Source organism: Myotis yumanensis, unplaced genomic scaffold, assembly GCF_028538775.1.
Source record: "Myotis yumanensis isolate MYYU_CA2020_CCGP unplaced genomic scaffold, mMyoYum1.0.hap1 SCAF_4, whole genome shotgun sequence".
Classification (NCBI taxonomy): domain Eukaryota; kingdom Metazoa; phylum Chordata; class Mammalia; order Chiroptera; family Vespertilionidae; genus Myotis; species Myotis yumanensis.
This window is the reverse complement of record NW_027223755.1, coordinates 25,500,528-25,572,378: the sequence shown is the minus strand read 5'-3', so window position 1 is coordinate 25,572,378 and position 71,851 is coordinate 25,500,528. Positions and strand designations below refer to the sequence as shown.

Here is a 71,851-nt window from a genome sequence, read left to right as displayed (position 1 = left end):
GGGGGGGGGGGGTTCTGAAATGCTGATGCCTAGGCCTTGCCCAGGCCCATGAAGTAATGTCCTGGCAGGCGGGGGAGGGCAAGGGGAACATCTAAAGGCTACCCAGGTGGCTCTAAGGTGCAGTGCCAACACTGTCCATTGCACAGATGGAGAAAGTGGGGCTCAGACAGGACAAGGACTTGTTATGGGCAGCTGGGATGGGGTCGCTGGTCCTGACTCCCTGTCCAGTGCTCCTCCTGGCTCGGTTGGCACAGGGACAAGGGAACTATATATGCCACTATGAGCCACAAGCTACTCTTCCTCCACAACCTCTGAATGTGCAGAATGTGCTGTACCCAGGAGGCAGGCGCCAAGGCAGCTGAAACCTCAGTCCCCTTGTTCCTTGGGCCTCTGCAAAGAGCCACCATACACAGCCAGCAACGAACAATCTGAAACCCATGGATCTCAGGGGCACAGAGCATCCGGCGGGCACAGCTCTGGGTGGTCTGGGCATTTGGAGAAGCAGCTGCCTCACATCTCCTGTGCAGCCCGAGGACAGGAAAGTGGTAGGGTAGGACTATTGCTCTCCCAGGATGGCAAGGCAAGAGTGCCAGACAGAAGAGGTGTCTGCCAGCCTCTGATTCCCTTTAACCCAACTGCAGAATGTCTATTTTTAACCAACGACGAAATTCAAGTGCTCTGTGGATGCTGACCCAGCGCTCTCAGTGCGCAGCTGCACAGAGTTGGCTGGGACCAAAACAAAGACCAGGGGTGGCTTCATGAGTCCTTCCACTTTTTATGCTTTGATTGAGTGAGTGAACAAGAAAGCCGGTGGCAGAGGTGAATTGGGGAGGAGAGAGCATGGCAAGACCAACCGACCACCGGGCTTTGCATCCAGCTCCACTGACACTTGCTGTGTGACCTACTAAAGCACCTACACCTCTCTGTGCCTTGTTTCTTTGTCAAATGAGGTGGAGAGGAGTTCTGCCTAAGGCTACTTTCTGTATTAAATAATCTAATCTGTGTGAAGTGCTTACAGCAGTGCTTGGCACTCTAGGTGACCTTGAATGTGAACTGTGGCCAGGAGCCACTCCCTTTTCCACTCCACTTCCTCTTCTGTCCAAGAATTCAAATCATTCAAAACACAGCGCTCTGGTTGGCTTCCTTCACAGATTCATTCATTTGTCCCAGAGCAGATTGCAGTCTGCCATGTACAGATGCTGGGGTGCTGTGGGTGTGATGGTGAGTAGGACACTCGGAATAGGGGAACCTGTCGAGACAAAAGCAGATTGTTGTTGCTCAGGATGGGGCCGAAAGGCAGGTGATAGCTAAAGGGTATGGGCTTCTTTTTTGATGTGATACAATGTATTAAAGCTTGCTGAGGTTGCACATATCTGAATATATTAAAACTATTGAGTTTTGCGCTTTCAATGGTGAATTGTGTGGTATTTGAATTGTATCTCGATAAAACCATTTTAAGACGTCATTTCAATGGAAGCATTGGCAGTGTCTTGTGAACAACTGGCCACAGGAAATGACAAAGATGGAAGAGAAATCCCCCTGGGATGTAAGTGCAGCATCTTGGTCGTTGGAGTTTTCCCTGGTCTGTGTCAAAACCTCCTCCATTCCTGGGGCTTGTCAGCCTCCTGGGCTCCAAAGTACATAGTGGGGCACAGGGTGAGAGGGGAGAGTGAGGAACAACCCAGGCCCCCCCCCCCCCCCCCAGAGTACAAACACAGCCGGGATACACTTCATAAGGAACCCCCTGAAAGGTGATTGCGATAGGAAGGCTTTCAGAGCAGAATTTCAGCATTTTACAAGCTGCAGTGAGAAAAGAAATTCGGCCTCACCTCTGGTATTCAGTGTACATATCTCCAGGCCTCTCCATTAGTCAGAGATGTTTTCCAGATTTGGGCAAAATGGCAGGTAGATTTATGAGCCCGAGAGGAATGGAGCCCAAGTACCGGCATGTTCCTGTTCGCTGTCGGTCTCAAAACAAGCGATCCCAGCTCCCACCCCATCCTTCTCTGCTGTGCACTGAAGGTCACAGACACAGATTTTTAGAAACTTGTTTCTGTTAAAATGTAATTTTTTTTAAAAAAAGTTCTTGTAAAGCATTTATATCTGTCAAGTCTTTGAAAATTGCTGAGTGCTAATAAAACGGCCAAGATTACGATGGCCCCTCTCCAGTGAAACAGCAGCACAGAAAAGCAGAGAAAACTTCTTACAAACTGGACACGAGCAGGCATGAAACCCCTGCCCCTGCCCCCCCACACACCCGCATTTTCCAAATTGCAAATTTCCTTTTTCTATTGCAGCTATGAACAAAGCTTAGTTAGTCAAGTGAAGAACATTTCTTCCTGGGAAAACAGCTTTTTGTCGGCGTTCTCTTACTATTTCCGCATCCTCCTCCTTGGCGGAGTGGAAGGCCCGCAGTCATGGACATCTTCATGATGTCCTGCCCCTGCCCCCACTTAGGACAGAGACTCAGCAGGAAACAGAGGAGCAGACGCCCTCATCCATCTCCCTAGTTTTCTTTCTTTCTTTTTTTTTTTTAAATATGTTTTATTGACTTTTTTACAGAGAGGAAGGGAGAGAGATAGAGAGTTAGAAACATCGATGAGAGAGAAACATCGATCAGCTGCCTCCTGCACATTTCCCACTGGGGATGTGCCCGCAACCCAGGTATATGCCCTTGACCGGAATCGAACCTGGGACCTTTCAGTCCGCAGGCCGACGCTCCATCCACTGAGCCAAACCGGTTTCGGCCATCTCCCTAGTTTTCTTCCCACGTACTTAGGAAGGGGGGCAACTAGTCCAGGGCATAAACACAGTGAGGCTCGAGGCCTTGCTTGCAGGCCTGCTCCCCATGTGTTTCCAATCTGACAAATAAAAACAAAAGAGAAGCAAGATTTGAGAATGGTTGTGCACTGCTGGTGGGAATGTAAAATGGTGCAGCCACTACGGGTATGCAAAGCAGTATGGCGATCCCTCAAAAAAACTAAAACTAGAACTACCATGGGACCCAGCAATCCCACTTTGGGGTGTTTATCTGAAGGAAACAAAAACACTACCCTGGACCTCGTGGGTCGGCCCTGAGTTCTTGACACCCAGCACTGGAAGCAGCCCCGACCACAGGGACAAACCCTGTGGCTGAGGCCTGTGCTGACCCAGCTGCGACTCAGCTGTGACTCAATTCTCCCCCAATGGTTGCCCCTTGGGTGATAATGATGAGGCCTCAAATTCCCAAACTGCAAACAGCCCCATCCAGGTAGCTGTGTGTCTTGCCTTGCATGGACATTGTGGGTACCTTTAGGAACAGGTTAACCCCAGGAAGGGGGATGGGGTGCCCTCCCTATGTCCCTACAGGCCATAAAGAAGCTGCCTGCAGCCTCCCACTGGGGCCAGCTGAAGGGATGGAGTCTGTCCCTGGGAGGGTAGGGGGGCCAGGTGAGGCCCAGCGGAGCACAGCATGATGCAACAGGGGAACTGGGGAGTGGATAAGGTCCCAGCTCCCAGCACCCACTCTTGCCTCCCCTGCTGTCTGAGTCTCCCAAAACTGCAGAATGACCCTTTCCCACTTTCATCTCTTCCTTGGGGAGCCAGCCAGTATGAGCTGGTGTCCCGCAGACATGGATGGAGGGTGCCTTTCTCTGGGAGAGGAGGCAGCCTTCAGGATGCCTATCCAGGCCTGGAGGGTTTGGGGTGAGTCAGCACTGAGAGATCTGTGGTCCAAACCTGTCTGCCACCTCCCAAGTTTCACTTGACACAGGCCCTGGGTCTTGGCAAGCTGGCCGTCTAGACGCCAGGGCTCTGGCCAAGATGAGCTGTGTTTCTAAAAGAGCCTGTGGCATTCTTGGCGGAGGTGACAGAGAGTGGCCTTCCTGCAGCACAGCCAGCCCATAATGCTCTGAAGAGCAATGACGCTGCAGGGATTTCCTCCAGCAAAGCCTTGCGAAAGCCCAGTGGCCCTGGGTGTCATGCCTTGACTCAGTCCACAGGCAACAAATTGAAGAGGTGAAACCTGAACAGCCACTGAACCCCTGCAAGGACCCCGTCACCCTCCCTCTGGAATTGGTGCTTCATATGATGGACGGACAAGGAGGTCTGCAAGGAAGCCCTTGGGCTAAAGCCCCTGCCAGCTGAGAGCTTGGCCCCGCCCTCCAAAAAACAAACAATGGTGTCTGGGGGAGGAACCCAGTGGGCCTTGCTGCCTCTCCATGGACTGCGCGGGCGTGAGCAGCATCACCCACCTTAGCTGCAAGGGGCACTGGGAACATTGATTTATAGTAATGCCTCAGATAAAACTGGGTTTCCATTGGTAAGGAAAATGGGTGAACTCTGGACAGGCAAGCAGCAGCATCTGCCCCAAACATGGAGAGGTCCTTTTGAAGGAAATGGGTGACTCAGTTACCCTAAGGCAGTGGAGGGGCAGGGATGCCCAGGCTCCTGTGCTGAGCAGTGAATGGGGTGGCAAAGAGTGGGCAGTGGGTGCAGGCTATGTTCTCAGATTGCAAAGGAACAGAGTGAAAGAAGGTTTTAACTTTGCCTTCTTCTAAGAGTAAAGTGTAGTCACCCTAAGGTGGTGGGAAGGAGCTGGGGGAGGTTAAGGGGTGGGGAGGTGGTATATCGATGAATAATATCCCAAGGAGAGAGTCCTGTGGAGCCAACCCCCCAGAGGACATCAGGGGACAGGGCCTGGAGAGCAGGCAGGGGCATCTCCTGGGGGCAAGGGTGCTGGGGGAACCAGGGTTTTGCCTGAGGTAGGGGTGAGTGCTGTCGCATAGGCCTTGGAGCCAGGATTCCTTCTTTCCCCCTCGCTGGGAGCCTGGCTGAGGCACATTCTCCACCCTCCATTCACACTTTTCCACTAGCCCTCTCCCTTTTGTCCCCCGACCCTGCCCCCAGAACCATAAGGAGGCAGGAGCCTGGGTGTGGGGCCCAGGGGCAGTGGCATGATTTTCCTGGTCTGCACTGATCCACCTGCCCCACCTGCTGCCTCCTGGGGAGCCAGTGGAGCATTGCAGCTGGAACCTCCTGCCTGCCGCCTGTCACACTGAATGAATCAGAAATTGGTTGGTACCTTCTGTTTGGCTCATTGCTCTAAATGAACACCCTGACGCCCGGTTGCTCAATGGTCTCCTGGTTTTTCATGTCAGTCGGGATCTCTGACCTCCGAACATGGCTGTTGATGCCGGAGAGAAGCTAGCCAGGATCCAGATGCAGAAGAGAGCATCAGGGCCACAGCTGACTTCCCTCCAGGCTGAGCCAAGGTAAAGGCTCCCAGGATCTGCGGGAAAAGTCACCCTGGAGGCCTCAGGGGCCTCACCGCTGGACACTCTCACGGCCACAATTTAACTCACCTGCTGGGAACAAGGGTGACTGTCCTCTAACACCCTATACTGTGGGCAGAGGAAGGCCACCTGGACCAGCTCTATGTTCCATTACTGCATGTCAGCGGGGACTTCTTCAAAGAGTGTTTACACAGCACACACTCTGGACCTCACCTACAACAAGCTCTTGGGACCAGAAAGACAAAACCAAAACAGTGTTAAGGAGGTTGGTGACAGCTGTGTGATGGCCCGTGCAGACCTAGAGTCTAGAGCAGCACAGACAAAAAAGTGTATTTGCTCGGGGTGGAGAAATCCAGATAGTCTGAAAGAACTTATACCGGTGGGCTTGTTCCAGCATTTAGAAGGGTTCAGAAATCTGAAGAAGGTGCTGTGCACAAATTAAATAAGAGTCCAGAGATGAAACATAATTTTGAAAGACATTATGGGGAGTCAGAGAAGACTTAGCTAAAGGAACTAAGTTCTCCTCATCTCAGGACCCCTTGTTTTTTATTAACACAACTAGGGGTCCGTTGCACGAAATTCGTGCACTCGGGGGGTCCCTCAGCCCAGCCTGTACCTTCTCGCAGTCCGGGATCCCTCAGGGGATGTCCGACTGATGGGCCTAAGCTGGCAGTTGGACATCCTTAGCACTGCTGTGGAGGCGGGAGAGGCTCCCGCCACCGCCACTGTGCTCGCCAGTTGTGAGCCCAACTTCTGGCTGAGCGGCACTCCCCCTGTGGGAGTGCACTGACCACCAGGGGGGAAGCTCCAGTGTTGAGCGTCTGTCCCTGGTGGTCAGTGAGTGTCATAGCAACCGGTCATTCCATTGTTTGGTCAATTTGCATATTAGCCTTTTATTATATAGGATTTGTCCTAAGAAGGCAAGGCGGAGATATACACATCAAAGGCCAGGGTTTGTATACAGAAGCATTGTCAGATTGGGGAATTCCTGTTGACATGCTGGAATTGGCTTCCGGCAAACTTACAGCATCGTAGTTCATGGACCTTTCAGTCTTCCACAATGCACCCTTTGAATCAAGAGTGTCTGTCAATCTTGGAAGGGAGATTGGGAAACTGAGGCCAACCTACAAGACTTGTAAACAGTGCATTTGTTCCTGTGCCTCTCGAATATGGTAGTTCTGCTAAAGTAAGGTTTCTTTTCCATTTTTCTCTACTTTAAAAAACAAAATTGGGCCTCAGATGCACAAAATCAGGCCTGCGTATCATCCTAAATGCAGGTAACAATACCATCACTGGTGCATACAGAGCCCTCTGTATTAGGTGTGTGCATCTCCCTGTCTGTATTCTACAATGAATACTCCTGAGTTCACCAGCCAGCCCAAGGGTGAGAACACGGCAGGTAACTGATACCTTCACATGCACTTTTTCCATTATCACTTTGCCTCTTCCCCCAGAAACAACTAGTATTTTGAATTTGGAGTTAGGGTTAGGCTATTGTACATTTCTAGATATTAACTTTTGTATGTCAATTTTATAGCCAGCTACCTTGCTAAACACATTTTTTTCTTAATGATTATAGACTTTTATATTACCTCTGTAATCATATCATCTGCAAATAAAGACAAATTTACCTCATTTTCTAGCATATCTTTTCTCTATATTTAATGTCAAAAAAAACAGAGATATGGGACATCCTTGTATTGATGCTGATATTAAAGTGATGCTTCCAATGTTTCATCACTAGGATAATTTTTGTTATTTTCAAGTAGCCTTTACCAAGTTAAGAACATTTACTGTTGTTACTCATGCTTTAATAAGAAAGTTTTATTTTTAATCAGAAATGATTACCTTTATCAGCTGCTTTTTCTACATCTACTAAGATGTTTTTCTCTTTCAAAACAATGACAATTTTCAGATTTTCTAATATTAAATCTTCCTTACATTTCTTACATTCTTAGGTGTGGGTTATCATCATTTTTCCACCCTCTGGCATTCAGTTTGCTACTATTTTGTCTTCATAAGTAATATGGGCCTGCAATTTGGTTCTCTTAACATTTGTAATATGTTTTTTAATTGATTTTAGAGAAAGAGGAAGGGAGAGTGATAGATAGATAGATAGATAGATAGATAGATAGAGACATCAATGAGAGAGAACCATTGATTGGCTGCCTCCTCCATGCCCCTACTGGGGATTGAGCCTGCAACCCAGGCATGTGCCCTGACCAGGAATTGAACCGGTGACCTCCTGGTTCATGGGTCAATGCTCAACCACTGAGCCATACCTGCAGGGTACAATTTGGTTCTCTTGTACTATCCTGGTTTAGTTTGAGTTTCAAGGTCATCCCTATCTCTCAAAATGAGCAAAGAATAAGTCTCTCAAATAAATTACTTTATGTCTCCACTGGCTGACCTACTCAAGTTAACTTGGCCATCTCAGTAAGCAAGATGGGAAGGCGTTCAAAAAGAAACAAGAGGGGCATGTCATAAGTTATTAAAATATAAACAAGCACCCATTTTATAGACTCCTATTTCAGTGTTCTTCAACCCTGGCTGAAAATTAGAATCACCTGAAGAGCTTTTTTAAAAAAGTGCTTATGACAGGAACACCCAGGCCAATTAAATTTGAATCTCTGGGGTTGGGCCCAGCCATTGTATTTATTAAAAGCCCCCTGAGTGCGTCTAATCTTCAGCCAGGATTAGAAAACCTGGCACACAAGAATCTGAATTTTCTTCTCCATGAAGCAGTCTCTCAGATCTTCATCTTATTAATGGGACAGTCTGTCAATTTATCAACCAGTAAGTGTTTGCCAACTGCTGACTTATTCCTGCATGGTAGCAATAGTGCTGATCACAGCAAAAACAACACAGACACTCAACAATATGCAATCCAATGAACTATGGCTCATTTATTCAATGAAATCTATGCAGCCACCAAAAAAAAAGTTCAACAACGATGTTAGCGACCTAGAGCTGATGCAGATGACAAGACAGTAGGTGCTGATCATAACATTTCACAAAATGTTTAGATACAGAACAAAGTTGCATGTGTAAGCAACAAATAACTACATTCATTGCTGTGTGTTCAAAATAGGAATTGTTTTAATTTGCCTTTATAGGTTTTTCCCCCTAGTCTGTTTGAAATGCATAGAGATTTCTTATGAAAAAACAAAACAACTGTTAAATGGTAGCTTATTTTATTTAAGCTACTATTTGTTTACAAAAAACAAATTTGCTCATGTTAGCTCCATGTTGGGGAGCCAGGGTTTTTCTTTGGACTTGAACAGATACCAAGAACTGAATTAGCCCTGGCTGGTTTGGCTCACTGGATAGAGTGTCAACCTGCGGACTGAAGGGTCCCAGGTTCAATTCCAGTCAAGGGCATGTACCTTGGTTGCGGGCACATCCCCAGTAGGGGATGTGCAGGAGGCAGCTGATCGATGCTTCTCTCTCATCGATGCTTCTAACTCTCTATCCCTCTCCCTTCCTCTCTGTAAAATATCAATAAAATATATTAAAAAAAAAAAAAAGAACTGAATTAAGTCAAACTGGCATTGAAGTCAACATAAACCTGGAAATTCGGGAGCAGCCCTTCTCTGGACTCCTATCTCTGTCTCTCTGAGGACTTGCTCCTGCCTCCATCTCCCCAGAAGTCCATAGTGTTCCATGGAGGGCCTCAGACATGAGTCATGACCACATGATCTTGTGAATCCACTGCGATCCCTTTAGGCAAGTTGTGAAACCTCCCCCAGCCTTAGTTTGTCCTTTGTAAACAGGGACATAATAGAAAGACCCCAAATATTTGAGAATGAAATTTCTACCTATTGCATCAAAAACGCTCAGCAAATAGTCACTATAAAACGTTGTTATTAATCGTTGAAGATGTGGGGTTAAACTCACGTTTCCCAGTGGGAAGAGGGGAGCAGGGACACTCTGGGAGGGCACAGCAGCAGGGACCACCGCTGGCGGGGAGGGAGGCTCAATTTCAGTGGAGAAGTGGCCCCCGGAAGGATGGGCTCCTGGACGTCAGATGGAGGAGCTGGATGTGGAAGGACCAGGACCCAGAGCCCTTCCCGAGCGTGGTGCTGGGAAGGGCAGTGGCCAACCCTCCCCCTTTGCCACCACTGATCTGGTACCACAAGCCTGGCTTTTACGGCCTGCGGAGACACAGAGGCTGGACTCATTGACATACACCAGGAAGGGTGCAACTTCCTCATGCCGGCCATCCTGGGAGCGGGTTATAAAGGGCATCCTCACTAGGGAATGGGAATTTGAGGGGGTCAAGTAAGAATTCTGCCTACCATACCTTCCTATGTATCTTAGCAAGTCCCACTAAACTGAACGTAACCTTCAATAGCCAGGGGATGCCCACTGAGGTCTCCGTTTGGCTTGTAGAGTCTCCTGGGAAAGAGGTTTCACTATGAAAGAGAAAAGGAATGAAAATGAGGCTTTAACCTTCCGAAGGGGCCTGCCTCCTTTGAGGACCTCGGGAATCATTTGCAAGACACAGGTGACAGGGCTGGGCCAGTGCAGCCACTCTATCACCCTGGGAAAGGGGGCCCCTGGTGGTTTTCAATTAGTTGTGCTTGCTGGCTTAATAGTCTGGCTTCAGCTGTTGCCTAGACTGGAAAGGAAAAAACTGGGTCAAACAAATGATTTTGAGAATCCGGAGCAGTTAGTCTTTCTGCTGATCCTCCTGTCTGTGCCTGGGCACTGTCGGTGCTTGGAGGATGAGTGGACAGCAGTCTGCACCGAGGCTGCTGGTGAGAACCACTGGGGACCCTGAAGAACCCCCAGTGCTTGGGCCCCACCCACCCTCCCAGATCAGGCAGGTTCTCTAGGCTAGGGCCCCAGGGTGTTCTCAAAGCTGCTCAGGTGATTCAAACGGGTGGCCGGAGCGGAGAACCATTGGGCTGGATAATCATTTGGGGGACAACTTCTAATGAGATGAAAATTAGGATTATAGCTGGTTTCGTTGCAGGGATATTGAGCTTATTAGAGCAAGAAGTGGAGCCCTGCAGGGGGTGGGAATGCAGCCTGGAAAGAAATTGGTTCCCTGCAAATGGGGAGGAAATGGCTTGTTTCAGCACAGTTATTCCCAGTCACTCCACGAGGGTTTACAGCGCCTCCCAAGTGTAGGCAGTAGAGACACAGCCAGTTGTGCACAAGATTGACAGGGCCTCCTGGAGCTGACAGTCCCCTGGGAACACGCAGTAGTGACATGATGTGTCCTTAAAGCTGCTGAGATCCAGAACTTAAAAAAAAAAAAAAAAAAAAAAAAACCTGGAGCACAACAGTATTCAACTCTGGGTCTTGCACTTTTTAGATGAGAAAATCAGAACGTGGTGTGTTAAGAGAAAGTGCATCTTTTCTCCTAGAAATTTATGAATGAAGTGATAGAATGACTTGGGTTTGCTTTAAAACAATCTGGGGGGGGGGGCAGGGAGGAAGGGGGGAGGAGAAGGGCAGTGCTACTTATTGGAGTTGGGTGATGGTTATGTGAGGAGGGTTCATTGTACAGTTCTCCCCACTGTTGTATGTTTGAAATGTTTTATAATAAAACATTTAAATTAAACGTATAAATCAAGAGTCAAAAGAAAATGGTTGTTTTGATAATAACATCAAAAAAATGTTTTCAGCTGAGTTCAAAGCTGCCTTTCAAAGCGCACCTGGGAAAGCACTACAGCAAAGGCCTATGGTCACCTGGCGACAGAGCTTCAGCTGCTGCCAAGGTCAGTGTGAGGGTTCTCTGCTGTGGGTGACCCCAGGGCAACGGTTCCAAAGGCACATGGCAATGGAGAGGCTGGGGGGCAGAAAGGCCTAGATGACAAGGCCCTCTACGCTGCCCCGGGCACTCGGATGCTGTGATGGGGAGGTGGGGCACGGAGTGATGCAGTTTAAAGCATTCCAGATGTCTGCAGTACTTCTCAAACCACCTCACCACTTCCAAGGAGACCCGTCCTCGTGGGACTGCTGTGTTTTCACATGATGGAGAGCACAGACGAAGCGAGCTCTCTCTAGTCTTTTCTATAACGACACTAACCCATCATGGGCGCTCCACCCTCCTAACCTAATCACCCCTCAGCGTCCTTATCTCCAGGTACCATCACACTGGGGATTACGGTTTCAACATATGAGTTCTGGGAAGATATAGGCATTCAGTCTTTAGCAGCATTATTATTTTTAAGTATCTATTTATTCTTAACGAGTAATACATGTAACTGAACAAAATTTAAAGGTATACAACAAATTCAGCTCCAATTCCTGTCCTCCCAGATGCCCAGTCTCCTCCCTAGAGACAAGAATGGTGACAAGTTCTGGGTATCTCTCCCTCCAGAGGTATCCCTGTCAAAATGGAAATGCTGGCAGGCTATCTGGGCCATTCTTCACCTTGCTTTTTTGCACAATGTATACTTAGGATACGTACCAGTAAATACTGAGCTGCCTTATTCTTTTAGCCATTGCATAGTACTATTCCATCATGGACACATGATCATCTAGTTCAGTGGTCGGCAAACTCATTACTCAACAGAGCCAAATATCAACAGTACAACAATTGAAATTTCTTTTGAGAGCCAAATTTTTTAAACTTAAACTATATAGGTAGGTACATTGTTATTAACTTAATTAGGGTACTCCTAAGGCTTTGGAAGAGCCACACTCAAGGGGCCAAAGAGTGAAGAATATGAGCACTTTAAATGTGATGGGGATTGTCAAGCTGTCATCCAGAGAAAGTAATCACTATGGACCCCCCTCAGCAACATGCGAGGGAGCCTTGCCAATACTGTGCTACAGAGAAAAGGATGAATTGTATCTTACTGCTTACATTTGCATTCTCTTATGAAATTGAGCATACTTCACATTTATTGGCTGCTAGTGTTTGCATATTTTTTCTATTTCTCTGCTTGTTGATCTTTCCCTTTTTTATTTGAAGGCACTGATTTATCAGAGAACTGAACCCTTTGATTTGACGAGCCTTTCCATTTGTCTATTGTCTTGACTATTTTATAGGGTGGTTTTTTTCCATACAGGAGATTTTTATGTAGCTGCATTTATGAATCTTTTCTTTCATGTTTCTGGATTTGGGGTAATAGTTTTAAAAGCCTTCCCCACTCCAAGACTGTAAAAATTAGCTGACTCTAAATCCCCATACACACACACACACACACACACACACTATATTCAATGTAACTCTACTGTAGTTGCGTTGCTTAGTATCCACCCATGGAATTGCTGATCTTCTGAGCTGGAAGGGACATCAAAGATCATACATGGAGCCTCTTGTTTTAGCAGTGAAAGAACAGAAGAGAGACCCTTTAAGTGACTGCGATCACCTGATTTCACATAGCCAGCTGGCCATGTGGCTACGGAGCACAGGGCACGGGAAGCCACCCTCTGTCCTTGGGATTTTGCCCAGACCCACATCACCCCTAGGCCTGCTATCTCTGGGGGACCCAGAAGCAGAGCTGAAGTGTGGCTTCTGCTTTATCATATTCACGTACAGCTTCTAGTTGAAACTCAATTGATTTTAAAATAATACAATGCCTTAGGTTGTGAGAGTTGGCAGGAATTTTGAGATACAAATACAATCCCAGGGAGTAAAGAAGAGAAATGCTTTTCCTGCCAATTCTCTTTCAGGGGAATTTTTAAAAAACAGGTTTTTGAGAAAGCTCATCCTGGCTGTAGGTTCCCCTGGGAGAGTGGCACAGATAACAAAACAGGACTAAGAGCTTAGAGAGGAGGGGCCACAGTGTGCCACCTCTGGGGGAGAACCCAGTGGAAGACACCTGGGCCCCTGACCAGTAACCAGTGGTGGATGCAGGGAGTGGGGCGAGAATGGAGGGACAGTGGCCTCTGATGCTCTTTTTGGATTCTGATTGCTGGTTGGCAGCTCAGTGGAATCCAACCCACCTGTCACCTAATGTTGGTCTTAGAGAAGCCCCCGACTAGGGTTGGAAGGTGGCTGCTTTGCTGACATGCTTTTCTTTCCTCATCTATAAAATGGAGCGATTCATTCCCATCCCATCTGGACAATTCACTTCCTAATGCCTTTAAATCAACGAGCCACGCTCTCTAACCTGCTGGTCTATCTCAAATAGACCCATAGGACCTGCTGTGCACACTGTAAGTCCTGGGGCCCAGGAGTCAGAGAGTGAGCACAGGGCCCCAGCTGCAGTTAAGGGAGGGCAAAGCCACCACCAAATGGGGAGCTGCTATTGTGAATCAGGTTGGGGGAGGTCAGGCCTTGGAGAGAGGCATCGTTAGTGATTCTCCCTGACTCTGCTCCCACCAGGCAAAGATGAAAATGGGAAGGCGGGCTGGAAGGGGAGAGGGAGTAGGGACAGTATGTGGGGAAGGGGAGGGTTTGTTCAGAGGGTCTGATCTCTGTCATTTACCATACACCAGAGTGCCTTCTGGCCTGTGGCTGGAGTTAGTCCGAAACAAGAACATGCACCTATGTAACCTTCTAAACTAGGGGTGCATAGTCCCCACCTTCTGTGTATCTCACCTTCCCAGGCACCTGGGGCTCACTCTAGTCATCTCTGAAGAAGCAGCATGCACCTTCCCCCTCCTCTTTCCTCCCCCAGCCCCAGGCATAAGGAACCAACCAGCTCCTGGATCACCTAGCATTTCCTTCACTTTTTAAGCAGCAGCCCAAGGCACCTAGCGCACAGGTTCCTCCTCCAATCCAGCCCACCCCGTTGCAGCTCCGCTGAGTGGCCAGCCAAAGAAAGCCAAGCCCGCAGCTGCAGGATCTGAGATTCGTGGGAACAGGGCCAGGATCCTGGCAGAGAGGCCTCAGCTAGCTGGGTCCACGCACATTCACCTACGAGGTGCAGGTGCCTCTGCAGCTCCAGGGGTTGGTACACTGTTTGTCCCCAGAGACTTGGGTTCAAAGCCACACCAGTGTTTGCCCTGGGTGCACACACCCCATTCGGTCCTTCCAGGGGACAAAGCAAGAGAGGTGGTCAGCGGGCTCAGGGCCATCTGAGACCCACCCGGTCTGCTTGCAAGACCCCAGCTGGCCTTCCTGTCCTCCAGCTCCCAGTGTTCTCCAGACCTTGTAAAACCCTTCCCACGAAACTCAGCATCACGCCCACACTCACCTCCTAGAGCTGTGGGTCCACTTCTTGTGTGGGTGGGGGTGGGGGTGGGGATGGGGTGGCCCAGGCCGGAAAGAGGGTCTTCTACATGCCTCCACCTGCCAAGATTCCCATGGGCTTAATTTTCTGCAATTAATGTTTTTGCAAACGTTTTTAATGTCATCTTCCACATGTAAAATTCATAATCATAATCTAAGAAAATATGCTTTCTAAACTAGGTCCCCACCAGGCTGCACAGGGAGTGCCCTCCATCCAGTGCTATCCTTGGGAGGCGGGAGAGAAACCCAGCAGGGGCCAGCCCTGAGCAAATCACTAGCTTTATTTAGTTTTTCTCTGGAGCTGGACAGTTCCCCCAGAGAAGCGTCTTCCAGTCAACTCCTCCTGACACCGTGATCTGGCTGCCCCAAACATTCTGGGAGCCAAGAGAAGGGCAGGGTGTGGACAGTCCTGACCCACCTGAGACAAGTTAACCCCTGTGTGGCACCCAAACCCTCCACTGGGCTCAGCGCCCCCAGTCTGGGAGCTCAGATGAGGGAGACCTAGGATTCAGCTGCTTCTCAAACCACCTCAATCAATCCTGACTCACCAGGTCTGCGCCTTTTAGGAATGCTGTGGAGCACAATGGAGTGTGCTTCTCGACTGTTCTCACCACTGGCTTAGGGTTTTGCTCTCCTGGTTCTATTATTACCATCTGTCCATTTGCCATACAGCTTTCAAAGTCCCGTTTCTTCTATACTCCCCGCCCCTCTGTTTGTTGTTAAAACATCCTTACTGTAGTTTAACGAGGGATTGAGAGGCTGTGACATTAGATGCACGGATTCAATCCATATCTCAACCAAGACAGGCCCCCCTCATTATCCTCACATTGAGAAATGTTCCTAAATGTACACTTGACAAAAAAGCTTAAAGGCTTTTAAATAGCCTTAATTATAAAAGAAGCAAGAAAACATACACACAAATATCACATTTGTTCCTCTGGAGGTTCACTCATTTCCAGAAATTTTGAAAAGCTGCTACAATCATGAAAATGAAATCACTAAAAAGCAGCTGTTGCAATGCAACTGTCCCTTGTGGGGAGGTGTCCTGGGACAGAGAAGACCCCATACCACTGAACTCTCGGCTCCACTCCTGCTGGTCAAGACCTTTTAAAATTGGAATCCTGGCTTTGTCACTTACTCTCTGAGGTCTGGTTAGTTGCTCAATGCTGCTTCGATTTTCTTATCTTTTTTGCTGTTGTTAATTCCCACCCGAGGATACTTTTTTCCATTGATTTTTAGAGAGAGTGGAATGGAGGGGAGAGACAGAGAGAGAAACATCAATTTGAGAAACACCAATTGGTTGCCTTCTGCACGCACCCCAACCGGGCCAGGATCTATCGAGCCTGCAACCAAGGTACATGCTCTCGAACCTGAGACCCTTCAATCTTCCGGTTGATGCTCTAACCACTGAGACAAACCAGTTAGGGCTCTTTTGTTATCTTTAAGTAGAGGTAGTAATGACCCCGCCCCCCCCCATTAGGCCCGATCTGGTGGCGTCTGGACTGGCAGCCTGTTCTGCTCTCTGGTCGGCACTCACCTCGTCATCTTCAAGAGGTCCAGAGGTGGCTGCACTCTCGTCCGTCACAGCAGTCCCCTCTTTCCTCTTTTCTGCCAACACCTCCAGCCCCATCATCCTGAGATAATGCAGCCTTTCATTCTTGGGCACAAAAGTTCGCATTGAGGCCTTTCCCCGCCTAATGGGAAAGGCCTCACTTTGGATCACATCAGTTATCCATTTAGTCTCCTGACACCCAGGTTTGGCTGCACCAAACATTCTGGGAGCCAAGATTCATCCCTCGTTACCCTCTCTGCCAAAGTGGATCTGGGCCCTTGAACTATCTTTTGCCATGTGGCACCATGTTATGCTTCATTGGTAGAGGGCACTAGAGAGTCATTGCTGGAAGATGTGGTTTTTCTTGGTTCTGGTGCCCTCATTCCCCAGGCTAGTCCACTGTATGCAGCTTCCTGGTGCTGTGGCCAGTCACACCCAGTGCCTCCTTGATGCTCTCATAGCAGGGTGCCTCTGCTGAGATACCTCTCCATAAAAGATCCCCCAGCACCCTACAGACTGGATTTCCAGCAAGTTCAGTCCACACACAATCACAGTAACATCTCTGCCATTCACTGAGTTGTGTCCACACTCACCCCAACACATCCCAGGGCATGGGGTGCTCTATCGCAGCCCTGGGGGTCATAACTGTTTTCCATCTGTCCTGCCTACGTTCTTCAGCATTGTCTACTTTTTATTAGCCAATTCCTTGTTACCCCAGCCCTACTTGAATTAGTATTTCTATTAAATTATCCCTGTTCAAATTATTGTGTGGTTTCTCCTGATCAGATCCTGACTGATGAGTCAATATAAATAAATCACTTAATTAAATATCATGTGCAATGCCAGATATTGCCCTGTTAGATGTCTGTTATTATCTAGGCCTTGATTTGCTTATATGTCAAATTGGGGCACAAGGATGGCTCTGTCTGGCCTATTTCACTTAGTGTAACACCCTCAAGGTCACTCCATGCTGCACTGATTTACAATTGCACCCTTTTCTCCAAATCCTCACCAACACTTGTCTGATTTATTAATGACTAAAGGCCCGGTGCACGAAATTTGTGTATGGGGGGGTCCCCTCAGCCCAGCCTGCACCCTATCCAATCCGGGATTCCTCAGGGGATGTCCGACTGCCGGTTTAGGCCCGATCCCAGGATCGGGTCTAAGCCAGCAGTCAAACATCCCTCACAATCCAGGACCGTTGGCTCCTAACTGCTCACCTGCCTGCCTGCCTGATCGCCCCCAACTGCCCCCACCCCTGCCGGCCTGGTCACCCCTAACTGCCCCCCCCCCCCCGCCAGCATGGTTGCCCCTTATTGCACCCCTGCCAGCATGGTTGCCCCTTACTGCCCCCACTGCTGGCCTGGTCACCCCTCACTGGCCCCCCTGATGGCCTAGTTGCCCCCAACTGCTCCCCTGCCAGCCTGGTCACCCCTCACTGCCCCCCTCTACTGGCCTGGTCACCCCCAACTGCCCCCCCTGCTGGCCTGGTTGCCGCCAACTGCACCCCCTACTGGCCTGGTCGCCCCTCACTGACCCCCTCTGTTGGCCTGGCCACCCCTCACTGCCTACTCTGCCGGCCTGGTCGCCCCACACAGCCTGCTGCTCAGTCATTTGGTGGTCCCTCATTAACCCCCCTGCCAGCCTGGTCGCCCCACGCATCCTGTTCGGTCGTCCGTTCGGTTGTTTCAGATGTGACGGCCCCTGGCTCTTTATATTTATATATATAAAAGGCTAATATGCAAAGTGTCCCCTCGGGAGTTTGACCGGGAGACTGGGAGTTCGATTGCTTGCTATGACATGTGCTGACTACCAGGGGGCAGCGCGGAATGAAGGCCCCAGCCGGCAGCCAGCAGCCAGCAGCCAGGGAAGGGAGGCCCTGGCCAGCAGCGGGAAGGTCCCAATTGGCCCTGATCACCTGCCAGGCCTAGAAACCCTACCCATGCACGAATTTCGTGCACTAGGTCTCTAGTATATATATAAAGCTATATATATATTCTGACAGGTGTGAGGTGATATCTCACTGTGGTTTTGATTTGCATTTCCCTGAGTAGTGACGTTGAGTATCTTTTCATGTTATCTGTTGGCTAACTATGTATGTCTTCTTTGGAAAAATGTCTTTTCAGTTCCTTTGCCCATATTTTAATTTGGTTGCTGTTTTTTTGTTATTCCCCGTATTGTATGAGTTCCTTGTATATTTTGGCTTTTCAGACATTAAAAATATTTACAAATATTTTTCCCTTTTCATAGGCTGCCTTGACATTTTGTTGGTTTCCTTTGCTAAAAGCAGCTTTTTAACTTGATATAGTCCCACTTATTTTTGATTTTGCTGTTTTTGTGAGGGGATGTCAAATCCAAAAAGAAAAAAATCATTGCCAAGACCAATATCAAGAACCTTACCATTTCCTTCTAGTTTATTTTTTTGGTGTTTTTTTTACAAACCCTTGTGTCAAGAGCTGACTTTCAATAGACTGCAGCGGGGGAGCTGCTCTACAATGTAGGAAACCCCGACCTAGAAGCAGGTCGTCTACGAATGGTTTAGCACCAGGTCCCCCACAAATGTGAGTTGCGTGAAAGGAGAGGGGGTGGCCCCTTTCCAGCCGCACCCCGTTTCCCAGGACGAGGGGCTCTCAGCACTGGACCTGGCTATCCGAGGCCAACCGAGGCTCTAAGGCCAGCAGAGACACCGCGGCGCTGCTGACTTAGAGGCGTTCAGTCATAATCCCACAGATGTTAGTTTCGCCCCAGTGGCTCCTCAGCCAAGCACATACGCCAAATGTCTGAACTCTAGTTTTGATATCAACCAGGTCTTACACCAAGCGTGTCAAACGCAAAGGCTAACACGGCCAAATAAACAAGGTTTAAGTTTATATGAGCCACAAAAAAACAAAAGCTTCAGTTTTCATAGAAACGTAGGTTTATTTCGATAGACATGCTGAATACAAAGGGCTGAAATGAGTAATTGTTAACATAAATAGAACATTTTAATAAAAATTAATTTTTTCCTGAACATTAACTTACCAGACACTGAATAACTGTACAAATTAATAAGCATAAAGCAAATAAACCTACTTTTCTTGTTCTCTGAAAGCGAAATATTTCCTGTTGTGCACACCAAACAAGTTAGTCCAAGACTAATGACATGGCAATCGGCTGCTAAAATATTTGCTGCTAGTATTAGTGTAGAAAAATGGGTGCCTGCTTGTAGGCGCGCAAAGGAAATGAATGCACAACATGATTATAGTAATTAGTCATTAGCGAACGTTGTAGTTCGTTATTAATAATTATGTATAACAGGATATTGTAAAAATTAAGTTACAAAATTGTTATTAAAACGTTTCTTACATACTGGTATATTGGCTGGGCTGCAAAAATATTCGTTGTGGGCCACATGCTTGTCTTACACCAAAGTCTTGGCTATTTTGAGATTTTATGTATGGTTTAAGAGATTGTTTCATTCTTCTGCATGTGGCTGTCCAGTTTTCCTAGCACAACTGAAAAGGCTCTTTACTCATTGTATATTCTTGGCTTTGTTGAAAATTGGCCATATGGGCATGGATGCATTCCTGGGCTCCCTATTCTGTACTATTGATCTGTCTGTTTTGATGCCAATAACATACTGCTTTACTATAGCTTTCCAAAAATATAGTTTGAAATCAGGAAATAGGATGCCTCTAGCTTTATTTTTCAAGGTTACTTTGGCTATTACGAGTCTGGGGTTTCAAATTTTAAAATTGTTTTATCTATTTCTGTGAAAACTACCATTGGAATGTTTAAAGATATTGCATTAAATCCGTAGATCACATTGGGTAGCATTTTAACAATATTAATTCTTCCATTCTATGAGCATGGAATATCTTCCCATATATTTGTCTTCAATATCTCTCTTCCATGTCTTATAATTTTCAGTATATAGACATTTCATATAAGCTATTTAATATTAAGGAATTGTTACTATTTTAGGTGTAAAGTTAGTTTTTTTTTTCATATATATTTATTGATTTCAAAGAGGAAGGGAGAGGGAGGTAGAAACATTAATGATAAGAATCATTGATAGGCTGCCTCCTGCACGCCCCACACTGGGGATCGAGCCCACAACCCAGGCATGTGCCCTGACCGGGAATCGAACCCTGACCTCCTGGTTCATAGGTTGATGCTCAACCACTGAGCCATGCTGGCCGGGCAGTGAGGTTATTTTTTAAAAAAGGTCATTATCTACTGCAATTTACTCTAAAATAGTACAAGTAAGTAGGATGAATGAGGACATGAGAGGTATTAATAAAGCAAGATTGTGTTAATAAATATGACAGCTAAGTGAAAGGGACATAAAGGTTCACCATACTACTATTCTTTTTTGAAAGTTTGAAACTATCTGTCATCATCAGCCGTGTCCCAGCCCCCAGAACCCTGCCTGACACACAGCAGGAATGTAGTAAGTGATAAACTGAAATAGTCATGCAGCCTGAATAACATCGCCTACAGGCTCTCTAACCACAGTGCCCGAAGGAGCCCATTCAGTTCTGCGCAAATTTCTCAAATTGCTACAAGTGAACCTTGATCTACCCAGATCTGTCTCACTGTAGCTGCAGCACTAATACTGCCCTCTAGAGGATAAAAGACAAACCACAGGGAAGTCCTTCAAGTTTGTTCCTTCTGCCTCATGAAGATTAAAACAAGCCATACACACATACACATTTATCATTAACTCTTTATTTTAATGTTCCAAGGATCCCAAACACCATTTAAAAACTAAAAGTGCAAAGCAGTCCATCAATAAAAGCACATAAAACCATCATGAGTATCACAATTCACGATACAGCTTTTACTCCAACAAGGTTTATTTTATCCTTTATTACAAAAGGCACAGAAGTCATCTGAGGCTTCAGATATTTACCTCACTGCATGTTAATGTTGCACTGCTATGATGCAACTTAACATAATTATTATAAAGCTCATAATGCAGTTTTCCAACAACTCATCAGGAGATATAGATTCTTTCTATAAATAATTAAAAGAAATACTGGACTTAGGAGCAATATAAGCATAACAAAGGGGACCTAAAAGTTTCTGTAAGAGCAGTTATATTTCTTGATGGAAGTTAAGATTTTACTGTGAAACTCTACTACCTGCAACAGGTACACTGGACCCAGCTTTGCCAAAGTAAAATGAGCAACTTCTAACAAATTAAAAATATACTTTTTAGTAAACTCCGTATGAAAGCAGTACTGAGCTCATTCATAGATGCTTCCATCATTCCGTCAGTTTCCAGTCTTTAAAAATATGTACTTTGCAGGTCAGAAGTTCTGGATTTGGTTGTAGACACCAAGGTGGAGGCCCCGCAGTCTCCTCACCGGGGCACAGTGGCCCCCTCAGCCGAGTCACTGCCTGTGCTGGTGGCGTCTGGACTGGCAGCCTGTTCTGCTCTCTGGTCGGCACTCACCTCGTCATCTTCAAGAGGTCCAGAGGTGGCTGCACTCTCGTCCGTCACAGCAGTCCCCTCTTTCCTCTTTTCTGCCAACACCTCCAGCCCCATCATCCTGAGATAATGCAGCCTTTCATTCTTGGGCACAAAAGTTCGCATTGAGGCCTTTCCCCGCCATCCACACAACACAATGGGACACTGCAAGGTATCTGGTTTCCTACAAACAAAGTGGCTTCATGTAAGTATTAAGTCTTTCATCATTGCCTCTAAAGAGGTTTAATATGCAGTCTCTCCAAAAATTATACCACTAAACCACTGGGAAGGCATTTCAGTCTGTGATCCTATGGATTGTCTCAAAGATCAGCTTCCTCCTTCATACCCTGAATATCAACACCCTCAAATTGGCCAGTTTTCCTTCACTAGCTGGGGTGCTCTGGGAAGCCACCCGAGCTGTCTGTCCCGTTCCTGGAAAGGGCTGACAATCTACTCCTCCAAGCATTTGTCAGGCGCCGGTGGTTACATGAAAGCAGGGCTGGTCCCCTGTAAGCCACAGGGGACACCCATGCCCCACCCTAGAACAGCACTGATGCTTAACAGGTAATCCAGGCACTGAACCAACAGAAGAGAAGGCAGAATGCAATCTCTCTTACCTGTTCAATCTTTCCACTTATTCTGTTTAAGACAGGAATTAGGATTAGGTTTCTAAAGCACACAGAACACAAACTATGCATTTTATTATCTAAATAAAAATGTTTGGCCTGAGCTGAACATTCTATAAAAAATATTTTCATGATGATATACAAGAACGTAGTATTTCAGTACTAAATTTTCCCTATATTGTCTTGAGGAACATTCATAAAAGGCTTCTAAGCACACCCACAGTCCCCCAACAATAACACCAAAGCCCGATGGCAAGAATATCCTCACTTACGTAGGATCCGGCTCGTACTTCAAGACGACGCTCCCTTTGGCTGGAAGAGAAACAGACAAGCATTGGCCTAGCATCCTAGTCAGTGGACACCTCTGTTTATGTGAAAAGAGAACAAGAAATAATCTACACTCTGGGGTAGCCAGGATCTCAATGAAGGGACTTTTCTTCTAAAAACATGAAGGCATCAGCCAACTAAGCACCAAGTAGGGCCGTCAGCACAACGTGGTTCAGGACAATGTGAGAGAGGACCAAGCCAGACCATCCGGGATTTAGGTGAAGCTACTCAGCAAGTCTCAGATGCAGGGAGGTGGGACTAACTACCGATTAATTCTCAAAGTTCAAGGTTAGACAACAGCTCCAACTTCCAGAAACAGCATGAAACACATACAAAATATCAAAAATTATACTGCAATTATCTACAGGATTTAAAAAGCACAAATGGCTCCTTTATCCTTTAAAATAATCTCTACTCTAAATTGAGGTTATGCCTGAGGAGACAAGAGGATGCAGACTCAACACATGTGCTATGTTCTTTAGACCTCCAGTTTTAAATGTAAAACAAACGATTATATGACCTCAATAACCGATTTGTTCAGTTTTCATCAAATTGAGCCAGAAATATTGAACACATAAAAGTTAATAAGAGGGAAGGTGAAGGGATTAAGAACCGCCCCCCCCCCCCCCCAAAAAAAACACAGCTCATAGACAACAGTATGGTGATTACCACAGGGAAGGGGTATGAGGGGAGGTAGAAGAGGGTAAAGGGGCCAATAAATAGTGATGGAAGGAGACTTGACTTGGGGATGATGAACACACAATACACAGATGTATAGAATTGTATACCTAAAACCTATATAATTTTATTAAGAAATATCACCCCAATAAATTCAACTAAAAATTAATAAGAGTAGAATTATTTTTATTCTTAAGTGAAAACATCACTCAAGTGATCTAAGTGGAGGTTTATGAAATATAAAATCAACAGTGTTACGAAAATCTGTTTTGGTGAGAATCTATTTCGGCTAGCTAGCAACGCCATAGCAAGACTGCATATTCTGCCCTAGCCGGTTTGGCTCGTTGGATAGAGTGAAGGGTCCCAGGTTCGATTCCTGTCAAGGGCACATGCCCCTGTTGCGGGCTTGATCCCCAGTGGGGGGGGTGCAAGAGGCAGCTGATCAATGATTCTCTCTCATCACTGATGTTTCTAATTCTCCATCTTCCTTCCTCTCTGAAATCAATAAAAATATATTTTAAAAAAAGACTGCATATTCTGCTTTAATGGGATTGGTAAAAATGCATTCTTTGCTTCCACACGGGTACCTTTCCTGGTGGGCAGGTGACATGGAGCTCCGGCTGGTGGGCTGGCCAGGCCCTAATAACTGCACACCATCAATGGAAGCTGGGAGATGCAGGGTCTCCCAGGGTCTGGGGAAGTAGGGCAACCCTAGGGATGCCCTTGACTCTCAATACACTGAGAGGCCAATTATGTTTCCACAAAGCCCTCTGGAAACTGACAGTCAGTAAAAGACAGTCACAATGCATTGAATATTAAGACTGAGAAAGATCCAACAAGAGGAAACACCCACAGCTATACTGTCTTTATAAGGACTAGTGAGGCCTCCATGCAAATGAAACTGCTTACCCAGGTCCTTGGCTTGGATGTATGTCTCACTGCTAAGTTTTCTAAGAAATGGATTTTCCTGGGTTAATAGAATTTTAACATCTTCCAATGATACAGTGATAATTCTTGAATTAATAAATGGATATAATGTATAGATTCCCTGTGGGGAAAAGAGAGGTCACTTTATGAATGGAAATAATCAATCACCCTCTACCTCGTAAAGTGAGCACCCACTGTCCTCAGGGCCTTTCCAAGGACTATGTCCAGGCCTCACCTGCCCGGAACCTGTGATAATCTGTAAGCAAACACCCTCCCACAACAGGAAACCCAACCTCAGAAAGAGCAAGAGTGAGACTCAAATGGCTGGTAGTGCCAGCCCAGCTCTGAGCCATCCAGACCTGTCGGGCTGGCTCAGAAGCTCCTATTTGTGCCCAACTGCTTCCCATTTATTCGTGGCTGGTGCTGTCCAAATCTGTTCCCCAAATTACCTCCTGTGCTAACCGGAAAGCACAATCAAACTCTTCTCCACTGCTATTTCGACACCAGACTTTTATCCCAGTATTAATAACCTATAAGTTAAAAAATATGATGAAACACACATAAATAAAAGTCAGGATTATCAATTAAAATAATCCCTTCTACCTTGAAGAGGCAGAACTGTAAGTACCTTATGAAAGAAGGAAAAGAGAAATGAAGAACCTCTGAAGACCAGGAAACTTTGAAAATGCAAGACTATGTCAGCACATTCTATGGGCTGTCAGGAGCAAGGATCCTGTCCCCCTGGAAACCCCTGTGGACACCAAGTCCTAGTCAAGGTTATGAAACTACTTTGACGTCATGGACCTCCACACAACACCTTACATACATAGGCAAAGGAGAAAACAACTTAGGAAAACAGTAAAGCAAATGAAAACAGGAAACTAAAAGTAGAAACACTCTATAGAAAATGGAAATGACACCATACCACAGCAGCAGCAGCCGACCCTCCAAACCCATGACACCTACCTCCCATTACACAAACAGTGAGAGGGACAGTGGGGCAGAAGGGACGCAGGCCACGCAGCCTGGGCCTGCTAAGGGCTCTGGGGACTTCGGCCCATACTGGACATGGGAGAGCCAGTGCCAGGATCTGCTCCTCCCAAGGAAACCTAAGCAGGAGTCCTCAATTATGCATCAGTCCCCATCTGTGACCTGTACCTTCATCCTCTCACTGTTGTTCAGCAGCACGTTTCTCAGCTCCTTGGAAACCATGTAGAGTTGTCTTTTCTTCCCTTCTGTAGTTCGAGTCAACAAATTCATCCTTGGGAATGAAGGATCCAGAGCATAAAATTTCCTACAAATAAAGCAGAGGTGCTTATGAATGTAATAAAAATTTAATAGACAGTCTTTAAGCACCCTCTATTCTCCCCAACAAGACAACGTAAGTGACCACTCTGGTAAATATATACAAAAACTTAATGAATAAGGAAGAGAGAACCTGAGACTGTTATCCTAAGCATTTTTTCTCTCTGTTCTGCCTGGAGATTCCCAATTAAGGCCCTACCCAGCACCACTATTCCTCATCTCCTAAATTGGAACTGAGTAAGGCAGCCTTGGTCACTGATTTCATAACTCAACTGAGTAATTTACATTCAGGATCTGAGTCCAGAGTTCTTCCATCTCTCCACTGTCTTTACCTTTGGGCAGTCTATTTTCTCTGATTACTGCTCACTTTAAATTGAAGGGTTCAGTAAACACGCCCTAAAGTTTCATCCAGCTGTAACATGCAATTAGAAAGTAAAAATACAGCTATTATACAGAGCTAGATAAAAATAAAACTATGGTTAAATATTACCAGTTATGCATTTATAACCCCCAGTAAAATTTCTTTAAAGAATTAAAAAAGATTGAATTAATCCTTACTGGATTGGTGGAAATAATGGGTCGTCTTCAGGAATAAACACAAATGGATCTTCTTTAAATCCAAATAACTTCATTTTTTTCGATGGAGGAGGACTAAAGGAAGTGGGATGAAATCAGTCATCTGGAATCTGAAACAACACACTCTTCCCTGCCCTCAACCCTCACCCCCAGCTCTGTGCATCATACACATGCCTCCTCAGGCCTTAAATCTCTCCCCCCAGACAACAGACAGCAGCACCCACCCCAAAAGGTCCTTAACACTGAACTGAGTACTTTGCCAGCCAAAATGTTCTCACACTGCCTGCTGAAAAACCACCACAGGAAAGGCTCTGGGATCCCAGTCAATCTACATGGCTGGGAAGACACTAGAATGTTAGGCTCAAGACAGAACCATGTTTCTTACCCACACACGCCATCTTTCTTATTTCCATTATTCTCTAAATCCTCAGTCCTTTGTATTATTTCTGCATCACCAATTCCAGTGTCCAGTTTCCTTTCCAGCTCCGAGGGCCCCACAGCTTTCTCTCCCGTGGGACCTGCAGGGCTGGACTGCACAGGGTCTCTTGGCTTCGCAGACTCCCCCTGCAGCTGTCAGAGGGAATAGTAAGTCTATTTACACTCAAATCCACTTCGCACTACTACAAAAAATTAATAACATGGAGCTCACAAAATCGATCTTAACTATTTTCCTATAACATTTTATAGGAAATATAACATCTTGCTATTACAAACAGAACTCATGGACATTGTTTCTTTGAGGTTAAAATCACTTTACCATAACCCCACAAAAAGCATAAACAGCTGGCAGATAATGCCAGCTTGTCTTCATTTAAAATGCTGCTGGCATCCACTCTGTATAAGGCACACTGAGAGATGCAAAGGAGTCAACGCAATCCCTAAATGTAGGCAGGGTGGAAAAGACAAGTATAGGAATAATCACAACGTAGGAAAGGATAGTGATACTGTTCCAGGGCACCTGGAGAAACTTCAGTGAAAATCAGAAGAATGTACCTCCAGGGACCGAGGAAATACCTGTTGAATAATAACTGTCTGAACGGGGGCAAAGCTATAAATGTGGTTCTGAGAAGGAGCAAAATGTTTTACTTATCTTAAATGTTCATATACTTTTTATATAAAGTCTTAAATGAAAAATTATTTAAAACTACATGTCCTTTCTAATAAAGTCCCAAGATTGGTAAAAGTAGTAATTCCTAGTCCCTATGAAGTGAGCTTACAAATTAGACACCTAAGCACAGAAAAGTTCCCCAATTCACAAAGCTGTAAAGTGGACTAGCTGGTGAGATTCTAAAGCTATTAACATTATACAACACTGCCTCCCAGAGAATAGTTTATTTAAATGTAGAAAAAGGCAAAAAACAAAAACCATGACCCTGAAACCGCTTGGCAAGGCCAGCAGTGGCCCACATCCTTTCTATCCCCACCTCCGCTTCCTGAAATGCTGCCTCTTTTTCAGAGCCCATCTCTAATGCCCTTTTCTCCAGGAAGCTTTCTCTGCTCCATCCCAGCGATCTAATTTCACCCTCCCCGGAATACCAGCAGCACTGTGCCAGTGCGGCTTTCCCTGACTCAAACTCTGGATTAATGTCTACACGTCTTCACTTCCACTAGATCCCAGCATCCTGAATACAAAGAATCTCAGAAAGGTCCCAGTAGCACAGACAACTAAAATATATTTACACAACAAAATAAGTAAGAAACTAATATGATAGAAAAATGGAGAATATTTAAATGACCCTAAATTATTCTAAAAAGTATGATGCCACAGCAGAGGAGGCAGACTAACAAAAACTTCAAAACCGATTTACATAGGTAATTATAAAACAAAATGTCAACAAATCCAAGTGAATCTAAAGTATGTTTATGTGAACAGACCTTCAACCTGTGTGTGGTACAGTAGTCACCAGCCATGTGCTGTCTGACCCCTGCAGAGGTGACTAGTGTAAAGGTGCATCTTAGAGTGTAATATCTATACTTTTTTTAGAAACTTAGTATAAAAGCATATAACATACCTCATTAATAACTTATTTTGATTATATGAAAATAACATCTTAAATATACTGGGGTAAACAAAAAAATTTTTAATTTCACTTTTCTTGGGAAAAGAGGCTGCAAGAAAACCGAAACTACACATGTGGCTGGGGCTCCATTTCTGTTAGCAGTGCTTTGATCGGCCAGCTCTTCTCCCGATCAGGGAGTTAGGGACCGATTAGAGTCAAGACCGCCACACAGAGACCTTCACTCTCTAAGGGAAACGCTCTCTAGCCTAACACCAATGTCATGGTGACTGCCCAAAAGTGCCAGTTCCAATCCTGGGCCAGTTTGAGGCTGTATACTCCTATATTAATCTGGATTAGCCATACCCCAGAAAACTGTTTACTTACTATTTCTCCACAATCTAAGCATTATTTATCCTAATTTTTAAGCATGGATCTGAAAGAAATGCAGACCTTCAGACTGTGACTCCAGGCTAAGTTCTATGAAGGCTGACATACAAACTAACAAAATAATGGTAAGCTGACAAGGAGGAGAGTACATGTTAAATCACAACTTTGTGTCAAGTCTCGAAAAGCAGCCACTCTGCTTCACAGTCGTCCTTACAATGACCCAGGAGACAGTTTAGATCCGTTGCTACAGGTCAGGGCCAATCCATTCCTTTTTAGCGAGGCCTGGACAAACTGTAATTATTCACAGCCAAGGTGAAGACAGGCTTGAGATTAGCAGAGTTCCATCAAACTGAAATGGGCTAAACGGAACCAACCTACAGTAGGGAATTAGAGTTCAGAGCCAGTTTGGGGGTAGGGTGGGGGGATACTCTGATTTTGAGCCACAGAGCAGTCTTTACATGTTTTCAATTTTTATTAAAGAATTAGATTTAAGCCCTGGCTAGTGTGGCTCAGTTGGTTGGGGGGGCGTCCTGTGCACTGAAAGGTTTGCTGATTCAATTCCTAGTCAGGCCACATGCCTGGGTTGCAGGCTCAATCCCCAGTGGGGAGACATACAGGAGACAGCCTCTCTCTCTCCCCCTCTCTCTCTCTTCCTTAAAAAAAAAATCAGTAAAAGAATATTAAAAATATTTAGATTTAAGGTGCAGAAGAAATGCATTTCCCAAAGTCTGCCTTTTCCACTTACATATCCCTCATAAGAAATTGCTTTTTGTTTGGAAAACTCAACATTTAAATGAATCCCTCCGCACACCATCAGGCCCAGCCACCGTCCCCCCCCCCAAAACACATTCCAACTGACCCGTGAGCTCCTGCCTTGAATGCACAAAGAGATCACATGGTATGCTGTGGTATTTTGGAAAACGTTTACCTTTGGTGGACGTTTATTCCATGGCATTGAAGACTTTTTCACTAATACTGCCACAAAGAACCCTCCAGTATTTTGATGATGTGGTAATATTCTAAGACTAAAAAAAAAACCAAAACACAATTCTCACTTTTTAACTGATCCAAAATACATTCTTTTAGTATTAAATATTAAGACAAGTACTACAAAGATGACCTGTGATAGTGAAGTCATGTCTTAATATTCACACAGCCCTCATTCAAGGAATGGCCAATGTGTAATATGCAGAAAATTAATGCAGTATCTAATGTATTACCATTAGGTTCTAACTACCTTCATTATTCACAAAGGCTCAATGCCAGCAGCTAAAAGGTATGGAGTTCTCACGTGTTGAAAAGTTTACATACCTGAGGCCAGCCATAGGCGCAGCCCAGGCCTCGCAGGAATGCCGGAGGGCCCAACCTCCCCAATGTCCCCAAACTCTGAGAGCCCCACAAACTCACCACCGCTCTAGATGCATCGCCTGCAACTTCTCTGGGTCCTTTGGTGGGAACATGGTCGGCCGAATCTGGGTATGTCTGCTGTGAGGAACCTCATCCCACTCTGCAAACCACTGCCCATCTTTCGTCATTACCTGCAAAACGAGAGGGGAAGATCTAAATCACTAGCACTCCCTAATAAAGAGGGGCCAGTGTACATGCTCTCAAAAATGATAAATGGTGATTTTCATTTCTCTCTAAAGCTAGGAAGGCTATTTGCAAAGATAGAAATGAGATAAATAGCCCGGGCCTGTTTTTCTCAGTGGTTAGAATGTCAACCTGCACACTGAAGGGTCTCGGGTTCAATTCCCGGTCAAGGGCAAGTTCCTGGGATGCAGGTTTGATCCTTGCCCCCAGGTGTGCATGCATCAGGCAACCAATCAATGTCTTTCTCATATTAATGTTTCTCTCTCTCCTTATTTCTCCCTCCCTTCCACTTTCTCTAAAAATCAATGGAAAAAATATCCTATCCTTGGGAGAAGATTTTAAAAAAAAGGAAATAATTGTTTATTCCATAAAACAGGACAATTATTTTATAAAGCATTTTCCATGTGGAATTTAAAAAAGAAAAAACACAAGGCTCATATTATTTTGTTTAAAACTGAAAAATGAATTCTTGCATATTACAAACAAAGCTTAAATCTCAGCCAATAAAAGAAAGCAAAGCTGTACTTATAGAGATGAAAATAAACAAAGCTGATGTCTAATTAGGAGAATGAGGCAGGAAAACTCTTCCATTGCCAGAGAAAAATATTTGTATAATCATACTATTTATTTACGTATAATTTTGAAATTGATTCTAAAAAGCATAACCAAAGCTATTATTCTAATTACCCAAAGGTGGATGCTTAGAACTTTCAGACTATGGATAGGTTGTACCTGCTCTGTTGAGCCAGAGTCCTCACCGAAACATTACCTTCCATTGTGTGAGTCCAGGCATCCACTTCAGTCCTGGCAATTCAGAAGACACATCAGCAAGCTCCAAAGCACCTATGTATCAAAAAGTAAAATAAAATAAATTTTTTCCACATGACGCCCAGTGAATGAGATGCAGATCACATACTGCATGATTCTCTATTTAGAAAATGTCTGGGTGGGGCAAAACTCACAGAATGTACATTCGTGGTTCCTAATGGGAACAGGGTGTGACTGCAAATGGACAGGAGGGCTCTGCTTGGGGTGACGGGAATGAACTACTAGTAAAATCTGACTGTGGTGAGGGCTATGCAACAATTTAGTAAATTTACTAAAGATCATAGAATTGTACAGCTGAAACCAGTGAGTGTTATGGTATGTCAATTGGAGCTCAATAAAGCTCTTGAACTAGGGAAGAGCTGCAGGACGCATCCAAGGCTGACTGGTTCCATGGCCAAAATCACCTTAAAGGCATCACCAGGCTAGAATCCAGCTAAGGGTCCACTCCTGGTTTTTAGACCATGGCAGTCAGATGATTTGGGTCTCTCCTTCGTGCCTTTATGGTTAACAAACATCTCAGAACCAAAAAAGTAACATTTTAAAGTGAACTGTGGCAATTTTTAAACATTCAGTTTTAGGTCCAAATTAAGTTTTCTAAAACTGCCCATCAGGACAACAGTCTAATTTTAAAAACACCATGTCTACAGTAGCAGTATTACCAGAAGCTGTGAGATGGAGCAGGAAACCTTTCACATGAACTACCACTCACAGGCCACAGACATTGATTTGATGGCCTCACAGAAGAGGAAATACCAACAAAGCCTCACATAAGCTATGAAAACTCAGATAATAATTACATACAACAAAGTAAAAGAATGCCCAACGGGCATCTAGCAGTGAGACACCTTTGACCAAAACATTGTATTGACTTCCACTAGTACATCTGAACAATCTTACTTTAAAAAGTGAATACTAATAGTGGAGGTTTCCAGAAACTGGTTTCTTCAAACACTGCCCACTGCTCAGTATGCCCTCCTGCCAGCATTTGGGTCAGAAGCTGCCAATGCTGGCTCAGTGTTTGTAGACTGAATGTTCTTTGGACTGCCCTTCCTCCAGCTAAGTCTCTGAGTACTTTCAGGTGGGCATCACACCCTGTCCAGTCACAGCAACTGCCAAGTACAAAGCTCAGCAAAGGTCTATATGCTCCCATGAAGCCATGTCTACACAGGACGCCTGTCACTGAGGACTGAGAAAAGTCTACAAGCCTGAAACAACCACATGTTTAATGGTGGCTGTGAGAGCAAGATCTAGACTGGAAACCCATCTGCCTAATCACTGAGTAGGATGCCCAGTTCAACTATTCTATATATATATAAAAGCCTAAGCGACTGGCAGACCATTCAACCGGTAGCAATGACTTGCACTGATCACCAGTGGGCAGACGTTCAATGCAGGAGCTGCCAAACTGTGGTGACTTGACAGCTGCAGTTCTCGGTGACACACCCGGAACCAGAGAGGAGGGAGCCCAATTCTGGGGTGTGTCACATGAGAACTGCCCTCTCACAATCCGGACACCTCGGGAGATGTCAGAGAGCTGGTTTTGGCCCAATCCCCACAGGCCAGGCTGAGGGACCCCAGCGGTGCATGACTCCGTGCACTGGACATCTAGTTTACTATAAAATTACATCACCCACAGTCTTTCTCTTCATATGCCTTCTGAGATAAAGCACCAACAAAACTGTGGAGATTATGACCATGTAAAAAAACATCACTCAGATATCACATCTTTCTGTAGCCCAACATAAGTACAGCAAAAACAAAACACAGTAAATGCAGGCCAAAGGACAAGAGGGCTCACTACACATAGATCAACCAGCCACTGAAAACTTAACTGGAAGCCCAGACTGTTGTAGATACCACCACAGAAATGCACTCTTGTCTTAACTTACTTCACAAAAATGCATGTAGTAAATTTGATAGCATTCTATTCTGGAATGAAATTTGTAATTTCCTTCTATTTGAAATTTCTCATTATTTGCTTTAAGAAGAATATGACAGGAAAGGTTATCGTTTTATTGAAAACATAAAAGGAGAAATAATATTTTACATCAAAATGTTATAGAAATTGCTGTTTCAGAACATTTCATAAAACCTGTAAGACCTCACACCCATTAGAACAGATACTATCAAAAACACAGAAAACAACAACTGCTGGTGAGGATATAGACAAGAACCCTATGTACTGCTGGTGGACTTGTAAAATGGTGCAGTCACTATGGAAAACAGTATGGGGATGGGTCCTGAAACAGAATTATCATGACCCAGTAATTCCACTTCTGGGTATTACACCCCAAAAAACCAAAAGCAGAGCCTCAAATTTATTGTCCACCATGGTCATAGCAGCATTATAATGAGGAAGCAACCCAAGTGTCCATGGATGGTATACATACAATGGAATATCATTCAGCTGGAAAAAAGGAAGGAAATTGACACATGCTACAACACAGATAAACCTTGAGGGGTAGTATGCTAAGTAGGCAAGTCACAAAAAGACAAATACTGTATGATTCCACTCATGAGATACCTAGTCTGTTCCAACTCAGAGACAGAGAGACTACAACAATGGGGAGAGGATAATGGGGAGTTGTTTAATGAATTCAGAATTTCAGTTTTACAAGAGGAAGAACTCTGGAGACTGGCTACACAACAATGTGAATGTACTTAACACTACTGAACTGTATACTTAAATACAGTTAAAATGCCCCAGGAAAAGGACTACAGAAGTATATAGTATAGCAGCAATTTTCAACCTTTTTCATCTTACGAAAATTCTGCAGCACACGGACTGAAGATCGCTGCACTATAGCAATAGTTTTGAAAAGTCTATACTTCTATTAATACAGCGTGCTTACCTTCACTTTTTTCTAGTAAAGATGCTATGACTGCTTCATCTTCAATGGGGTTCAGTGAACATGTAGAATACACCATCCTGCCACCTTCCACCAGCTGTTCAGCACCCCGTGTAGCAATCCGCAGCTGTAAGCTAAGGGTTAGATATACTAAGTCACCGAGACCAAACACAGCTGACAGCACATTCTTTATGGGCACCCTTTATGTCAAGTATTTATTATAAGTTTTTATGACAGACTTACAATAAAATACAAAGTACTATAAGTAAATAACTTCAATTCAAGAAAAAACCCCTTAAATTCTAAGTGAATTTATTGTCTCCACAGAGTTTGACCAGGAGACTGATCGCTTGCTATGATGTGCTCTGACCACCATGGGGCGACGTGGAATGAAGGAAGGCCCCAGCTGGCAGACAGGCAAGGGAGGAGCTGGGCAGCAGCCTGCAGCTGGAGAATATTGGCTCTCATCGCATGCCAGGCCTAGGGACCTTACCCATGCACAAATTTGGTGCAACGGGTCTCTAGTGTAAATATAAAAAAGCACCTATTTATATAAACACTGGTTTGTGGACTTTCCCCAGCATGTTGACAAGCAAAGCATAAAGTGATTAATGACTAAGTTCAACATATCAGATGAATTTCACTATTAAAAAGCCTCCATAGTTGTACAAATATCTGATTTTTCTTTCTATGAACAACTTGTAGCCTTCAGTACATTCTAATTTTAACGCCTGTTTCATAAAACAGTGGTATTTATTTAACAAAGAAACAAAATCTGGTGTTGAAGTTATTAATGATGAACATTCCTTAACATACTTAGACCATCCACTGTTGTACATTGAAGTTAAGAATGTATAATTTTAATATTAAATGAAGAAAAAAATCAAAACTGTTCAAAACAGGAACTTAAAAAATCCGTAGGCACAGAAAACTGTAATACACTAGACGTGACAGAAGTTATTTTTTAAGGTATGAGATTCTTTTCCTTTAAGAATTCTCAAAAAAAATTTTAGGGACAATAAATATCTGAGATAAAAATGTTAAACAAAATAATTAAACACAAAAAGAATAGAAAGCAGGAAAACAACTGGTAAGACAGTAAGTAACTAGTCATTTCATTTAAAAAAATTCGGAATGTTATAAAAAAATTCTTATAAAATGCGTTTTTAATAAATGTGTACAATCCTTAGTTTACTACTCTTAAGCAAATTTCCATGGAGTGAGTTACATCATTAACACTCTGATGCTTGCTTGGGGTCAAAGATCTGGATGCCCAATTAGGTGAGTCAACAATAAATTTTGACCAACTGATTTGTCAAACAATGCTGCCAGCTAAAAAGTTTACTTACCCATGCAGCTGCAAGCTATTTAAGGTGGTCCACTTTTTCCAGACGTCAATGTTTTTTCTCATTGTGCCATCTCCACTGGAAAGATATTTAAGAACTTAAAACCCACTACAGGTAGATGATTAGAGTTTAACAAATATGTCATATTCAAGCTAAATTATAAAACAGGCATTATTATTATTATAAATACCAATTAGAAAACAACCTAAATCCTTGCAAACTACACTCAACTTTCCATTTCTGTTTTGGGGTTACTCTAGTACATTAAAATCTTTCATTATACTTCAGTTTTCAATTCAATAAGAAAATAAAAGATTTGAAAATGAAACCTCTTTGAACACTTAAAGAGATAGTAATTTACTTCCATTTAGGAGAAATACAATCCTAGCAAAACTATTTTCAGTCCTAAGACAGACAGAGCCAGGAATACATATGAGCTTATTTTGATACTGCTACTTAGAAATTTGGTTAATCAAGAGTGGTACTTTAATCAGAATTATACAAACAATGATAAACTTAGACTCATAAAGAACTTTCCATAGCAGATTCAATTAAGCCAATTTAATTTCTTGACCAAGATTTTTCTATATGTCATTTAAATATTTTTGATTCTCCACCTTTATTAAATAGAAATTATTTCCACATAAATTTTATAATAGATTTGATTCATTAATCTCTCTGAACATGGCTAATTTTATCTACCCAGTTTTTCTGAGGTAATTCCTGCACCTGTTGCTTTCTCTGTAAAGTTAAATTTTCCTTGATGGTCTAGTCACATGTCCTTGAGGTGAAGAGTCTGTAGGATGGAAATGTCTTGAGATATGATGGCTTTCATATGACATCCCTCACCTGTGCGGCAATGGGTTAAAAATCTATAATTTTAGGAATTTTTTTCAGCTCACAACTTAGTGCTCATAAGGTCATTTTACTCTCATAATATTGGTGTAAGAAATGAGTTAGGCTCCCAATCAAATGAACAAGGTTAGGAAAACAACTGATCCAGAGGAAAATTAGAAAATTGCAACCTAGAAAAAAATTCATTTCATGACCAATTTTAAATTTTACTTTAAAGGGAAATTTTTCCAGGTATTTAAAAACTCAGCCATATTCGGTGCTACCAGCTATAATTTTCAAACGCAGTTCTGTTACTAGCAGTAAATCTGCCACTTATTTAAACAAGATAAAGTTAATGCTGATGCATCACAGTTAAACACTACTTAGTGCTAACAAAGTTTTGTGGCAGTTTTTGAACTCTAGCCTCACCAAATCATGTGTTCAACAGCTATTAAACCCTTGTGATCATTGCCTATGTCACTGCCTCAGAGAACTTAACAGCCATCTTTAGTTTCACTCATTTCTTTTTGGAAAAACTCATTCAGTTATGGCATAAAACTTTAAACTCTAAAAAGCTAAAATTTACATGTAAAATGTGAAGAAAAGTATGTGAACAGGTAACAGGTAAAATCAGTTTATCAAAAGTTTGAACCCCCAATTTCACTGTAAAAACCGAATGTGTTTTTATTTGATAACTGTTTTACATACTCACTGAACTACAAGCATATACACTCAGATCAACAAATCACTCCAAGTGATTACATCCTGAAATGCATGAGTTTATGATGCCCTTTTCCTCTGAAGTATTTTCTCTCTTTTAGACTATCAAAACCACCCCTTTTTTTAACTGTGTCCCACATGCTCAGTCTCCGTCATCACTAAAACTCTGTGTCTGTCTTCTAATTTAGGTCACGATGCCTTTCTTCATACCAGCTACCACAAGAATCATACAGACAACTGTGTGTTCATGTGCAGTTTCACTTTAGTCTTTATGTGATTTATTTCCTTAATGGATCCTGTGCTTTCTGGACTCTTGATAATATAAATACCTGCATGGGACGTCACATAGGATTCGATCGTAGAAGAGAACCTCTTTCTTTCCGTTCACATCTATCATGAGTCTTGGTATGCTCGACGCATCGTGGTTGACCACCATGATGCAGGGACTGCTCAACCTTTTGGCCTGATGAACAAGCAGATAGCAGCGCTTGTTGTCCACATCATTTGCAATGACAAATCCCTCTGGGAATATAAAATTGTAGTGTTGGGTGATATGCAGCACAAGTAATTTCCTGAAATACATAACTTGTAGGCTGGCATATGAGAGGTGAGGATTCACCAAACTTGAGTCCCGAGTGTAAAAGATTGGCTAGGACTACAGAAGTGGTCCAAAAACAGAAACCCAGCAGCTCAGCATGGATTTCATAATCCCTTAAAATTTCAAAACTTCAAAATTCATTTGTTCAACTAATTATTCACTTTGTACCAGTTATTGTGCCAAAAATGTTTTTTCTATTAGTAACAATTAATTAGGAGGAGAAAGGTGTACAAACCAACAGAATCACTGCGTGTGTGCTGGAGCACCAATGTAGACTCTGGATCAGATTCTTGGGGTGGGGTCTCACACTCCTGAACATTTAAAAGCTGTTCCCTGGAAGTGTCTGAGCTGTACCACGGTTAAGTACCGGGTAGAATGTTTCCTGCGTGCCACCTTCTCTCCCTCTGGCTTCTCTCTCATCTCCAGCAAAAAGGCAAATATGCCTAGTAACATTTTATAATCAATACTGCTCCCTCTTAAAGGAAGTAGGATATAAAGGTACATAAAAATATTAGGAGACTAACTAGCACTATACACAGCATTTTCGCATCTTTATAAAATCTCTATAAAAGAGCATCACTGATACTATAGAAATAGCTGCCATTTTCTGAGCACTTTGTAATCTTGTGTCACACACCCAAGTTCAGGACTGATGGCTCATTTCATTACTGATGCCTAGTAATATCACCAAACTCACCTCGTAAATGGTGGTAGGATTTGAACCTGGGGAGTCAGACAGCAGCTCTTAACATAGTCCAGTCCTACTTTCAGGGAGGCTTCAGGCAATGTTCTAATTTTTCCCTGTCTACATCCCACCAAAGTAGCATAGCTACCTCCAAACCCCCAGTCCAATGCATACCTGGAAAAGGGACATTCATGTCAGCATGCAGCATTTCAATTAACTGTGTAGTCTTTGATCCAGGTGCTGCACACATATCTAAGATCTATTAAAAAGCAAGGAAATATTTGAGACTTTTAAGAAATCAAACATTCTACATTTAATTTAAAACAATTTGAGTCACTCTAGTAATTTTATTTCTATTCCAATACCGAAATATATTTCTTTATAGAATGAATCTACAACGTGATATATTTAACTGATAGGGATCTTGTAATATAGAATGCCTTCAAGTCACAGTGACAAAGATACTCTCCAGAGGGGACGGGAACAGACAGCACTACAAAACAAGCCAATAAAAGCAATACAATTAGGGATAAATGAGTCAAGATACTAAATGCAAGAAGCACTATAACATATTGCTAAGAAGAGAGCTACTTGGCCTCAAATCTCAGCTCAACCAACGCCTAGTCCTGCGACCTTGGGCTAGTTACTTCAACTTTTCCTTATCTCCTTTTCCTCATCTGGAAAAATGGGGATAGTGGTAGCATCTACCCCCACAGGGATGTGTGGATAATAAAATGAATTCAGGCAAAGAGTGCACGTAACAACGTCTCAACACATGTTCAATATGACTTTTAATCTGATTTAGTCAATCAAGACCACTAAAGATAATCTGTATAGTAAATAAACAAATTAAGAAAAAAAACTTTGCCTGGCCGGTGGGGCTCAGTGGATTGAGCATTGTCCTGTGCACCTGGAGGTCACAGCTCAATCCCCAGTAGGGAGGTGGAGGAGGCAGCCAATCAATGGATCAATGTTTTTCTCTCATTGATATTTCTATTTCTTTCTCCCTCTCCCTTCCATTCTCTGAGATCAATAAAAAAATATATATTAAAAAAAATTTTAAGGAAGAAAATAGTTAAATAATTTATAAAAATCAAATAAGACAAAAATGTGAAATACCTGAAGAAAAACTTATCACTTTCTATTTAAAGTGGAAAAAAAACCCCTCATTATATTAAGAAAAAAAGGTCTCAACAACAGAGTGGTACAAACACAGACAGCAGCCTGTCCACCACGATTTTCTATATAATACACAATACCTTATGGTGAGGGTGAGCATTAAGCAGAAGTGGCGGAATCATACTAACAGCTTCTTGACGACTGATATTTCCCTTAGAAAATAAAATGTTTAAAAAGTCAGCAATGGCATTAAAAAGGGCAGAAAATTTCAATATTGGAAATTCAAAATTTTAAATGCAACAGAAAAAGACCATAGAATCAATCATACATAGAACAAGAGTTAGTACTAACACACAAACATTAAAGAGGTAGGACAGATTTTCATATTAGTGGATACATGGTTGCTACCTAAAGGTCAAGTAAGGATGACCATTTACCAAAACTTACCTTTAAAAAAACACTGCATTTTGAAATTTCATTAAAACAAAGGGAATTTTAAGCTTATGTAGTCCTCACTTCCTACCTTGAGAAGATCTGGAAGTTGGATGAGCATGTCTCAAAGGCAGACAATGCCAATGAAATACCTTCAGCAAGAGGAGCAGTCGAAGAAGGTACAGGACGAAGTCACTGTTGCAAGTTTTTCCCTCTCAGCTAAAACTGTAATTTCTATATGTCACTCCCTTTTCAGGAACAGCCCATGTCTGCTTTCTATTCCTGAGAACTGTCTCTCAGAAAGGTGAAAGCATCAACCATTGTTCTTCTCTTTCCTTCCCCAAGATAAACGATTTAAAATTCCTCACTAAATCGTCTGTTCTAAAGATCTTCGCTAGTGGGCCAGCATCTGTTAAGATGTACAACAGTTCAGAATCAGACAAAATTTTCTTGATGAAGTCCAGCACTTGCCTCAATCACAACTCTATTTTAACAACCTTAAGAATGAATGCTTAAAAAGGGGAAGTAGCCCGGCTGGTGTGGCTCAGTGTCCAACCATGGACCAGATCATGGTTTGATTCCTGCTCAGAGCACATGGCCGGGTTGAGGGCTAATCCCCAGTAGGGGGCATGCAGGATCAATTATTCTCTTTCATCATTGATGTTTCTATCTTCCCTTCTCCCTTCCTCTCTCTGAAATCAATATAAAAACAGGGGAGAAAGCTATAAAACATCAGCTACCAGGAAGCTTCTGCTCCATTACAAGGGCCTTTTGTATAGCTATCACTACTCATCTTATACTTACCCATCGGCCTGTTAGAATCTAAATACAGACTTGAACATTCATTCAGACCTGCTAATTTTCACCATATGGATTTTGGGCCAGCAATGAGTCTGTGAAGACTGAATCTTAATTTGACTAAGGCACACTGACTCCAAGCATTAAAGTGGGGGTGGGAGCTGCGGGCCCTTGACTATAGACATCCTGGCAATTAGGCTGGATTCATAAACACATCCTGAAGAGGTCTCACAGCCAGCTTTAAATAACTAAGAGTACCTCATCCTGCTGACTTCTGATAAAAACTGGACCCTTTCCCTATGATACGTATATCTGACACGAAACTCCCATCTCCTCCACCTTTCAAAGCTTCCCAAATCTGGCTTTTTACAACCTACTCAACTGGGTACCACTCCACTCCCCACAAACCCTCTGCTCTGTCGTAACTTGCTCTCTAACTGTGTTAATCTTTATCTGACCTTGCATCTCAATCAAAGCAGAGTCAGAGAACCCTTCCTAGTACTGGCCCCTCAAGTACAGAATCAGGAATGAGGCAGTACTCAGTCCAGTATATTCCTAACTATTGGGAAGTGGGGTGGAAAGCCAGGCAAACAGAAGCCCAGTTTACCAGGTTACCTAAATGGGCAAAAAAGCCACCATGATAGGAAACAGCTGTGGGTCGAGTAGAAGTTAGAACCAGGTGAGGTGGAGGGTTTCTAAATTTATTGTGGCTTCAGGGGAAAAAAACCTGGGGATCATATTAACTCTGTTAAGAGGATACAGAAGAGGGAAAAAGAAATAACATTATCTGTTGACGAAAGAGAGGTTTCCTTGACTAGATTAGAAAATAGGAAGGGGGAACTCCTGATTGAAAATACTAGAGTATTAACACGTTAAGCGCCCGCCCTGTTTTGTCTTCAAGACGGAAAGTATAGTGTCAGTCACCGGTGACTGACTGGGCACTTAACGTGTTAAGAATACCAAAAGGAAAAAAGGAAACGGAAAAGCTTACAATATCCAAACTTTATGGGCATTTTATACGTACTGTGTCAGAAAATAGCTATTTTCTTGGGAAAAATTTGATGTTAAAGGCGAAAAGTTCAATAACCATGATGGTAAATATTCATTGTAATCAGGAATCTGGGATGGCAAAGAAACCAAGAGGGTGAAGATGGTGACATTTTAGGAGAACCGAAGTTGTCCTATTTAGGTATCATTATTTTTTTAAACTCTCACCTGAGGATATTTTTTCATTGATTTTAGAGAGTGGGAAAGAGAGGGAAAGACCAAGAGAAATATCGATGTGACAGAAACACATCAATTGGTTGCCTCCTGCATGAGCCCTGACCAGGACCCGGACCGGGAAGGAGCCTGCAACCGAGGTACGTGCCCTTGACCAGAATCAAACCCAGGACCCTTCGGTCGGCAGGCCGACACTCTTTCCCCTGAGCCAAACCAGCTAGGGCTTAGGTATTTTTTTGTATGTGTGTATGCTTGTTATGGCAAAGATGGAGTATAGACAGGACAAGAAAAAACAGAAGTGATAAAAAGTGAGTATAAAAGTCTCACTTTTAGTAAAATAAGTAACATAGCCATAAAAACATACTACTTTCTTGTTATAAGCACCTGGCATATACATCTAAGGAGGAGAGTGGAATAAGTGGTTGTCTCCTAAATGGCATTCTATCAAGCAGAGTCCTGTGCACACCCCAATTCTGCAGCCACCCAAACCCAGGAGTAGCAAGACACAATCAAGCTGACAACTGTGATAATATTCCCTATCAAAGTTCATGGTTAGTTTAACCAAACAAGGTTACAGCTTCACAATCAGATTGCAGGTGAAAAATACAGTTGCAGGTGTCTTTCCTACATACTTTACCTACTTGATCACTCCCACTGACAAATAGGGCTAAAAATATGACACTAATATGCATTCAAAACTTTAAGGAAACCAACAAGTCTAAAGAACTCTACTCACAGATTCGGTTTCGCTAACCAGAAATTGGTGAAACTTTTCCAATTGTGGAGACTTTCTCAAAATTTTTCGACTCAAATTTGTGTGCCAGGCAAGTTCTTCAGGATACCTGACCAAAAAGAAAGTAAAATGTTTATGGACTGCATATATTAAAGTGCTCTCTCAACGACTTCTTGCTTATCCAGGTCATATAGCCAACGAGACACCCAATTTTGTTCTGCTTGCTCATCCATGACTCTCCAGTACAGTCAGCCAACACTGCATGATGTCCCCTGGGACACAGGAGCATGGTTCTAAAAGTACCATGGCCCAGGCAGAAACAGAAGAGCCTAGGGGGTCACAGGAGACACACACATGTAAAACCATGATGATAAATGTTTAGGATCTGGTAAAAAAAAAAAAAAAGTGCAGAATCCTCTGTTCTTCACTATGTATGGTAAGTTAACAATGACATAAAGGTCATCAGAAAAATAAAAAACACATAAGATAACAAATTTCTTAAACTTAAAGAAGTATAGATCACACAATCAAAATAATGTGGTAGAGCAAGTATCAGAATGTTTGACAAGCATTTGATTACAATTTTATTTACTATATTTCTGAGTCTATGAATAGTAAAGGAAAAAAAATATCCAGAAAACAGAGTTCCCAGAAACTTTCCTAAATTTTATTCCATTATGTACCAAAAGGTTAAGAAGAATCTATACTAATAAAAGGGTAATATGCTAATTGGAGTGGATGTCTTCAGGATGTCCATCTGGACAAAGCCACAGCGGCTGCGAGGCCCAGGGCTCAGGCAGCCATGGGCTCAGGCAGCAGCAGCAGCGGGGCGGCGCCTTCCCCTGATCACCCCGGTCACCTCCCGCAGATGGAGGCCAGACTGCAGCTTAGGCCTGTTCCCTGTGGCTGAGGGACCCCCCCTCCCCCGCCACAGTACACAAATTTTCATGCACCAGGCCTCTAGTATTATATATTTCTGCATTTTAAGCAATACAGAAAACCATCAGGCATCTTGGTATGTGTCTACTTTACTTGCCTGCTGAGAGATGTATGGGTAGTCCACACCTGATAAGTGAATTTGATTGAGTAAATGTTAATACAATAAAACTGCCATGCAGTTATCACTGATAATGAGGAGGAAAAACAAACAAAACCTAAGTATTAGAAACCCAAATCATGTAATATGTTGTTCACATGCTTCAGTTGTGTTCAGAAAATTAAAACAATCAATAACATGAAGAGAATGACTGGCCATTATTAGACAGTGATTCACTTCTATTCTTCAACCACAGAGAACTTCAGCTGAATACTGATTTTAGCATTGGCATTTGTCATTCATTCAAAATGTGTACCCTGCACACATCTGTGATATGGACACTAAAAATCCAAATGGCCAATGAAAGAAAGAAAAGCAAGCAAATCTACAGCCCATGATAGGCTGGTAGGTTAATGAAAACCTGACCCTGGTTTACAATCACTAAAGGATATGTAAAAAAGAAAGATAATATCATACACTTGAATAGTCAAAACCTCCAAAAGTTATCAGAAAATGCTGGTTAAATTCACGGTTTTACAGCAATTATTTAAATATCTAATTACACACACACACACTTATTTTGTAAGAATCTTCAACGCCTCAAAGTTGATAATATGAAATGTGGAACTGTAACAATTTAATGACGCCCCAGGACTTGACGCCAGGCATTTTACAAGATAGACTATGCTGTCGACGCAAGAGATGTCTTCAGACAACTCAGGCTTGACCTGGGCCATGAGAAATAAGTAACCTACAGAACAGGGCAAAGAAAAAAAAAAGGTTAGCACAAAGATCAGGAGCATGCTGGGGCACCAGAGACAGTAAGACAGTCAGCTGGAGCATTCTTGTGCACCTTTGCCAGGTTAAGGCTGTCATTTTTCTGAAAGTAAACACTCAGCAACAGTTTGACATGAGAAAACAAGCTTAAATGGAAATGGTAGAAGTGGTAACATCACAGAAGCAAAGGGGATGGATTGACTGGAAAAAAAATAACTGAACTCAATGACTCAAATACAGACAACTGCAAATCATACATAAAAACATGCACATCAGTGTAAAGTAATAACGATAAAAAGCATTGGGTGAAAAACATGAGGATATCTCAGACGTATGTTCAAGTTCTTTTGTGCTAAGAGCAAATGCATTACCACGACATATATTCAAGTGACAAAGATTAAAATCCCAAACACACATGCAACAGCATGGAGCCTTATTGTACCTACCAACTCAGGGGTTGTGGAACTTCAACTTTCTGACCATCCACCTCCAGGTCCTCCAATTCCTTGAAATACTTGTTCTTTAAACAATGTAGAATCTCTTTTGCATGGCTATTAAAAAAAAAAAAAGCAATTTCAAACCAACCTGAAAGGCTAATACCGTTTATCTTTTGGTGAATTTAAGATTTCAAGTGATTTAAAACTAAAACCACCTTTGCATGGAGAGAAGACATTCTTTTATCGCTGCCTCTTTATTCCTTCAAAGCTAAACAATACTCAGTTTAATCACTAAAGGATGACAAACTAAATACACTACTACTGCATTCCTTCCCTCCTAAATATTCCTACAGTTCCATTTTTGCTTACAACTCATCTTGGAAGGATATTAACTACAAAAAATGTATACACTTTGAGTAATTATAAAGGCAGTATTTATTAAAATAATTTCATTTTCAACATGTGCATATACACCTTTGGGTATCCCATATAATAAAAGGCTAATATGCAAAGCAACTGAACAGCGGAATGACTGATCGCTATGCACTGACCACCAGGGGGCAGACGCTCAACACAGGAGCTGCCCCCTGGTGGTCAGTGAACTCCTACAGGGGGCGTGGCTCAGCCAGAAGCCCTGAGCCAGGCTCACAGGTGGCAAGCGCAGCTGTGGTGGCAGGAGACTCTCCCACCTCCATAGCAGCGCTAAGGATGTACCCCAGGAGCAGTCCTAAGCTGGCAGTCAGGCATCCCTCGAGGGCTCCTGGACTGCGAGAGGGTGCATGCCGGGCTGAGGAATTGCTCTCTGCCCCAGTGCACGGATTTTTTTTTTTCAGGACAATAGTTTATTTACAAAACCGCAACTCGGTCTGTTTTGGTATCATTATTGACAAAACACCCACAGTTGAGATACTAGTTGAGGCTATAAAATGATTTTAGCTATACATAAAACCAGAATCCAACACTATCCCAGTTTCCTACTTCTGTGTGGCTCTGAATGTAGCTTGCAAAAGAACAAACTCTCTTCATAATGCACAAGGGCTTAAACAAACCACTTCTTTAGATTTTGTCTTTTTATTTAAGGGTTGGGACTGAGACTATTCATTCAAAATTTGCTATTTACAGAGAAAGCCCTAGAGAATGAGGTAACTTAAAGACAGAGGCTTGGTTTATCTGGCTTTCATAATACAATATCCATATGACTTTAGAAGAAGGCAAATAAATAATATTGGTACACAGTATATATTGATAATTTTCTGACAAATTCATTTATCTAACATCATGCTGAGGAATCAAGAGGATTTCTCCATACATTTAAAAATGTGTTATATTTGTTGAGTCACAAAGTCTTGTTCCACATTAAAGTAGTTGTCACCAAAATAACATATGATAACTAGTACCCATGGAAACCTATCAGCTTGTTTTTTAAAATTCTCTGTTAAGGTTTATTTCCAAGTTGAGCATCACATATGTATACATGGTTATATGTGTGGATTTATGCATGGATATATGCACGGTTGATATATGTGTGGGTACTAATGCCCCTTATTCAGAAATTCACGAATTTTGTGCACTGGTCCTCTAGGATTAGATAGATAGATAGATAGATAGATAGGGAGACAGAAGCTTTATCCAAACTCGGTAATGTCAGAAATTTTCATGAGTTCCAAAGGGTAAGCGTCCTTGGCTCACGAACTCCCAGGGGGTCCACCCTTTCTCAGTTTGCTTTTTCATTTCCTATTCCAGCCTCCCACCTCACAGGCCTCCCGGCCTCCTTGACCGACCTCGCTGGACCCTGCGCTCCCTCCTCCATTCTTCAAGACTCTAGGATCCACACCACTGACTTGCGGTGGTTATCCAGCACTTTAACTCTTCTCAGGAAAACACTCGTTTTTAAAATTCAACCTTAGGCATCCCAACCCTTGAGGAAATAAATGCACGGCCCCTTTTACCTCTTGTAACCAGTAATTCTTAAGGTGGCCGGGAGGGGCTCCCTGAGCGCTTCCATGAACTGGTCCCACTCGCCCTCTGGTACGATCTTGAGCTCCTGGTAGTAGTGCTCGAAGAGCTTGTTCTCCTTGACGATCTCGGGATACCCGCCTTCCCAGCCCTGAGGAAAAAAGAGGAATTACTCAGGCTTCGGGGAGCCGCCCCACAGGACTCGGGGTCTGGGAGGCCCACGTGGGCGCGGCCCGCCTGGCCCCGGCTCCTACCGCGTCATGGCGCTTTCCGGCGCCCTCGGCGCCGTCCTCCGTTCCCTCGGGCCGGCGTTGCTGCTGCTGCTGCTGGAGCCGCCTGCACCGCGCCCGCCGCCCCATGGCCCACGCGGTCGCGCACGCTGCCCGGACCCACCGACCCGCCACCGTTGGCAGCGCGTACTTCCGGGTTGCAGCTCAAGGCCCCCCGCAGGTTCGCTCCGCCTCTCCCGGGCCTGCAGGAAACTTCAAGACTCAAGTAATAAGCACTGCGACCCCTAAGCCCAGAAAACAACGAGCGAAGGGATCCGTTAACAGCCTGAGTGTGAAAGTGGCAAAAGAGAGCAGCCCCAAAGAGTCTCTGAGTCGGGCGCTAGGGTTCTCCGCGTTGCCTCAGGCAGCTCCGCGGACAGCCCGAGGTCGCGCATGCGCAGAGCGGCGAGCGCGGCGTCCCGGAGGCGGGGTTCCGTCGCGTGGGCGGGGCGGAAGGCCTGCAGGCCCGCCTCCGGTTCCGCCTCCCGTTCCGCCCCCGGCGCACCGCGCGCGGGGTGACTGGTGGGACTGGCCCCAGCGGCGCACCCCGCCGCTCAAACCTGCCCGGGAAGAGCCGCTTGCGCCCCGGGCGCCGGCGGCCCACCCCAGCCTCAGGTAACCGCGCCTCCCAACCACTCACCGCCCTGCCACCGCCTATATGTGGCCCGCCACGGTCGCCCAGCAATGGAGCGAGCCTGCCGTCCTCCGTGATGGAGCTGGCGGAGCGGTTCCTGCTCGACGCGCTCGCCTACCTTGAGTGCGCCTTTGGCTTCGTGGCCTTCGTGCTGCTCACGCTGGTGGGCTCGCCCTATGGGCGCTACGCGTCGCAGCGCTCGGCCTGGCGGCTGGCGGCGCCTACCGCCTGGTTGGTGCAGGAGCTGCCCTCGTTGGTCGTGCCGCTCTTCGTGTGCTTCGGCACGGCTGCCGAGCGCCTCCGCCACTGGCCCAACCGCGTCCTCCTGGCCATGTTCCTCGTCCACTACATACAACGGTAACGGCCGGCGGTCCCGCGCCCTTCCCTGCGCCCCCGACCCGCTTCCCTCTGCTTGTGCCCGGCTCTCCTTTTTTCCTGCGCCCCTGGCCCGCCTTCCATCCCCTGTCCCGGGCCCCCCAGCCGGCTCCCTCCGCCTGTTTCTGCACACCCACCCACCCCACACGCCCCCCACCCCCAGTTTGCTGCTCTTTCCTTGTGTGTGCCCCAGGCTCCCTCTGAGACAGTCCCCTCCATTCTTACCTGTCCCTCCTCCCCCATCATCCTTGGCGCCAACACACTGGGCTCCCACCAGCCCCAAGGCATCCTCCCCCTGCAGACCCCTCCCTGAGGGAACCCCACTCCCCAATGCCCGGTGTCCTCTCTCTACACCTCTTGGCCCCACTTCTGTGCCTGGCACAGGGAGTTAGCTTAGAAGTATTAGTCTGGAAAAGTGGGTGAAACATTAGAGAGGACTTTGGGGGGGGGGGGGGGAGCATTAGACGAGACTTGTGTGGATGAAAAGGGGCCACATGCTAACCTGACCAGCTCAGGGAAGGCCTACGTGGAGGTCGTGCAAACTCCGAGACCTACAGTAACCACAAAGGATGGCCTGAAACTAAAACTTTAAAAGCAGCCCTAGGCTGGTATCTTCCCCAACAAAGATCAACTTTAATCTTAACTAGCTTACTGTCTTTTTGCATCTGTCATAACATGCCTTTGGAGTGACCAGGTAACTTCCCTTTATCGAGACCCTGCTGGGCACAGCTAATGCACCGGGAGGGACAGAGACCACAACTGTCATTGTTGTTATCAAGTTAATTATTGGCTTCACTATCCTGTAACCCACCTGTGTAAAAGAAGCATGTGTCTATCCTTTCACTTTTTGTCCAATCCCCTTTCACCCGCCTCCCTAATCTATGACCAATGGATTTCATGTAACCCACTTACATCCCCTCCTTTGATTGTAATGTATAAAGCAAGGTGAAAAACTGCCATTTCTCTGGAACATTATCACAATCCGTTTAGCTCAAACTCACAAAAATTCTTGACAGGTTTGAATGTTTCTTACATTAACACTTGTTTGTAAAATTTCAACCTAGAAAAATGTTAGCTATACAATAATCCTGGGCTTTATTGAAGACCAGAGTGTCTGGCCAAAGGTGACCCCCCGCACCCCGCCCCCCCCCCCCCCCCCCCCCCAGCAACATTTCTGGCTCCTTTTCTGCCTTTTCCATTTGGTATCCTTGTCAGTGGGGCTGTTTTCTCCTGGGTAGGTGATTGCCTGGAAAGCTGCTTTCCTGAAGGACTTTGTAAATCCCCTGTATAGTACTCGGGGCAGAAATTGGTCCCTTCTGAGACTTTCACCTCCACATTATGCACAGGACCAAGGATAGGGGGAGTAGCTTTCCAAGAAATGACTTTAGACACAGATAGAGGACTTCCAAATCTTGGTTTTTGTGAAGAATTTTAATGGCTGTGTCTGAGAGATCTTCAGGTTCTTCTGATAAGCTGGGCTCTCCAGCTCTTAGGCTTTGGCTTTTACACAGAGAAACTAAAAGGCGGAACAAAAGCTAGAAATCAAAATGTAAAATTTTTGATTCAGACTTCAGAAGGCTGCACAGTTAAAAATAATGTTTTCTACATCAAGAAAGCTGGGCTCCCTTATTCTGTGAATGTGGGCAGGTTATTGAACCTCTCTGATTTGGAGTCCTACCTTACAATACCCACTGCATAGAGGTAGGAAGAAGTAAGCATGCTTGTATCTCTGTGTGTGTCTACCTAGGAACTTCTCTTCTGTATGGTTATTAGGACACAGGAGTCCTGCCTGGTGCAATGTGTTGTCATCTGCTTTTATGCAGGCAGAGTTCATATTCAACAAAGCCTGTCTGAGTCCTGTACCCCAACACTCCAAGAGTATTTCATTAAACAAAGTTTCTGTCAGACTGCTGGATTTTTTTGATAATGTGGTTGAACATTACCAAATTTGTGGATGCAATTTGAATATCAGTAGAACTCTCGTGTCTATATACACTTTGCCATACATATACCAGACCTGTGTTTGTCCGTATGTCCGTTTCTCTAGTGGCTAAAAGCAGTCTCTGGAGTCAGTTTGCCAGGTGTTATCTAATTCCCGTCACTTGGGACCCGAGATGAATTACTAAATTGCTTTCCAGTGGGTTTCCCCATCTATGAAACAGACACAGTGATGATGCCAGCCTGTGGGATTGGCATTAAACAAAGGCAGCTCCATAAAATGCTTTCATAGTGTTGGCAAATCTGGATGCTGAATACATGATTAATAATACCATTTTAGATTGTCATGTAAGTGGGCAGATCCATGCCTATATTTCTGTGTGTCTTTCATGTATGCTGCTGCCAGCTTTGCGTGCCAATGAAAAATTTTTGAAGACATGGCATTGGAAAAGAAGAGAGCACTTTACAGAGCTTTGTTTGAAAGCCTGGCTAAGCTTTTGAACTTAAGTTATGATGTTTAATACATTCTATGCTCACTCTAGGAAAGTAATGAATGCAGCCTCCCAAAAGGCCGACATCATTTCTAGAATTTTATGTAAGGCCATTGGACTAGAGATTGCTGGGACTGCAAACCCTGGTGCCTAGACTAGTAGCTTTAGAAATTCTGCCCTGAGGATTTGCCAGGTCAGGTATAGTTTTGAAATCCCCTTCCCTAATTCAGCTGCCTCTCTAATCTAAGTTGTACAATGTCACTTTACACATAGCCTGTGTGGTTTTGGGACATTGAATTTTTCCAAATAGAAAAGATAAACATTTTCCATTCTACCCAAGCAACTAATTTATTAAACAGTCATCTGACCTAAGTCAGTGAGCACTTGGAAGAGAACAGAAGCACCAGCTGCATTTAGCACTTGTTACAAGCCATGCAGCCGAGCTCGGAAACACTTAATGGAGTTCCTCATTTGCACAGAGCAATGCAAGTGATACTGGCCTAAATAAGAGAGGAGATTGTATGAATGAAGCCAGAGTCTGGCTGATGGCAAGAGAAGCATTAATCGGGATGTGCTCCAGAGAGAGACTGACCAGGCCCAAGTGGTAGCAACTTACAGAGGGCAGCTGTCTGTGGGGGCCCAGTGTGAGCTCAGGAGGGAGGCTAGGCCCTGTTCTAGGTGAGTTTTAGCCTCTCTAGGGGGTGGGGAGAACTGAAGCCAGACGGAGGGCTTCCCTAAGGTAAATGGGAAAGGGTATTTGCTTACAGGAGAGGGGAAACTTGGACATCTTTCGTCATCTGGCAAATATTTACTGAGGTTTGAGCTGTGTATCTGTCACTGTACACATTATTGGGGATATAGAGACAAGATAGGCCCTTAACCCTTTGAGTGCCAACCCATATCCTAGGAACTATGCTAAAATTGCCAAGGCATTTTTGCTGATTTTACAGCAGTTTAGGAAAAAAATTATGAATCGCAAGTAAATGAAGTTACATATTCAAAAACTTAAGGAAACCTTTACTACATTGACATATTTAGCAATATCATCATCACTAATAAAAGCAGACTTAGAACTGGACGCCATTTCGAAGCTTTGATAGCGCTCCCGGCACTTTTGGCGAAAGACAGGAGGAGCACGATCGCGCGCACCCCAGCACTCAAGGGGTTAAGGAATGGAAGACAGATTGTAGAGAATCTGGGAGATCTTTTTGGCTGAAGAGCCAGGGAAGGAAGGAAAGTCTTGACTGGAATGGGAAGAGGGAACAGCTGCGGGAAGGAATGTGCCAGGGACCTGATCTCTTTCCTGATAGGTGGCAGAGGTCATCTGTGGGAACATTTTAATCCATGACAACAAGGAAGTCCCACTCAAGCATGTGGTGTCACTGTTTTACTATGACAGGTTGGGATCCACAGAGGGAGAGTATTGAATGGCCCCAGATTGCAGACTTTCATATACCCACAGGGTCTCTTCTTCCTGACAGAAACCCTAGGTCTGCTCAGCAGATCCCCATCATCAGATGTGTCCCACATTCCTCGTTGCCTTGCAGACACAAAAATGTGCAAATTTCCACAAGTAATTAAAACAAGTTGGTGAAAGGGAGTCTGCTTACATGGAACAGAAAGTAAAATGGAAAAATTGTAACATGATGGAGAACAAATGCTGATTTCTGTCCACAGCCTGCCTGATGAGTGAGAAAATTGAAATGCTTTGTAGCTCCATGGAACCTGGCTATTGTGAGCCTTCAGCTCATTATCAACAGAAAATGGATTTATATAACACATTACCTAAATAAACTACCTTTAAGTCCAAGTACTTCATAGTTACTCTTAAAGATAATTTCCATTGTAAAGGATTTTCAACTTCAGTCTGACTTAATTCCTTTTCTCAAAGAGGAGGAATGCTCATTCCCTGCAGTTCCTAGATGAGAAAAGGCTTTTGAATACACAGACCTGCTATAACAGGCACTCTGGACCCTGGACCCTGGGTCTTGACAGGTGCTAAGTTAGCCGTGGGCAAACTACGGCCCTCAGGCCGGATCCGGCCCATTTGAAATGAATAAAACTAAAAAAAGAAAGACCGTACCCTTTTATGTAATGATGTTTACTTTGAATTTATATTAGTTCACACAAACACTCCATCCATGCTTTTGTTCCGGCCCTCCAGTCCAGTTTAAGAACCCATTGTGGCCCTCGAGTCAAAAAGTTTGCCCACCCCTGTGCTAAGTTATGTCAGTCTAACAGTGGTTCTCAACCTTCTGGCCCTTTAAATACAGTTCCTCATGTTGTGACCCAACCATAAAATTATTTTCGTTGCTACTTCATAACTGTAATGTTGCTACTGTTATGAATCGTAATGTAAATATCTGATATGCAGGATGGTCTTAGGCGACCCCTGTGAAAGGGTCGTTCGACCACCAAAGGGGTCGTGACCCACAGGTTGAGAACCTCTGGTAGCAGGTGTGCTGCCTTTTTTACTATCTGAGCCTGACTCCTGTCCCTAAGTGACTCTTCACTGTGAGAAACTGCCCGGGGCCACTTGGATCCTTGAACTGCTGCTGTCTAACTAGATGAAAATTCAGATAAAAGCCATGCCTGGAAGCCACTCTCTCCACCCATTCTGGCTCCTAATTGGTCTAAGTCAGAGGAAAACCTTTCTGACAACTGCATGGGTTTCCAAAGAAAAGTAAAACTAAAGGAATAACATAAAAGGAGAAAGTCTGAAAACTGCTGAGAGGAAGCCGAGTGTTCCCTTCTGAAAGGCGTGCTGCATCTAGAAGTCTGGCTACTAAAGACCAGGCTCTTGTGTCTTCAGAGCCAGGAGTACTTGGTCCACGTGAGGATGCTCAGGCTGGGGGAAGGACAGGATGGAGAGGAGCTTCTCTCCCTCCTGGAGTTCTGAAGGCACAGGCATCATTGCCCGAGCCTGCCTCTTCTGACGTTGGCTGTGGCATCAGGGTCACTGCTGTCCTCTTCAAGGGCAGAAATTAGAGAGCAATAGAATAGACCTGTGTCATTCTTTTCTGTGTGTGTGTGTGTGTGTGTGTGTGTGATTCTTTTTAAGGCCATTTCGGGCCATGGCCAGTTTTCTGACATTCACATGAGACCAAAGAGAAGTAATTCTTCTACCACCAGGGTCCTTCATGAATGTCTTTTCCAAGTTCCCCCAGGGTACATGCTGAGGCAGAAGTCAGTGTGACTCTGCATAACTGAGGACATAGATGCATGGTCTCCACCTCAAGCACAAATGTCCCAGACTGCAGCACCTGCCTGAAAGCCAAGTGCAGGGTCTTGAGCAAGAACATTCTTCTAAGGAAGTCTAAGTGATGTTTCCAGACTATAACTGTTTTAACACATTGTGGACAGATCATGAGAATTCTTGCTTCATATTATACAGTGTTTTATAAAGATCATATTTTAAAAAGATATTAGCTTGTAAGAACATGTAATAAATAACTTCAAAATGCAATGGGTATTTAATTTTAAAGCATGCCTTTAATATTTATGTAAAACGTTTTTTGTACTCATTCAATAGAAACTTATCTGGCCACTGGGTAAAGCTAGCAATAAAACTATTGGTCCGAAATGTGTTAGTCTAGACTAAGGATTGGCAACTTTTTTTTAGAAAGGGGCCAAATAGTGTATATTGAAACCTTGTGGGCCAACAGACAAAATAGGGGATATTGTGTAGGCATTTATAACAGAGGAGAAAACAAATTTTCACAAAAATTTTATTGACACAATTTAAAATATAACAATATCTCAGTGCAGTGTTTGTCATGCAGCTGTAATGAGAAGGATGGAATTATTCCTTTGGTGGGTGATGGCATTTCACATCCTTGGGCTTCAGCATTGGTATTTCCTATTTCTAAAGTCTGTTGTAAGTGTTCACCTCTTAGTGCTGATCTGCAGTGAAATTTTATCTTAGATAATGTCTTTCCACACAGGCATTGCCAAATATTTATATCAGCCCATGAGTTTATGATTTTAATTGAGCATGTTGATTCCTTGAGAGCCATTTATCAAATTCTATTAGATTTTCTCGGTGTTTACCTTTTAGTATGTCATTACTTTGTAGATTAGTATTTTCCAATTGAATATTAGGTGACAACTCCTCAATTACACAGTTAAATGATTTTTGAAATATAGAAATCAAGGTTCAAAAAGCTAGTTTGATTCTAGAAATTATATCCACTGCAAATTTCTGTAAGAATGGAGACATCACTCTTAACTTTAACAACATAAAAAGTATATAAAGCAGTTTGACATGACTTGCCATTCAAACAATGTCAAGTAGCATTGAAATGCCTTTAACACGGTGTAAGTTTTGCACTTAAGTGATGTTTTGTCTTATAGTTTAGGGTTGAATTCACTAAGAAACATTATCAGATCTGCAGCAAAAGCTAATTTCCAAAGCCCTTCAAAACTCAATAATAGTGAGGGCAATTTTTCTGTATAAGCCCTGAAGAGAATGTAAAATTCTTTTGACCCTATTGGTTCAATCACATGACATAGATTGTTCTGGAAAGTACCTGATGATACAGGGAGTAGCATTAAACACATCTTCACAAGTTTTATAAATTTGTGATAGGTCCATTTTTCTGTTCCACACATTTTTACTATCATCAGCTGTAACAGTATATTCTACTTTGGGTTGTATAGAATTCGTGTTTTCTCAACTTCTTTGGAAATACTCTTGTTTCCAATTGTTCCATGCAGACTATTTTAAGAGCCTTGTTCCTCAGTCAGGTCAACCTTGGCATTGACTCCTTAAATAAACAACTGAAGATTTAATTTAAAAAATTTAAAAAAAAATAAAAAATAAAAATAAACAACTGAGCAGTATCAGTGACATCGATGGACCCAACAAGAGCCAAGGAAGACCACTCACTCGATCTTGTGCCTTGTTTTTTTTTTTTTTTAAATTAAATCTTTATTGTTCTGATTACACTTGTTCCTCTTTTTTCCCTATAACTCCCCTTCTCCCAGTTCCCGCCCCACCCTCCGCCGTCACTCCCCACCCACTGTCCTCATCCATAGGTGCACGATTTTTGTCCATTCTCTTCCCGCATCTCCCATTCCCCTTCCCCCCCCCCCCCCCAAGAATAGTCAGTCCAATTCCCTTCTATGTCCCTGATTCATTGTAATCACCAGTTCATTCTGTACATCAGATTATTTATTCACTTGATTCTTAGATTCACTTGTTGATAGATGCATGTTTGTTGTTCACAATTTGTATCTTTACCTTTTTCTTCTTCCTCTTCTTAAAGAATACCTTTCAGCATTTCGTATAATACTGGTTTAGTGGTGATGAAGTCCTTTAGCTTTTCCTTATCTGTGAAGCTCTTTATCTGACCTTCACTTCTGAATGATAGCTTTGCTGGATAAAGTAATCTTGGTTGTAGGTTCTTGGTATTCATCACTTTGAATATTTCTTGCCATTCCCTTCTGGCCTGCAAAGTTTCTGTTGAGAAATCAGCTGACAGTCGTATGGGTATTCCCTTGTAGGTAATTGAGTCTCTTTCTCTTGCTGCTTTTAAGATTCTCTCTTTGTCTTTTGCTCTTGGCATTTTAATGATGATGTGTCTTGGTGTGGTCCTCTTTGGATTCCTTTTGTTTGGGGTTCTCTTCGCTTCTTGGACCTGTAAGTCCATTTTTTTCACCAGGTGGGGGAAGTTTTCTGCCATTATTTCTTCAAATAGGTTTTCAATATCTTGCTGTCTCTCATCTTCTGGCACCCCTATTATTCTGATATTAGTGCGCTTGAAGCTGTTCCAGAGGCTCCTTACACTATCTTCACACTTTCGGATTCTTTTTTCATTTTGCTTTTCCAGTTGGGTGTTTTTTGTCAAATCTTTGGTTTGATTCTTGTGCTCCTCTGGTCTGCTATTTGGTATAATATTCTTTATTTCAGTCCGTGTATGCTTACTTTCTAATTTCTTTATCGTAGCATCGAGGGTCTCATTAGTTTTCGTGACGCTCTGCTCAAGTTTATAGCAAGCCCTCAAAATTGCGATTCTTAGCTCCATATCCTCCATTGCTGTCATGTTTTTTTGTCTCCGCATCTTTTATGCTTTCTTGGTGCACCCCCTTGTGGTCTTTGTGCACAGTCTTGTTCTAGCCAAGCCTTAATTGTTGTAGTTAACACTAGAGGGATTTGACCACCAGGCCGACTGGCTGTAGGAATCAGCTGTGTGGAAAACGTCTGTCTTCTGGGGAGGCGCTAATCCAGCCTTTGCCTGAGGCGATCAGCAAATGGCTGTGCGAAGGGTTTGGGCGGGGCGGGATCCACAGGGCGGGCGGAGGGAGCAGTTATGGCCGCTCTCAGTCCCGTTCCCAGAGGCTCTGCTTCTCAGAACCCCGGCAGCCGCTGCAAACCTCGGAGAGAAAGCTGCCCTCAGGTTCCAACTGATGCCGGATAATCCCGCTTCTCCCGTTTGAGTCTGGGTCCCTAGAGACTCACCCGGATCTGGAGCCCAGAGTCTGAGACTCACTCCCGACCAAAAACGACAACGGCGCCCTCAGCCACCAGCCCGCTTTGCGCGCGCACCTCGGTACCTTTGTATTTTCCACACTGCGCCTCCTCTGAGCCTCGGTTTGCTGTTCTCTTTCCTTCTAGTTGTAGAGTCTCTCTTCAGCCAGCCTTCCTGTGGTTCTGGGTGATGTCCGTTCCGTCTTTTAGTTGTATTTTTGAAATGGTTGTTTGCGGCAGCGGTCTCCGGTGTTTACCTACGCCGCCATCTTGGTCTCTCGACGCATGTGCCTTGTGCCTTGTTTTTAACTGACTATTGGCATTGCTCCTGGTGTCCCAACTCCTCAAGCAGCTGCTCTCAAGGAAAGGCTAGTCCTGCAAGTTTGTATTGTCCGGGCACGTTCCTTTGGCTGCTGCTGCAGCTGATTAATTCCCCATGGGGGTATGGCTTCGCTTGCTTGCCTAACTTGAACTTCCTGTGGTTGTGGCCTCATTTTCATTGCTTTTGTAAAGAAATTCTGTGATGAGATTCTGTTTTAAATTTTCTTCATTTTTCTGACCTTTCCTGTGAGTTGGGGATACTCTGATGAGCGCGTAGTCTGGTAGTGCCAACCTCTATGCTTTTGGCAAAACTGGCATGTCATTGCATAACAAAGATTGCTTCGCTACCTCTAGTAATATCCGCATTCCACTGTGCCTTCAAAGCATGAACACTTCACTTGTCTTGGCATGAATATCGCTGATACTAAAATAAATGTGTCAAACAAGGATACCCGTAGCACTTGAAACACTGTGTCATGGTAATTTACAGTGCACCAAGCAGCCATGCAGAGGGTTGAAACAGGCTCTATCACAGCCACTCAAGTCTGCAAGTGTAACTGCAGAGCAGCCACAGAAAGTATGTAAACAGGTGACCAGGCCTGTTCCAATACCACTTTATTTACGGACACTGAAACTTGAATTTCATGTGTCATAAAATATTCTTTTGATTTTTCTCCCTACTACTTAAAAATGTAAAAGTCATTCTTAGCTCACAGGCTGTACAAAAACAGGTGGTAGTGCTGACACCAAATCTAGACTCAGGTTACTACGCAGCACAGGACATGAGTGACAGAGGAGAAAAGGAGTGTGAGGGAAAAACAGAGGTTTGGGTTTCACCTTTACAAGGTGCCAGCCAGTGTTTGCTGCATTCAGAATTCAGCCCTGCACTTGAAACTGAATTGGGAGAACTATCAAACGTTAGCTGCCCTATACATGATTCTCACGTCCTGGAGGGAAACTCTACCACCTTTGCAGAATGTTTCCTCAGAGTCGCTTCTTTAACACTTCATTCATCTGTAATTTTGAAACATGCATCCTCTTTTCTTCATAAGTTTGTAATTTCTTGTCCTTATTCTCTCTCTCTCTCTCTCTTTAAACTTAGCATACACCTAAGCCAGCATGGTATAACAGAAAAATATGATCTTTGAATTACCCAGATTGACACGCTTGGCCAGTCATTAGCCCTGTGATCTGGAACAGATTATTTAATCACTCCAGGTCTTGATCTCATCCTCTGTGGAATGTGTATAAAGTCTCTGCTATGCAGGTAGCTGGGAGGCCTTATAGCTGATGGTGCTTAGTAAATGAGAGAGAGCCATTTGTAATGGTGATGGTGATGGATGATAAAATGTTCAGACTAGAACGAGCTATGGGTTTTCAGATAGTGGAGGTTTTGAGAGCCTCTTGAAACCCTCGGTTTTCTGTAACTCTGTATTGGTTTCACTTTCTTTATAATGAGAATCCTGATTTTGTGCACTATGGTGTACATTATTGAAAGATGGTTAATTTTTTATCTATAAGTTGTGCCTTTAACAGATAGAGTAAATCAGTATGTGTTATGAGAATAACTTTTGTACAAGGAAGTGAGATTAAAACCCCAAGACACTTAAAATAGAATTGTAGAAATACTATATTGTTCTTTTTCATTTGTTTCTGTTTCTTGTTTTCTCAGGTCCTTGATTTTCCCATTTCTGATCCGAGGAGGGAAGCCTACACCATTGTACTCATGTGTAATTGCATTCATATTCTGTACCTATAATGGCTACTTACAAAGCAGATACTTAAGCGAATATGCAGTGTATGCTGTTGACTGGGTCACTGACCCCCGATTCCTAACAGGTGAGTGACCTTAGTGATGCACTCCACCATGCCAGTCATCACTTCAATGTTCATGTTCCAGTTGTTTGCAGTGAGAAAGCCCAAACTTCTTGAGAGAGCAAAAAGTCTGAAATGGTTCATGACCTAGCTGCCCGGCGGGGGCGGGGTGGGGGGGCGGCAGAATCAGGCTATCCTAGTGTCCCAGAAGCCAGGAGATGATGCAGGTGCATAGCACCTGTGCCCACTCAGACACTGAAAGTGCAAATACCTGTGCTTTTTTGATCAAGGAAAGGAAAGAGAGAAAGAAACATTGATGTGAGAGATTGGCTGCCTCCCATGAATCAAACCCACAACCTGGGTATGTGCCCTGACCCAGAATTGAACCTGACACTGTTTGGTGCACAAATCAGACAACATTCCAGCCTCCTGAGCCATACCGGCCAGGGCACAAATATCTGTTCTTAAGGCAAAACTAAATATAGCAATAAGGTTCAGCAGCTTGAGCAGCCAGAACACTGAGGAAACTTAGGCACTAATTGTCCATCTTATCTAAGACAGCCGAGCACCTCCTACAGTTACGTCTAACACATTCAGATGTAACTTGCCCCTATAGCCCCTCCTAAGAGATATGAAATTAAACCTCAAATTTTCAAGCTGCCCCACAGTCCTTTATCCTAAAGCTCCATAAAGTTACCTTTCCTGTCATTTGGCTTTTTCCCTATATAATTTGTAGTGATAGAGAAAACTAACATTTGATGTACTTTATTGTTGACGAAGTACTTTTACATTTTTCAGTCATAGTTTTTTCTGTGAATTAAAATTTTATTCCCAGGGCAGTGCCCTAGTCATACCTGAATTCTTTTTTTTTTTTTTTTTTTTTTTTTTTAATATATTTTATTGATTTTTTACAGAGAGGAAGGGACAGAGATAGAGAGTTAGAAACATCGATGAGAGAGAAACATCGATCAGCTGCCTCCTGCACATCTCCCAATGGGGATGTGCCCGCAACCCAGACACATGCCCCTGACCGGAATCGAACCTGGGACCTTTCAGTCTGCAGGCCGACGCTCTATCCACTGAGCCAAACCGGTTTCGGCTACCTGAGTTCTTAATAGGAGGGAGTTGGAGTTGCCTCTTTATCTATCAAAGGAAGAATGGATGAAAAAGTGTTTCAGGATCCTTTTCTAACTCCACAAATCCGTGCCTCCAGGAAACACTAAATTACAATATTGTTTGTACACTATAGAAGAGTAGAAATTGGGTCCTTTCACAGAAGAAAGGGATAATCAGTGGGGTAAGCAGATGGCCCACCATCTAAATTGAGTAAGTAGCAGAGCAGGGGATTAAACCTGCTCACCACACTGGTTTCCCAAAAGTAGCAAGGGATGGGCAAGAGGAAAGGGTTTTTGTTTTTAGTCTAAAAGATAAGGATTTTAATGCTTATTTGTGATTCTCACAGGAATCATTCCTTAGATGAATTATTTGAATAATTTTGAGAATAACAACAAAATAAAAGAATCATTTTGGTCTGTGGATATCATTTAAAGGAGCTCTGCAGACAGACCACATCACCTGCAGATGCCTTGGAAGCCATTGTAAATTTAAGACACCAATAAATTGTACACAGATCTCTTGGCTTCTTTACAATTGAAGAGAAGGAATCAAAAATGAAAAGAAATAAAAAAACAATAAAAAAACAAAGTTACTTTTTTTGCATTATATTTATTTCATAGAGCTTGGTTTTATAAAGACTAATAAGAAATTGCATGAATAATTAATTGATTACATTTACGATACTTACCATGAAAAGATAAGCAAATAATAATGATAATATTCTAACGGAAGATTTTCCAGAACAGTAAAAGTTGTTGATCTAAAAGAATTTATACAAAAATTTTTAAGATCCCCAGAAATGGAATTAAATATTTAGCTTAGATGAACCCCAATCTAGACAATAAAGGGAGCTTGTCTCTTAGAAGAAGAATAAAGTAAGCATGGAATTTTGAGAACATGATACTTTCTAGGACCTCAAATTGGGGACCACATCACCTAGCAGTGACATACTGAAATGAAAAAAAAAAATGTGAATCAGCTATAAATTCACAGATTCCATAAGTGACTTATATTACAAAATCTGGTAGGAACAGTTACAAGCATGTTAAACTTGTAGTTGGTGGGCCACAAGTTTAACAGGCTTGGAAGAAAGCAGTCTACAGTGACGAAATCAGGACATTTTGAAACCCTTAACATAGACCAGAGTGCTTTAAAGTCCCTGTTCTAAATGTGAAAAACTAATACCATCAGGATGACTGATGAGTAATTCATAATGTTACTTCAAGCATACATTTTTTTTTCATACTGAATGAAATGACACCATAAAAGCCACATTTGCCTTTCACATTTTTGAAGTATCTCAGAACAATCAAGTTAACTCTTTTTTTAAAAAAATCAAATCAAGTTTTTTCTTGCATAAAACACTATTTTGGCATTTTGCATTTTCTTGTTGGCATTAATTGATGTGATGCTAATAAGTCTCCTCTAAGTCAGGATAGCTCTCTGAAGACTTTTAAGAATGGGAGGGAAAGCATTCTGGAAGCTATGAGGTGTCCACATGCATGCAGTGGCAGTGGAAGATTTTGTTGGGAGCTGAGGCAGGTGAGCAGACCTAGGAATACTGACTGATAAAGTGAGCAGGAAATCAGCAGTGTTGGAAGCCATGTATATGTATGAAAATGTTCAAATGAGGTTATAAAGAAGGAAGAGAGAAGGACCAGAGATTAGCTCCTGGGAACCAGCACCCCTCTGGGGACCCGTGTGCATCACGATGAGGCACACCCTGAGATGTCAGTCTTCTCCTCTGCCAAATGGAGGGGGCAGCCATGCCTCACACAGCTGTTATAACCATCAGTAATACTTCTAATCCTACCAGTCATTCTAAAAACATGGATTGTGGCCATCATGTCAAAGTATTTTGAATAGATCAGATAATTAATCTTATTAGAAAAACAGCCCTATTGAGCATACCTGAGAACAGTAATTATCTTTCTAAATAAAGGACAATATTATGATTTTTACTATCAATTATGGCTGATATGTTATACTAATAATGATAATATTAAAGGAGTACAGTGATACTGTCCTTTCAGACCTTGGTTTATAAATTTTGTAGTTTATCAACTGTAATACTCTCGTGTGTTTTTTCCTTCAGGTTTTGTCTTGTGGCTGGTAGGCATGCTGATAAACATTCACTCCGATCACATCCTGAGGAATCTCAGGCAGCCAGGGGAGACTGGATACAAAATTCCCAGGGGTATGTACTGAAAGTGGAGAATTCATTCTGAAATTGCATTGCTATTCTATGATGCCTTGCTATTCTAATTTTGCCAGATCTAGTAACTAATGTGTAATATGTATTAGCTGTAGTTTTTAATGTGAATCACTATTATTCATAGCAGTCACTATGAATATTGTTTTATTAAAATGATAAATTCTGGCCAACTGAATGGTTATTAACCAAAAAGGAAACTCTAGTTATCTCTGTTTGGAAAGAGAGAATATGAGAAAGAATTTATGGTTTACAAAGGGTGTCTAAAACTTCATTTTAAAAAATATTATATAATAGATACCTTGACTGACCCTCCCTTTAAAAACAATTAAAAATGTTGGGTGAAATTTGCGGTGGGAGTGGGGGGAGGGCTCAACTTTCTTCACCTATGAAATAGAGATAATAAAATCTACTTTCTTGGTTTAACTGAGAGCTATTATTATTGCTCATAACATATAAAGGGTTAATTAAATTAATAAGAAAAAGTCAACCAAACCACTAGATGCTCAACACCAATAAAAACCTATCTACCCTTTTTCATCTTATTTTCTGCTACTTCCTGGTACAATTTAAATATATCAAATTATCTTAGTCCATATTCTCCTTAAATTGGCTTTGTACTCTTTTCTCCATGCTTTGCTTTCACTGGATGAAATTTTTAAAAAGTAATTTTAAATGTATGAATGTGGTGTCAGGGAAGGAAGTCATCATCAGAGAGCAAAATCTGAGTCCTAGTGTCCAAAGTACACCCATCAGAATCTGTGGCCATTGCTCCCCTCATGCTGCTTTGCAGCCCAAATTAGCGCCACCTGGAGGGTCTGAAAAACCTCAAGCCATGAATTAGGATCCATGTCATCCTGGTGGGTGGTGCCCTCATACATGGGCCAGGGCACACAGAAGGGACCTGCTGTCAGCTCAGGCCTCAGAGAGCCCCACAGACCACAGACCATACTCCAAGGTTACAGAGCCAATGAAGAAATCTGGCACCCAGAGTGACAGCACGATTAAACATGAGACACCTCAGATCTTAGAGTTAATAGAAACAGATTATACAGTGAATACTTAAATGTTTAAAAAAATAAAAAGGGATTTAAGTGAATGAATATATATATATATATATACACACACACACACACACACACATACATACATACACACACGCACTATAAAAAGGACTAGCACATATAAGTTAGAAATCAATAGAGCTTCTAAAACAGGAATCAAGTAGGTAAGACTAAAACTTCATTGGACCTGGAAAGCACACTTACATACCTGGAAACTATATAAGGAGAATAGCAACGTAAGGAACAAATGACCAAAATATCCTACATTTCAAATTACTTAAATTGGGGCCCTGCAGAGTGTGCAGCTCTGGCCTCAGGGCCTTTGCTTCTCCTGCCCAGAGGGCTTCCACCCTAATAACTGCAGCCCAACCCTCCCAGGAAGTCTGGGATCAAAATTCACCTACCCAGGGAGGCCTGTTCCCAGCCACTGTCTGTTACCATGACCTCCCTCTTCCCCCAACTCAACTTCTGAGCCCTCCTGCCCTGCTCTGCTCCCCACAGAACTCCACACCCTCTGCCAGACTGTGCTTTCCTTGTTTAGTACACTGAAGTTGAACGTTCCAGATGTGGGGGGTGGGGATCTTATCCACAGTTCACTTTAAGTGTCTAGACCAGGGTCTGGCCATAATGTAGACTTGATGAATCAGTAAAGTTTTAATGAGTGAGTAAACCAGTGACTGAATGAGTGAGTGAATGAATGAATGAATGAATCTGTCCTTAAAAATTAATATTTCTTCAATTTTTAGTCTAGAGTTCTATACAGATCCATTTTATTAAACTGGTTCATTAATTGTTCTGTATTCTCTGTCCTTGCTCAGCTTTTGTCAGTTTGATCCATTAATTAATGAAGTGATATATATTAAAGTTTATGAAAACTATAGCATTTTTTTCTCAGCTAAAACGATGGGTATTGATACAGGTAGATAGTTACTACCAGAATTTATGATATGAAATAGTAAAACTAGTAATGTTGAAAGTGTTTCATTGATTAAAATTCTGTAAAAGATATATTTTCCCATAGTTGAATTTATGTTCTCCAAAGTAGTTATTTACTGTTATCTCTTAAGTCAGTATTTCCTGAGGCATCACTTTGTAGTTAATGCACCACTGGGTCTGTGCTTTCTTCTAGGAGGCTTATTTGAATACGTAAGTGCAGCCAACTACTTTGGAGAAGTGGTTGAGTGGTGTGGCTATGGCCTGGCCACCTGGTCTGTTCAAGGCGGGGCTTTCGCTCTGTTTACATTTTGTGTTTTATTCACAAGAGCACAACAGCATCACCAGTAAGTTTAAAACATTTTTAACATTTTTAATTTGTTCTCTGACCTTACTATACCAGCTTTTAGGTTAGATTTTTGAAACGTTAATATTAATTTGAATTGCCAAATCCCAGTTTATACCATGCTGTGTCTAAAAAGCACAAAGCCATGCAAATATCTGAAGACTAATCCAGCTATAAGGAACCATTGGATACACATCAGCATCATCATTTTGTCCACCTGTTCTGAGGCTCTGAATTTACACTGCTGGACTCTGGACTTGATGGTCAAGTTAAATGTCAAGCAGGGCATTTGGGATCTGACCTGAAACACGCCGATTACAAGGAGGAATGCTGACTGTGCAGTAATGGGAGCACAGAAGGCCTGCAGCTGGAGGCAGGGCCCAGCATCCTCCCCCTCAGAGCCCATTCACACCTAGGTTCCTGATGGACTATGGGCTCCATGCACTCCTCCCCACTCTCCCCCACATCACGTTCAAATGCTTCCTTTAGAACCAGAAAGATTCATACTCTAAACAGACTTGACGAAATAATATGTCAGTACTTTAGACTAAATATACATTACAAAGTCCTAGAAAATGAATAAAGCAGCTAGATTTCATGCATCAATAATGATAACAACAGCCAGCTAATCTCAGCCCAACTTGAGGTCCTGTGTTTCTGGGAATCTGTGCTCTCCCCCCTCCCTCTCCACCTCCTCCACCTTTCTAACTACCATCACCTCTGGGGGAAGATGCTACTCCCAGATATTTGTTATGTTAGGATTTAAGAAGCGAATATTGGCTGGTTTCTCATGATAAAAACAAATAAGATTATGCTGATATTTTAAGAAACTGGATCAGGGGAGGATTGAACAAGAGCATGCCAGGCCAGTTGTCAGGCTCACTCCTCAAATGAAAATGAAATCAGAAAATCCCTCTTAGCATTGGAATATGTAACATACAGAAATAGAAAATACATAATTTCATTTTCTGAGGTATCCTTTGCATAAAGATTCATGAATTGAAAGGGCTCTTTGCCATTTGTTTGATGTTTAAATTAATGTTGGTGCAAACCAAATTTAATTGCTGAACAATGAATCAATTCAGTTTAGTGTATGTTTACAAATGTTGGATTTACAAACTGAGTACAAAATGAAAGCTATTTTTTTCCCCTAGTAATCCAATGAACCCAACTAATTAGCCCATCAGATAAACTGATTCCAAAAGAAAACAGTCCACAGGGCTATTCCTGCGTCAAAGCATCATTTTGTTACAACAAATTTCTGACTGTAATGGAAGTATTTAACTCATAAATGATTATCTTGATCATTAAGGGCTAGGTTGGACGGGTCAGCTGTGCCGAGTGCTAACAGATATTCTGGTTTGAGAGCAACATTTCAAGGAATTTTAAGGAGGCATGTTTTCACATGGCTTCCTTCCATCTGCCTTGGGCAATCATGCTTATGCACTGGACCAGAGCTCAGGCCGCCCACGCTTCTGCAGCTGTGAGGTGATAGAGTACAGATGTAGACTTGTCATGTCTCAAAGCTGCACCTTGGACCCCAGACAGGGAGGATAGCCTTTAAGGAGAGGCTCTGTTGCAATAACAGGCTTACCATTTGTTAAGTTTAATGTCACTTAAAAAGTGAATTCAGTGTAAATTCAGTGTGTCTTTAAGACACTGATTGATAGTGTAATGATTACAAAATAAGGACACACAGTATGTTGATGAAATGCTGCCTTGGTCTCACAGCCCCATTCATCAGACTCGAATACAAAGAGCATGACTTATGAGCACTTGCAAAGTGTTTATTCAGCTGTCACTGACCTGTCTCTGCTAGAAAAAGACTTCCACAAGAGAAATGTAGGATCATGAAACTGTGAGCCAGAAAAACAGTAACAGCTTTGAAGAATTACCTCAGATTTAGCATAACCTGAATTAGATGAAGTGGGTAGTCCTCAGCCGGAGGTCATTTCACTTTCAACCAGAAGGCAAGGGTGCATTAGTTCAGGCCCCATAACCACAAAATCAATACAAAAAAATTGGCATTCAACCCTGGTCCGTTTACATGAGTGAGAGCTTTTTGATTCTAGAGATAGAAATATGAGTGAAAAATATAATAGAAATCATGCTGCTTATTCCCCTTTTAAAAATATTTATTCATACTAGAGGCCCGGTGCACGAAATTCATGCACAGGGGGTGGGGGTTTCCTCAGTCCAACCTGCACCCTCTCCAATCCAGGACCCCTTGGGGGATGTCCGACTGCCGGTTTAGGCAGTCGGACATCCCCCTTACAATCCTGGACTGCTGGCTCCTAATCGCTCACCTGTCTACTGGCCTGATTGCCCCTAACTGCCCCCCCGCCGGCCTGGTTGCCCCTAAATGCCCCCTGCTGCTGGCCAGGTCGCACCCAACTGCCCCCTCCCTGCTGGCCTGGTTGCTCCTAACTGCCCCCCTCTGCCGGCCTGGTCACCCCTAACTGCCCCCCCCCCCCCCGCGCCGGCCTGGTTGCCCCCAACTGCACCACCCCCCCACCAGCCTGGTCGTCCAACCCAGCCTGCTTGTTCAGTCGTTTAGTCGTCCCTTACTAACCTCCCTGCCGGCCGTGTCGCCCCACGCAGCCTGCTGTTCGGTTGTTTGGTCGTACCTCACTAACCTCCACTGCCAGCCTGGTCGCCCCACGCAGCCTGCTTGTTCATTCGTTTGGTCATCCCCCACTAACCCTCCTGCTGGCCTGGTCATAGGCAGCCATTTGTGATGGTGTGAGGGTCAATTTGCATATTACCTCTTTATTATATAGGATGCTTTTTTTTTTTTTTTAAATATATTTTACTGATTTTTCACAGAGAGGAAGGGAGAGGGATAGAGAGTTAGAAACATCAATGAGAGAGAAACATCGATCAGCTGCCTCCTGCACATCTCCGACTGGGGATGTGCCCGCAACCCAGGTACATGCCCTTGACCGGAATCGAACCTGGGACCCTTCAGTCCACAGGCCGACGCTCTATCCACTGAGCCAAACCGGTCTCGGCATAGGATACTTTTTTTAAAATATTTTTTTTATTGATTTCAGAGAGGAAGGGAGAGGAAGAGAGAGATCGAAACATCAATGATGAGAAGGAATCCTGCACGCCCCCTACTGGGCACTGAGCCCACAACCTGGGCATGTGCCCTTGACCAGAATTGAACCCGGGAACCTTGCATCCACAGGCTGATGCTCTATACACTGAGCCAAACCAGCTAGGGCTATAGGATACCTTTAATCATAAATCTTTAAATATAATTTTTTGAGGTGGATTTGTGATCCTAGTGATGAAATAATTGAGAAATTTTTTCTCTAATCATTTAACAAGTTATATTTTATTCCTATGGAATGGTTTCTATGAAGTTCATTTAACATATTTCTTGTTGGGTGAGAAAATTCTGCTCTGATAAAGGTTCTTTGTGACAGTGGGTAGAATTTAGCCAGCTGCATAGCACTTCACAGCAGGGCTGTCACAGCCCTCTAACATCCTGCAGGCGTGTGGGAGTGATGGCCTGCTTTTTCTAATTTTAGGCTGTCCTTTGTTTCCATTCTTATTCTTTTTAGGCTAGTGTGTCCCTCTTCAATGGACGTATCTAGGAGAGGAGCTCACCTCCTGCCTCTCCTAACACAGTGCCCAACACTGCTGATTCATGGGGAATCTCTTAGAAACTAGTCCATGGTTCATGTTTTAAGTCCCAAACAGGCTGTCTTAGTCTGTTCAGGCTGCTATAACAAAACACCATAAACAGAGTGCCTTATAAATAACAAACATTTCTTTCTCATAATTCTAGAGGCTGAAAGTCTGAGATCAGGGTGCCAGAACAGTCAGGTTCTAGCAAAGGCCCTCTTCTAGGTTTCAGACAGTACCTTCTCACTGTGTCCTCACATGGCAGAAGGAACAAGGAGCTTTTGCGGGGGGGCCCCTTTTATCAGGACACTAATCCTATCATGTGGCTCCTGTCTCACTTCCCAAAAGCTTCATCTCCTAATACCATCACCTTAGGTTTTTTAACGTACGAATTTTGGGGGATACACATTCAGACAGTTGCACAGGCCTATAAAAAATGTCAGTGATTAATGAGTAAATATATGTATAATGCACTTTTACACACTTTGCACTGCTGTTGTCTGTGGCCACATCTGCCATAGGCACTCTTGTCTGCAGCACATCACTGAGCTGGGAAAGGCTGTTGATCCACAGGCCCACTGCTCAGCTCCTCAGGACTTTCCTCATTACATGTCCTTTTGGGTGTACAGAACAGCATCTGAAAGTAAACATGGTAGACTCCCATAATTCTCTATTTGTGGGTTACAGTGCTAAACCTCACCAAAATCTAAATTCCATAGGACTTCACTCACTTACTTTGTTTGCTGTTGTCAAATATTGCTGTCACATTCACAAATAACTAATTGTTTTCCATCATGAGTTTTAATCTGTTTAGCATTCTTTTGAGCTCATGGAAACTCCATTTTTCTATTTCTTCATCGTGTCAAATTATTTTAAATTTTTACTCTGTCTACTTAGTTTCCACCCTTCCCAACTAGCTATTACCCCAAAATGAATGAATGTGCCTTTGCTGACATAGTTTATATCAGAACGGAAAAGACCTGTTTGTTCTGAGTGCAGGGCTCAATAATGAATGAGCCCATGTTGCATTTTCCCAGGTCTGTTTGAGAGTTACCAGCTTGGGTGCCCATTCCACAGACTCTGGGTATGAAGCAGTAGTTCTCTTCTGGGGATTGGAAAAAACTAACAGAGTCGCCAGAAAATAATTAAGATACACCTACTGGGTTCCTCTCTTCTTCCCCAGTCTGCACGCTTCCTGGGTCTGGAAAGATGTCTCCTCCATATGCTAATCTGCATCTTTATCACAAATCAGTAGTTTTTTTTGCCAATATAAGGGTGGGTTATATGAGTCATTTCTTGTGACTCATACTTTATAATCACATATATCTAATTATCCATGATATAGACAAAATCAACCTATGTATCTGAAATGCCAAAGTTTTTATTACTATTAAAAACTGTATGCCTTGATGATAAAAAATTGTTCCTTTTGCTAGCATGTATTACATGTTTAAGAGACAAAATTATTTCCTTTTTTAATGTCCTTTTTTTTTATTGTAGGTGGTACCTTGAGAAATTTGAAGATTATCCAAAATCCAGGAAAACTCTAATTCCATTTTTGATTTAAGTCCATTATCAATGGAATTATCTTCAACTCGTTGCTTTTTTTATAATGTTTCTCTAGGGATTATATAAATGAATTATTTCTTTGTCATTTTCCTGCTACTTCATCTTTTCCAAGATTTACCCTAGGAATTGTTTTCCTAGTAAATTTGTAAGCTACCTAATAACTTACCAGTCAAACTGAAATGCAGGTTGAAGTATTCTACTGCATACCAGGGTAGGGCTCTGGAGCTCTGGGTAATGACTGCTGACCATTTCTCTGATTTTGGACTTTTGGTTACGTCCAGCTGAATGTGCACAAGACCAGAATGTACACACCATCTTCGAAGACCTTTATGGACCAAAACCTTCCATTAGCCCTTGTACAATCCCATAGAACAGTTCTGACAAGATCAAAGGCAATGTTGTCCCTTCTCCCCATAGAGGCATGATCTGTCTTCTGGGTCCCTCTCATCCCACTGGGTACCCACAGTATAGTCAGGGACTCGGGGAAATGCACGGCCTCTCCCTGCTGGGTGCTGTGCAGGCAGAGAACTTGGGAATGGAGAAAGGAGATGTCTGAGGCCCAGCTGAGGCCTGGACAAAAGGCACCTGCCACTGCTCCAGCCTGGCCCACCAGGTGACTGCGCTGGCAGGGCAGAATGCCGAGATATTTATAAGGAGCAAGCTACTCTGTCCCCCACAAAAGGACTTTGTGGAGGTGTGAGGGTGGGAGTAGGCAGGTGCAGCAGGGCAGTCGCCACCTCCTGCACATTCCCGTCTCGGGTCACTCGCCGTAAACCATCATTCCCTGGTCTGAGATGTTTTTTCTAAGTTCCAGATAGATCTAGAGATTCTTTTACTATTATTATTTTTTTTTTTTGAGAGGGAGATAGAAAAACATTGATGGAAGAGAAACTGATCAGCTGCCTCTTACACGTACCCTGATCTGGTATCAAGCCCACAACCAGGGCATGTGCCCCAATGGAATCAAACCAGTGATCTTTTGATGCATGGAGCCACACTCAACCAACTGAGCCACACTGGCCAGGGCTAGAACTAGAAATTTTGAAGGCACTTTTTTTAAAGTACCTCTCAACATTGCAAAATGATATCTTGAAGCAGTATTTCTTGTTTAAGATGCATTTGAAGGTTCACTAATGTAAATGGCAGTAAAAGAAAAAGTACTACCTGCCAGCCAGCATAGCTCAGTGGTTGAGCATAGACCTATGAACCAGGAGGTTACGTTTGGATTCCCAGTCAGGGTATATGCCAGGTTAGGAGCTCAATCCCCAGTGTGGGGCGTGCAAGAGGCAGCCTATCAATGATTCTCTCTCATCATTGGTGTTTCTCTCTCTCCCTCTCCCTCTCTCTTACTCTCTGAAATCAATAAAATAGATATTTTTTTGAATGTACTACTGGGCCAGATATTTAAAAGAAATCTCCAACTAGAAAGCTGTTCACTCTCTGTGAAAATCTAATGAACTGGTAAAGGTCCCCTCTCTTGTCCCTTGGGGCAGTGTTGCCTCAGTTGCTGCCACATTTGCAGAGGTGAAAACCAAAAGAGAAGTGGGAAAGAAGAGACTGTTCACTTCTGATCTGCTAACAGTACTAGGTTCCGAGTCCTCCAGGGCACACCTGAAGTGGTGTCCTGTCAGTTTACTCACTGCTGCCCCCCATCTCTCCAGACCCTGGTACCCCATCAGCTCCCCCACCTTTCCCCTGGCTCACCTACCAAGTAGGGCCTCCCTCCCTCATTAGTTTTCATGTAGAAACTCTGTTCTCCATGGGCTTTTGGAGTCCCTTAGGGGTTTAGAATTACACAGAAATTAAATGAACTTTGGCTCCTTTTCAGACCAAATAATTACTTGAAACTATAAGCAATAAATATTTGGGATCTCAGGAAAACTCAAATAGCTGAGCCAATCTCGATGGATTCGGGCCCCTGTGCTTTGGAAGGCGCAGCTGGGCAGATGTGTTCAGAGCCAGAGAAGCTCCTGGTGAGGATTACTTGTAAGTGCTGCTGTTTGATTGGAATGGTCCACGTGTGCAGAAGTTTGGCTTAACTCAAGATCTGATGCAGAATTTCTGCTTTCCCGGCACACACTGGATGGATGACTAACAAGGAAAGAAATCCTGTTCTATCTTGTCGCTCCGCCCTTCATTTCCTTACAGCTTAGGAAATCATCTTCAGTCTTTCTGTTAATTATACTAATTAAGGAGATTAATAAAATTACTGTCAAAAGTCTCGTTTTTGTTAACTTTTAGCCCTGAAAACTTCCCACCTACGTTAGCATTTCATAACATCAATATTCTTATTTATATCAATAGGGCCATGTAACAGTCCTATAAATTTTATGCATTTCTGTTAAGGTTATTTTTAGATCATTGATATTTTGCTTATTGTGAATGACAATGTGTCCCTAAATGTTTTTTATAACTAGTTTGTTAATTTGTCGTATCTAGCCATGCTTCTGAAATTACTTGAT

The 71,851-nt window shown here is 43.4% G+C and overlaps 2 protein-coding genes across 3 annotated transcripts; one reads left to right on the top strand and one right to left on the bottom strand.

Moving 5' to 3' along the window:
* Positions 1–20,654: 20,654 nt before the first annotated feature.
* Positions 20,655–46,765, bottom strand: NSUN2 (NOP2/Sun RNA methyltransferase 2). Of its 2 annotated transcripts, XM_070411960.1 has the most exons (19): positions 46,459–46,765; positions 46,198–46,355; positions 44,258–44,362; positions 42,002–42,107; positions 38,955–39,026; positions 37,870–37,954; positions 36,742–36,934; positions 34,862–34,936; positions 33,516–33,646; positions 30,605–30,678; positions 29,653–29,783; positions 29,174–29,270; positions 26,244–26,428; positions 25,841–25,933; positions 25,136–25,271; positions 24,427–24,507; positions 23,960–24,098; positions 22,318–22,357; positions 20,655–21,603 (listed from the first exon to the last, which is right to left on the bottom strand). In XM_070411960.1, exons 1-19 carry the CDS (start codon positions 46,561–46,563, stop codon positions 21,312–21,314), a joined length of 2,298 nt encoding a protein of 765 aa, XP_070268061.1. In that variant the 5' UTR covers positions 46,564–46,765; the 3' UTR covers positions 20,655–21,311. The 2 variants fall into 2 exon arrangements, with proteins under 2 accessions (XP_070268061.1, XP_070268062.1); XM_070411961.1 differs by lacking the exon at positions 24,427–24,507.
* Positions 46,766–47,001: 236 nt separating this feature from the next.
* SRD5A1 (steroid 5 alpha-reductase 1) lies at positions 47,002–71,226 on the top strand. Its single transcript, XM_070411438.1, has 5 exons — positions 47,002–47,464; positions 58,374–58,540; positions 61,728–61,829; positions 64,038–64,188; positions 69,321–71,226. The coding sequence occupies exons 1-5, from the start codon at positions 47,184–47,186 to the stop codon at positions 69,385–69,387; spliced, it is 768 nt and encodes a 255-aa protein (XP_070267539.1). The 5' UTR covers positions 47,002–47,183; the 3' UTR covers positions 69,388–71,226.
* The last annotated feature ends 625 nt before the right edge of the window (positions 71,227–71,851 follow it).

Excerpts from the sequence above, each read along its gene's own strand:
- NSUN2 (XM_070411960.1), bottom strand. The coding sequence starts at position 46,563 with ATGGGGCGGCGGGCGCGGTGCAGGCGGCTCCAGCAGCAGCAGCAGCAA. Across the intron at positions 33,647-34,861 it reads AATAGCTTGCAGCTGCATGG|CTTACAGCTGCGGATTGCTA; the intron begins GTAAGTAAACTT and ends TCTAACCCTTAG. Across the intron at positions 22,358-23,959 it reads CATCCAAGCCAAGGACCTGG|CCAAAGGGAGCGTCGTCTTG; the intron begins GTAAGCAGTTTC and ends TTTCTCTTCCAG.
- SRD5A1 (XM_070411438.1), top strand. The coding sequence starts at position 47,184 with ATGGAGCTGGCGGAGCGGTTCCTGCTCGACGCGCTCGCCTACCTTGAG. Across the intron at positions 58,541-61,727 it reads TGACCCCCGATTCCTAACAG|GTTTTGTCTTGTGGCTGGTA; the intron begins GTGAGTGACCTT and ends TTTTTCCTTCAG. Across the intron at positions 61,830-64,037 it reads TGGATACAAAATTCCCAGGG|GAGGCTTATTTGAATACGTA; the intron begins GTATGTACTGAA and ends GCTTTCTTCTAG.